At 38.0% G+C, this 72089-nt stretch overlaps 2 protein-coding genes, 1 non-coding gene and 1 pseudogene across 3 annotated transcripts; 2 read left to right on the forward strand and 2 right to left on the reverse strand.

Annotated features, from left to right (window-relative positions):
• The first annotated feature begins 17733 nt into the window (after positions 1–17733).
• On the forward strand, positions 17734–40752 carry LOC140881710 (actin-like; annotated as a pseudogene).
• A 731-nt stretch (positions 40753–41483) lies between these two features.
• On the forward strand, positions 41484–44675 carry LOC140881678 (beta-glucuronosyltransferase GlcAT14A). The gene is made up of 4 exons (XM_073287174.1): positions 41484–41984; positions 42141–42216; positions 42315–42430; positions 44036–44675. The coding sequence occupies exons 1-4, from the start codon at positions 41495–41497 to the stop codon at positions 44563–44565; spliced, it is 1212 nt and encodes a 403-aa protein (XP_073143275.1). The 5' UTR covers positions 41484–41494; the 3' UTR covers positions 44566–44675.
• Positions 44676–45801: 1126 nt separating this feature from the next.
• LOC140884020 (multiple C2 domain and transmembrane region protein 14) lies at positions 45802–48890 on the reverse strand. The gene has a single exon (XM_073290683.1). It carries the CDS (start codon positions 48853–48855, stop codon positions 45919–45921), a length of 2937 nt encoding a protein of 978 aa, XP_073146784.1. The 5' UTR covers positions 48856–48890; the 3' UTR covers positions 45802–45918.
• A 22368-nt stretch (positions 48891–71258) lies between these two features.
• On the reverse strand, positions 71259–71369 carry LOC140885794 (small nucleolar RNA R71). Its single transcript, XR_012151210.1, has one exon. It is a non-coding gene; the product is annotated as a small nucleolar RNA R71 (small nucleolar RNA).
• Positions 71370–72089: the final 720 nt, after the last annotated feature.

Raw genomic sequence — 72089 nt, forward strand, 5'->3', positions numbered from 1 at the left:
GAATAAACAAAACTATTGATTCTAGTATAAAGTTGTACCTGAATAAGTAACAGAGGGCCGTTGAGGACTCCATTGGAACCCGGAGCATCATAAAGAAGCTCCTCCAAGCATGGAAACGTCGGCTGAAGAGCGTCGCTGTCGAACTCCTCCAACGTCACATCCGCATCTGCCATCCGCCTCAATGAACACTACACCCTCGTCGGTATACTCGATTTTATAACAACGTTTTATAAGTATAAACTAAAGAGTACATAGTCGATGGCCACACTATGTACTTGGTCTTGAAGCTCGATGGCTATTTGGTCATGTTCCAAAACGGGCCGATTTCGGTGGACGTCGTATCTTTCAACAGTTTTCAACAAACCTCTTGATCTACGGATCAGGATCGAACCCGACGGGAACCTCAAGGATATTACTGGACCGGGTCGAATTTTATTCAATAGAGTCAAACTATTGTTTTTGCTCTTGTATTATATTAATTCGTAATTTCATTCATTTTATTTTATTGTTGATATTAACTTAAATTTCTTGCATTTAATCTAGTCATTCATTTGCATGGGTATTGTTTGTTCTTGACTCGAAAGAGAATATTTTCAAAATAACTTCAGAAATATTGATTATCATATGGTTAAACCGACTAAAACTAATATTGAGTTTCAATGTAAAATTTTAGGCAAAAACTGAAATTTCACAGCCGTGAATGTGTTTTTGTTTGATTAAATTCTATTAGAAATGTGTTAGTATTTTTAGTAACCGCCCGAATCGAATTGCACCGCACTATTTGTTGGAACACGCGTTCTCTGATCACACGGATGTGATACCCGGAGCAGCGGAAGTTTAAAAATTTTATTTTTTGATATGGAACGATTCCATATCGTGGGTATCAAATCCAAACGATTAAAATCTTGCAAGTAAAAATAAAAAATCACAATTAAATATTTTTACCTCTTCAAGCAATGGCTTGATTATGGACTCCAACAGAATTTAATCTGCTCTTCTTGTAAATCCCGGGAACCGATGACTTGCTCGATCAATCTCCGAAATCAGGTCCACGAATAGAAAACAGAAACCCTCTGATTGATTGCACTAGAAATCAATCAGATGTTTATCGTAGAAAATAAACAGATTTGATCTGTCAATTCAGAAAGTGACTTTTCAGAAAAATCACAGACCGAATTTTCTCAAAAGGGGAAGAGGAGAATTCGAAAATTCCCCTAGAATAATATGTAGTATTTTCAAAAATCACAAAGTGGAATAGTTGTGTAATTTTCGAAACCTACACACATACACACACACACACACACATATATATATATATATATATATATATAATTTCTAGACTGGATTAAGTTATAATTGTATTATGACACTAACTCCTTAGGGCCCATAATCCATAACTTAAGCCCAACAAGCCAAGCCCGTTATTATAGAAATTAATATAAAATTCATCATGACTCCGATTGATAAACCTATTTCACCAATGTGCACAAAAACCATTTCTGCACCTTTTAAAGTCAAGATAATTTTTCTGAATCCGAATTTAGTGATTTCCAAAAATGCCCATCCCTATGTCATTTTAGGAAATTCCACTCCATTTAGTTAAGAAGTCCAACTTCTCTTTCGTTAAATTTAACTCTTTAAATTTAACTATCTCAACGGGGTTTAGTAATCCATTACTTGTGTGACCCTCAATGGTTCAGGGATACAGCTAGCCGTGGGCTCACAAATCCTTGTGTAACGCCCGGAATTATTTAATTTTAATTCGAGAATATTTAATTTGGGAATATTTGGGGTTTTGATTTAAATTCTAATATTTTTAAATTATTTAGGATTGAAATTGAATGAAATGAGAAGTTGAGGACTGAATTGCAATTTTGGAAGACTTGAGGGGCCTAAGTGCAATTATTGGAAATTGTTGGGACACTTGTTATTATTCTAAGTTTTCACGTGTGATTCAATTCATTCCATCAGCGAGAGCAAGAACAAGGAAACCCCAAGTTCATTCCTAAACTTCAAATTGCAATATCTTGAGTTTCGGGTATCTGATTTCGATTCCGAAAGATGTTTTGGAATCCTTGCAAGAAGACCTTCGAATTGATGTAAGTTTTCTTTTGATTCTTCATGGTTTAAGAATTCGAAAATGGCAGAGATCAGATGTGGATATGAATTGATGTTGTTGAGCTTGTATTCTTTGTTCTATCGAGTTCGGGTTGAAGGATGACTATCGATTTTATTCTTATAGTTCCAGCTGATTATTTGAAAGTATACCTGCTGATATATTGAAGAATTCTTGCTGGTTTTGATGAATATCAGATGTAGATGATTGTTATATTTGATATAGTTGAGTTTTGGATTGCCGAATAATACCGATATGCCGTCGAACTTTTGATTTGAAGTTGTTTTGTTATCTTATACTTGAGCTGCCATTGACATGAATTAAAGCTGATGTTTCCTTGGTCAATATGTTGTGATTTTAGTTCATAAACAGGGAACGTCAACTCGAGAATCCCGACTTCAAAACCGATAGAAGAAAGAACACGGTTTGTAGCCTTTTTGCCTTGAAGTTGGGTTGAACTTGAGTGCAGATTTTTGATAGAGGTGTGGTTCTGTTGTTGTTCAGATTTGGATAGCTTTGAAGACACCTTGAAATCTCGCATTCGAAAGGTAAAAGTGGACTACTACTTGAATGTGATTATAACTCGAGATGGTTTGTATCGAGTTCCCTAAATCACATACTTATTTACTTATTTGCTTTTATATGCTTTTAGGTGAATGGTTGAATGAGTCTTGATGTTAATGAATGCTCTTTTGTTGATATATGATGCATTCATCTTGTAAAACTTGTTCTTTGATTTCGAAATGAATGGAAACGTTCGATTAGACGATTTGAGGGATTATATATGTATGGCCTGGGTGGTTGACTTAGCCTAGTGTATGATTTACATATATAATGGCTTAAAAGTCTAGAGACGCAAGATAAGTAGCCCCACCTCGATTGGGAGAGTCGGTGGTTAGTTATGATATCTTCTTCTCGGGATCCCAAACGATGAACTAGAGAACCTTGTTTTAAAACATGCATTGTATTTACTTTTATATCATGATTTTGATATATGCTTTGATATGCATGTTTAGTTGCTTTTACTGGAAAATATATTTCTCACCAGAGTTATCCGGCTATTGTTGTGTTGTATGTGTCATCGCAATAGGCGCGAGTGGAACAGGGCAAAAGCGATCTTGAAGAACAAGGGATAAGAGAATAGCGTGATGATCCGAGTTTAGATAGTTTGAGCTGTCAATGTTTGTATTGAGTCTCAAAACATGATCATGTTATAGCTACTTGTACCAAGACTTGTTGGATATTAAGTTGTTGTCTTGTTGATGTATATAGGATTTGAGATGTTGTTGTAAATCCTTAAGACAACATGTTGTAGCTTAATCCTTTTTGGTATAACAATGATTTTTGTTTGTTATGGGAGCCTATCTTGAGTTGATTTTAAGGCTTTGTTATGATCTATTTCTATCAGCTTATATCATGTTAGAATGCATGTTAGCTTATGATTTTGTATAGGCTATATATGAGTTGATGTTACATGAAAATGAATGGAAGAATTTGTGTTGACAGCAAAAAATGTTCTGTGTTTTTTTTCTGCTGGACAGGAGCCCGCTCGATCGGGCGATTCCTGCCGATCGAGCGAGGCCTTCATTTCGAGGACAGAGAAGTGAGCAATTTTGGCTCGCTCGATCGGTGAAATATGACCGATCGAGCGAGGCCAAAACTTTGCAAACCCGAGAGTTGAGCTGTATGGCTCGCTCGATCGGGTAATCTTTACCGATCGAGCGAGGTGCTCTAATTTTAATTTTTTTTTTTACTTTATTTAAACTTTGATTCTTTGTCTATTATTTACGATAATTTGATTAATGAGAGATTAGAACTCGGGTCGTCACAACAGGTGGTATCAGAGCCAGAAAAATTCTGGACTGAGTTAGATAGTGAGTGGGGTAGATCGAGTCATCTTCCTTGCTTATTTATTTTATTATGCTATGATTTAATTACATGATTGAATTACATGTTGTAAATGCTAGCATGATTTACTTTCAAGTATTTTATTACATGATGTTGTATTTATTTTATTTGAAAGTATGATTTATGATGATTAAAGACGCATGCTTACTGGAATATCTGGAATGATTAGAGGCATGTGTTCTGATGAATTATGATATGCGACCTGATTATCTGAATTGATTGGAAGCATGTCTTGTTGAATACTTCGATTATTTTTTTTAAAAAAAAATTGAATCAGAACCGAGTCTTGATCAGAGGTAAGATGATCAGAGGAGGATTGAGATAGATTTGATGATTGTGGTATCCTAACCCTTTTGATAATCAGATATGTCTCGACGACCAGGACGACCTCCTCTTAGACCTCAGGTTCCTACTCCTCTGCCGGAACAGACAGTGGTAACACCGATAGTACCTCAAGCTACAGTCCCGAGCAATGAACAGGGAAGTACCTCTCGAGATATGACAGATATGACTGCCACTCCGATGGAAACATTATTGAAAAGATTTCAATCATACCATCCGCCTACTCTGAACGGTACTGAAAATGAAGTTGTATGTGAAGGATGGCTCGATGACATGGAGATGTTGTTTGATTCGCTTGATTATGGTGATGAGCGGAGAGTCAGATTGATAGGGCACCAGTTGCATGAGGTTGCGAAGAGCTGGTGGTCCACAACCAAGAAAGCTTTGGAGCGTAGAGGAACTGTACTGACGTGGAATGTCTTCAAAACTGAGTTTTACCAACGCTTCTTTCCAGTGTCTTATCGCAAAGATAAAGGTGCAGAATTTGCGAATCTGAAGCAGGGAAACTTAAATATTGAAGATTATGTTGCAAAATTCACTACATTGCTACGTTTTGCTCCACATGTTGCTGATAGTGACGAGGCTATGGCTGATCAGTTCATTAATGGACTGACTCCGGAGGTCTTTACTTTGGTGAACACAAGGCGACCGAATAATTTTGCTGATGCTTTGAACAGTGCCAAAGGAGCGGAAGCTGGTTTGATACAACAGCGAGGAGCTTCGTATATCGCTCAGCCTTCGATACAGTCACAACCCTCAGCTCCAATCTCGCAACAACCTCCTCGAATTGAAAGTGGTGGTAGTAGCAGTGGCAAGAAAGGATATTTGCAAGCTCGAGGAAAACAGTTTAAAAAGTCAGGGAGCAGTTCTTCGAGTTCTAGTGGCATGAAACAGAAGCCAGGAGTGTTTTGTAACAATTGCGGTGGAGGTCATCCAACCGATCAGTGCCGAGGTGTATCTGGGAGGTGCCATATATGCCATCAGACTTGCCATTTTGCGAGGGTGTGTCCTCAGAGAGGTTCTGGACAGTCACGAGGTGCAGAGTCATCACGATCAGTGGCTCAACCTGCGAGACAAGCCTCTTCTGTTCATTCCTTTCAACCACCACATCCACAGCAACAGTCAAGGCCAAGAGGAAGTCAGACAGGCAGTCAGCCACAGAGACAACATGCTCATGTCTTTGCACTGACAGAGGAACAGTCACAGGGAGCACCAGATGACGTGATTGCAGGTAACTGTTCTCTTTATGGTTATCCCGCATATGTATTGATAGATACAGGTGCATCCCATACGTTTATCTCTGCACGATTTGCATCCTTACATGCTTTGCCTATTGAAACATTATCTGCTGTAGTATCTGTTTCTTTTCCTTTGGGGAGAGGTCTTATGTCTGTTCAGACAGTTAAGAATTGTTTGTTACAGTATGATGGTAATGAGATCGAGATAGATTATTTTGTGCTTGGTTTGTCTGATTTTGACTGCATTATCGGGATTGATATGCTAAACAAGTACAGAGCTACCGTAGATTGTTTTCAGAAGATAGTGAGGTTCAGACCTGAGATGGCTGGAGAATGGAAATTCTATGGTAAGGGTTCTCGTGCTAAGATTCCTCTGATTTATGTATTATCAATGACCCGACTTTTGCAGAAAGGAGCAGAGGGATTTATTGTTTATACAGTTGATGTTTTGAAAACTAGCCCGAACCTGGCTGATTTGCCAGTGGTTAGTGAATTTGCGGATGTTTTTCCTGATGAGATTCCAGGACTACCTCCGTATCGTGAGATTGATTTCAACATAGAACTGATGCCAGGTACTGCACCGATTTCTAAAGCACCTTATCGAATGGCACCAGTGGAATTGAAAGAGTTAAAAGATCAGTTGGAAGATTTACTGGCCAAGGGATACATTCGACCCAGTGTTTCTCCTTGGGGTGCTCCAGTATTATTTGTACGCAAGAAAGACGGTTCAATGAGATTGTGCATCGACTACCGGCAACTGAATAAGGCAACGGTAAAGAACAAATACCCTTTGCCTCGTATTGATGATTTATTTGACCAGTTGCAGGGTTTTTCTGTGTATTCCAAGATTGATCTGAGATCTGGATACCATCAGCTGCGAGTAAGGGATTCTGATATTCCGAAAACTGCTTTCAGAACCAGGTATGGTCACTATGAGTTTATAGTTATGCCGTTTGGTCTGACAAATGCTCCAGCTGTGTTTATGGCTTTGATGAATTGTGTGTTTCAGAAATATCTCGATGATTTCGTGATAATTTTTATTAAGGATATTCTGATATATTCGAAGAATCTGATTGATCATTCAGAGCATTTGAGAACCGTGTTAAAGACTCTGAGATCTGAGAAACTGTATGCTAAACTGTCGAAATGTGAGTTTTGGCTGAAACAGGTTGTATTTCTTGGACATATCATATCTGGAGATGGTATAGCTATTGATCCAAGTAAAGTCGAGGCAGTGATCAGTTGGTCGAGACCAACATCTGTTCCTGAGATACGTAGTTTTATGGGTTTGGCTGGGTATTATCGTCGTTTTATTAAAGATTTTTCTAGTATTGCGAAGCCGATTACTCAGTTAACTCAGAAGAATGCTCCATTTATCTGGTCTGAAGCCTGTGAATCCAGTTTTATTGAGTTGAAGAAGCGATTGACCAGTGCACCAGTCTTGACGATTCCTTCAGGTACTGGTGGTTTCACTGTTTATTGTGATGCATCTCATCGAGGTTTGGGGTGTGTTTTGATGTAGAGAGGGCATGTAATTGCTTATGCCTCGAGACAGTTGAAACCTCACGAGACCAAATGCCCGATTCATGATCTTGAATTGGCCGCCATCGTATTTGCTTTGAAGATTTGGCGACATTATTTATACGGGGAACAGTTTGAGATCTATTCTGATCACAAGAGTCTGAAATATTTGTTTTCACAGTCAGAATTAAATATGAGACAATGGAGATGGCTTGACTTGCTTAAAGATTTTGATTGTGAAATTAAATACTATCCGGGGAAATCGAATGCAGCAGCTGATGCATTGAGTCGAAAGGTATGTTCTTTATCTCTATCGACGATTGGTGTATCCCATTTGATTGAAGACTGTTGTTGTTCTAGATTAATATTTGATATGAATTATCAGCCTCTGCGACTTTATCAAATTCAAGTTGAACCAGAGTTACTTTTGAGAATTAAGGAAGCTCAGAAACTTGATCAGAATGTGTAGAATTCGATTGAAAAAGTTCGATCTGGGCATGTGTCTGAATACCAGGTTCGAGATGATCTTTTGTATGTAAACAATCGCCTTGTAGTGCCTGATATTTCTGATGTGAGACAACAACTACTGAAAGAGGCGCATTGTAGTCGTTATAGTATTCATCCTGGTGGCAGAAAGATGTACAATGATTTGAAGACTCGATATTGGTGGAAACCAATGAAGTCTGATATCATTGATTTTGTGTCTCGATGTCTTAATTGCCAACAGGTGAAGGCTGAAAGGAAGAAACCGCCTGGTTTGTTACAGATTTTATCAGTGCCTGAATGGAAATGAGATCATATTTTCATGGACTTCGTGACGAATTTACCTCGATCTTTTAGAGGTTGCGATGCTATCTGGGTGATTATCGATAGATTGACGAAGTCAGCGTGTTTTATTCCTTATCGTATGACATATCGACACGATCAGATGGCAGATATTTATGTTCGAGAAGTTTTCAGATTGCATGGAGTGCCGAAGTCTATTATATCAGATCGTGATCCTCGATTTAAATCTCACTTTTGGCACAGTTTACAGAGTGCTTTGGGTAATCAGTTACATTTGAGCACAGCCTATCATCCACAGACAGATGGACAGTCTGAGCGTACCATTCAGACATTGGAGGATATGTTGAGAGCTGTAGTGCTTGATTTTGGCACGAGTTGGCAAGATTCATTACCACTTTGTGAATTCTCGTACAACAACAGCTATCAATCGAGTATTGAAATGGCTCCGTTTGAAGCTCTGTATGGAAGGAAATGTCGATCACCTCTTTTTTGGGATGATATTTCAGAGGTACCTGACATTGGACCTGATATGATCCAAAATATGACTGAACAAGTGAAGCTTATTCAAAATAGAATAAAGACATCACAGGATAGACAAACGAAGTATGCCAATATCCAACGTCGACCTTTGTCTTTTGAACAAGGGGATCGTGTATTTTTGAAGATTTCTCCGTTCAGAGGTACAGTACGATTTGGCAAGCGAGGGAAGTTGTCTCCACGATATATTGGTCTGTATGAGATTCTGGAGAAAATAGGCAATCTTGCCTATCGATTAGCTTTGCCTCCATCCTTATCTGGAATACATGATGTCTTTCATGTATCGATGCTTCGAAAATACCTTGCTGATGAATCTCATGTGCTTCAACCTGATGAGGCTGAACTCGACGAAACTTTGAGTTATTTTGAGAAGCCAATTCAGATTTTTGATCATAAGGACAAGCAACTTCGAACAAAGATTATTCCGCTTGTGAAAGTCCAGTGGAGTCGTCATGGTATTGAAGAAGCAACTTGAGAGACAGAATCAGATATGAGGCAACGATTTCCAGAGATGTTTCAATGATGTGAGTTTTCCTTTAGTTTTCTGTTATCTGATATATCTTATGTGCTGATAGTACTTGAGATTTTGAGGACGAAATCATGTCTTAGTGGGGGAGAGTTGTAACGCCCGGAATTATTTAATTTTAATCCGAGAATATTTAATTTGGGAATATTTGGGGTTTTGATTTAAATTCTAATATTCTTAAATTATTTAGGATTGAAATTGAATGAAATAAGAAGTTGAGGACTGAATTGCAATTTTGGAAGACTTGAGGGGCCTAAGTGCAATTATTGGAAATTTTTGGGACACTTATTATTATTCTAAGTTTTCACGTGTGATTCAATTCATTCCATCAGAAAAGTAGAAGGAGGAACCAAGAGCAAGAACAAGGAAACCCCAAGTTCATTCCTAAACTTCAAATTGCAATATCTTGAGTTTCGGGTATCCGATATCGATTCCGAAAGATGTTTTGGAATCCTTGCAAGAAGACCTTCTAATTGATGTAAGTTTTCTTTTGATTCTTCATGGTTTAAGAATTTGAAAATGGCAGAGATCAGATGTGGATATGAATTGATGTTGTTGAGCTTGTATTCTTTGTTCTATCGAGGTCGGGTTGAAGGATGGCTATCGATTTTATTCTTATAGTTCCAGCTGATTATTTGAAAGTATACCTGCTGATATATTGAAGAATTCTTGCTGGTTTTGATGAATATCAGATGTAGATGATTGTTATATTTGATATAGTTGAGTTTCGGATTGCCGAATAATACCGATATGCCGTCGAACTTTTGATTTGAAGTTGTTTTGTTATCTTATACTTGAGCTGCCATTGACATGAATTAAATATGATGTTTCCTTGGTCAATATGTTGTGATTTTAGTTCATAAACAGGGAACGTCAACTCGAGAATCCCGACTTCGAAACCGATAGAAGAAAGAACACGGTTTGTAGCCTTTTTGCCTTGAAGTTGGGTTGAACTTGAGTGCAGATTTTTGATAGAGGTGTGGTTCTGTTGTTGTTCAGATTTGGATAGCTTTGAAGACACCTTGAAACCTCGCATTTGAAAGGTAAAAGTGGACTACTACTTGAATGAGATTATAACTCGAGATGGTTTGTATCGAGTTCCCTAAATCACATACTTATTTGCTTATTTGCTTTTATATGCTTTTAGGTGAATGGTTGAATGAGTCTTGATGTTAATGAATTCTCTTTTGTTGATATATGATGCATTCATCTTGTAAGACTTGTTCTTTGATTTCGAAATGAACGAAAACGTTCGATTAGACGATTTGAGGGATTATATATGTATGGCCTGGGTGGTTGACTTAGCCTAGTGTCTGATTTATATATATAATGACTTCAAAGTCTAGAGAAGCAAGATAAGTAGCTCCACCTCGATTGGAAGAGTCGGTGGTTAGTTACGATATCTTCTTCTCGGGATCCCAAACGATGAACTAGAGAACCTTGTTTTAAAACATGCATTGTATTTACTTTTATATCATGATTTTGATATATGCTTTGATATGCATGTTTAGTTGCTTTTACTGGGAAATATATTTCTCACAGGAGTTATCCGGCTATTGTTGTGTTGTATGTGTCATGGCAATAGGCGGGAGTGGAACAAGGCAAAAGCGATCTTGAAGAACAAGGGATAAGAGAATAGCGTGATGATCCGAGTTTAGATAGTTTGAGCTGTCAATGTTTGTATTGAGTCTCAAAACATGATCATGTTATAGCTACTTGTACCAAGACTTGTTGGATATTAAGTTGTTGTCTTGTTGATGTATATAGGATTTGAGATGTTGTTGTAAATCCTTAAGACAACATGTTGTAGCTTAATCCTTTTTGGTATAACAATGATTTTTGTTTGTTATGGGAGCCTATCTTGAGTTGATTTTAAGGCTTTGTTATGATCTATTTCTATCAGCTTATATCATGTTAGAATGCATGTTAGCTTATGATTTTGTATAGGCTATATATGAGTTGATGTTACATGAAAATGAATGGAAGAATTTGTGTTGACAGCAAAAAATGTTCTGTGTTTTTTTTCTGCTGGACAGGAGCCCGCTCGATCGGGCGATTCCTGCCGATCGAGCGAGGCCTTCATTTCGAGGACAGAGAAGTGAGCAATTTTGGCTCGCTCGATCGGTGAAATATGACCGATCGAGCGAGGCCAAAACTTTGCAAACCCGAGAGTTGAGCTGTATGGCTCGCTCGATCGGGTAATCTTTACCGATCGAGCGAGGTGCTCTAATTTTTAAATTTTTTTTTTACTTTATTTAGACTTTGATTCTTTGTCTATTATTTACGATAATTTGATTAATGAGAGATTAGAACTCGGGTCGTCACACCTTGTGACTCGAAACAATAATTTTCGACTTACCCATCGAATCATGGTAAGAGCGTCTAGCAACATCGCCCCATGATTCCCTAGGTATCACTGATAGTACCTGCAAGAACCAGTAGGTTTTGGTTAGCGTACAGTACGGTCCCTTCATCCATATATCCCGATCAAATCAATAACCATTGGTACATCGAGAGTCGTTCGAGATTCGATAACTATGCAATGTATCTTGAAGATCAAATAGTGACATCGCATGTGCTACTAGGAAACCAAGTAACCTAAGCACATCATGTACTCTGGCCAAAGATTTGTCACACTAATATCTCCTCAGATCGCATAAGATATCCACACTCGCAAGCATGTGGTGAATCTTTGACAACAAAGCATCGTCTCCTATATGTGTCGTAATTTTACCCATTCCCGACACCTGATGACCCCTTAGAGTTGGTAAACGAGTCAAAGTACAGTACTAGCATATAGAGTCTCAATGATGTTTCAAGTAGTAAGGACTAATGGTGTACAACCAAAACCGCGGACTTATCCACTCAAATAATAATAACCATTTGGAATGTCCGAGTAGGGTAGTTCGATCATTCATCATATGAATATCCATTTGCATGCTTTGAACATCTCCATGTTCATTACCAATGAAACGTGGTACTTGACATCACAAATGCTAGTCTCAATCTCGAGCGATCCTTATCCTTATTAGCGGACGGCTCAATTGACTAGGAACTGTTTAGAATATACAGTGACATAAGATGTGTTTCATAATAGTGATCTCTCTTTATTCACTATCTCATCTTACTTACACTATAGTATATTCAAGGTCTTTATCAAAACAACAATAGTATATCACAATATAACAATATGAAGAAAGATAAAGAAAATTCCATTAATTAATGTAAATTATATTACACAAAGATTGTTTATACATAGAGTCATAAAAGTCTTTAGCCACAAGTTGGCTAACCGAGCACCCACTCTTTCACTATTTTTCCTAATCTTTCCCTAAAATCTGTGATTAAAAAAATAATTATAAACCGCACCACATACATGGCGCGATTATTATTATTATTTTTTTGTCAAGAATCGCATTAAACTGTCTGCCTAAATCTCTTGATAATATTTGACCTAAGGTTATAATAATTTGTAAACAATATACTCGATTAAATAAGTTGTCTTTCACTCCATCTCAACTCTAGTAAAAATTATTCCTCCTATTAAAATACACTCATCTTCTTCTTAAATATTATTCAAAATACACCCATCTACCCGATTATCATATCTACCCGAACTATGCTCTATCCAGTCCCTCAGGCTCTTCTTCCCGACCTGGGTACAAGGATGACTCAGACATTTTCCGGGGTATCACTAAAAATTTAGGGAAATCCTATTCATCGTTTTTGTGAAACCAATTTGCCCTCGGTGATGAGAACAGACCTAAGGATGTAAAAAATAAACTCAACCCGTCAACCCGACACGAGTCGACCCGGAAAATATCAGGTTAAATTTGGGGTTTTTGGGTTCGAATCGGGTTGGTCCCGAAATTTTACCCGAAAAATTAATCGGGTTGGGTTTGTGTCAACCCGGGTTGACCCGAGATGACCCAAAACTTATTATTATTATTATTATTATTATTATTATTATTATTATTATTATTATTATTATTATTATTATTATTATTATTATTATTATTATTATTATTATTATTATTATTATTATTATTATTATCATTATCATTATTATTATTATTATTATTATTATTTAATATAAAATTAAGAAATATTTGCTAAATTTTTTATATATTGTATGTTCAATTTTTTTTTAAATTGTATATTGATATGATAGATTTTTGTCATTTAATGTTTATTTTGTAAAATTTTGATTTTTTAAAATACTTTTTTTATTTTTTGTATTAAGTATGTTTTAAATTTTCTACAACTATAATTTTAAATTTAATTATATATGAGCTTATATTTTGTTATTATGCATGTGTTTAAATTATATGTTACTATTATTATTGTGTGTTTTGAATTTTTATTTAATAATTTTATTAAAAAGTAAAAAAATTGGTTGGTTCGGGTTAGCCGGGTTCAGTCTCGGGTTGGCTATTTTCGAGTTGATTCGGTTTCGTGTTCAGAAGTTTTTAGATAATATTTTGGTCAATTCGACCCGAACCCACTCGATTTGATACCACTAAATAGAGCTGTTAGACGGGTCAACCCATGACGCGGCGGGCTGACCTACCGAAAACCCACTGTTTGACTGTTTGAGGACGGGCCGGCCCACAATCCCGACGGGTTGAAAATCCTCAACCCAACCCAACCTAACCCAAGGTGGTTGCGGGATAGGCGAGTCGGTCCGCGGATTGGCTCACTACAAATAAAAATAAATAAAAATCATTATAATTAATTATAAATTTAATTTCATAAATAAATATTAATAGAAACATATTATAAATTTTTTAATTATTGATTTCATATGTTTAAATTTTATATAAAAAATTAATAAAAAAATTCAAAACTTTCATTAAAAAATACATATATCACGATTAAAATAAAAAAATAATAACAATTATCTAGGTCTGATGTAAACGGACCTGCCCAGGCCCACAACTCGCACGACTTGACCCACCTTTAATTGGATTAAAAATATCCACTTAATCTGTATGGAATGGTTTGACCAGACATGCCTAAACCAAATTGAAAACTCTACCTCTAAAGAAACTTTTTCATTCAAATTCAGAAATCAGAACTGTACAAAAGCTACACGTCGCCCCATTTCAGCAAAACCTTCGAAGACGCAAAGTTACATTCTTTTTTTAATATAGAAGGTACAAAATTTTGCCCTGATCAGACTGTTCTTTCTTAATTTAAGATTCGATTTTTTTTTTCTTTTCTGTATTTTCTCCACTTTCCTTGAAGAAATTGAATCTTATAATGCCTATTCATATATCATTTCATATTCTTGCTGGGAATTTATTGAAAATCTGTGTTTTTGCCTTTTATGAATATATATGTTAATGGGTTTTCTGAATTAGACCTAAAATTTTGGATTTTAATGATAAATGATAATGTGTACGTGGTTCGAGGCTTACTAGTTACTAGGACTCGGACGGTTCGTTCGACCCTACCCCATGGGGACGGTCCATTCATGTGGGACTCACGTCAATTGATGTGGGATCCACATAAATTGACCAATCACATGCCTACACGTACCCTATAGGGTAAGACCGAACAATCCGACTCGGACTCACTGAAGCTTAATGGATGTGATTCAACAGATGCATATTATTGGTCGATGTTTTTTTGTAATATGTATTTGCATGTATATTAATAATATTCCAAATTTATTGCCGGTCATCAATGCAACAAAGTTCCACACTGAAATGGTGACAACCGACTAGGGGCAGAGTCAGGATTGAAAAGTATCTGGGGCTGTTTCCGCCCCGCGTTAGACAATATATATGTATCATGTATGAAAAGTCATTTAAAATCAAACCGAACTTTTTAAAATTTAATTAACATTTTTTAATAAAACAAATCAATTGAACTTTACTATGACACCAAAAAAATAAAAAAAAATCTATTATTTTGATCAATAATAAAATTAAACGATCCCGATCATTTATAATTTTCAAAAAAATCAAGTTCTACTTCAAAAATTATAGTTAAAAATTGAATTATATAAATTTAAATTATTTATTAAAAAAATATATTTTCCAATCTAGTTCTATTGTCCAATAAAATTTTATTAGAAAATTTAACAATAATAAATTTTTTTTATAAATATTAGGTTTGTTCAGTAAACAAAACTATTACGTTAAAAGCCAAAACCAAAGCGACCTAACTAGTATTTTTAAAATCTAAAATCAAAATTCTGAATAAACTGAACCGATTTTTCATATGAATTCAACTCGGTAAGTTATTTTGATAGAAATTGATATTTTCTACTCATCTATACTGTAATTGATGTCTGCCCCTGATATGTCGATATATGCTCTTTCAGTTTAAAAATAACTTTTAAAATTTAATTTTTTTCATTTCCTGAAATACCTAGTTAGAAAATTTCAACCATCCCAAAATTTACTACAAACGGTCATTTTTTCAAATCTCATAAATTATTGAATTTTTAGTTTTTCTAATTAAAAAATCGTAATACAAACTCAATAATAATTGCAAAGTCAATAAGAGCTCAAATATTTCAATTTTCAACCAATTGATTATTTTTCCTAAATTTCGAAAAAATAGTTTTTAGGGTAAAAATTCATACTTGAAAATTCATATGTATCATAAATCAATATTATCGGAACTAAATATTCGACAAAATTTTAAAATTATCGAATTTATCTCAAATCACATAATTTTATAACCTACTACAATAAATCAGCCAAAAAATATAATTGATTGTTCTATTTTTATTTTTTTTACATGGGGCTGAATTTTTTTAAAAAAATTTAGAACTACTAATTTTTTTTTTTTTTTTAACAATTGGGTGGGGCTGGAGCCCACCCTAGCCCAAGGGTGGCTCCGCCCCTGCAACCGACGATTTTATACTACATTGTTCATCGGTATTTTTTGTTTTGTATAAGATGTTTGCTCGAACAAAGTATCGATGAGCCTCACATGATTTTATTTTTATTTAGATGTTTTCGCGAACATTTTGTGTGAAAAAAACATCCGGAGTTGATCTCCTCTGTAGCATAGCATCACCCTGATGATAACCGTGTTTTTCTCTTTTTTATGGAATATTGTCGATTACTTGGCCATCGTGTCCCTTCCAGAATTTTATTTTATTTTTTCCCAAAAATTTTATAGTTCTTTTTATGTTTATTTTAGAAGAAAATTCACAATGGGCATCCGATGGTTTCATGAAATGTCTCAGTCTATAGACTATAGTACTGGAATAGAAACCTCTGCATGAAGAACACCACGAAGATCGTTTTGGCCAACCATGATGCACATGTGGGATCTCTAGTGAAACTAGAATTTTGCTTGAAATCATCTACCTACCTTATATAAGCTTTAAAACATCTAAATAAATTGAGTTAAATGTTCGATCACCTACAACAATTTATTTTCATTTAATTTCTTAATTACCTAATTTTTTTATGACGTGAGAACTCATAACTACTTTTCCATGCGTACTGAGTAAACTTTGGGTGTAGACTGTAAACCACGTTAACCAAATAAACTGTATTAGGCAAACCCTATGCAACGGGTTGCCTTATAAAAGCGTTGGTAGGAATAATAGAAGTCCTGATTATTGGCAGCGTACTTTCTTTCCCATTTACAAATAATTCGTATCTATTCCTCATTCTTATAGTACTAACAAAAATTAACAATTCTAATATAATTCTTCGGGCAATTAGATAAGGCCTTGCTCATATATAGTAGAAGACCACGGGTATTGATCAGTACTTTTGGTCTTATCTTGGGATCACTTTGAGTTTGAGTCAATATCAATTAGATAAACGATTGTAAGTTCTATTATATAATATTTGTTTTTCACGGTTTTAGAATGTATTTAACTCAACAATCTCTACAATTTTTTTGGTTGAAATATGCATATCATGATTAATTTATTTAATGTGGGACGGATTACATCTTTTTGTGACTTCCGCTTCTTAAGCCGTAGTTTGATTTTCGTGTTACAGTTTTTCTCGAAAATCATGTTTCTACCCTTGAAATATGAACATGATAGACAAATTTGCTGAAGAAAATCGAAAGTTACGTCCAACGATTGAATGATTTGTAAGTATACTGCTTTCCTCGTGGGTTAAAGCTTTCTAAGGACTTCAACCCTATGTAGATGGTGTAATATTGTTCTTGATGGGTGTGTGCTTATGGACCTCATATGCTGGTATTTATTGGCGTTCTCATATATACCATCAATGAGTTAATACGAGAGCTAGATTGTCGAAAAGGAGATGTGCATGCACGTCTCAAAATTATAAAGTTGAGACAATACATGCATTGTCGGACTATTACCGACAGCTCAATTTTTTCTTCTCCTCATTATAATTTGATATTGGTCATCATATGAGTTGATTTATCGAATTCAAATCCTTCTTACATTTCGAGCATTTGGGTGTTCAATGTTTTCTGTTGAATCGATCTCGAATGCAACTAGAACTTAATCATTTTTTCCAACAGTTATATACTGCATAGGCACGGCAAACGATTCGACCAATGTCATGGCATGCTAGTTTGATCCTTGAATCACATTTGCTAGAATTGTGATCTATGGTTGCATTGCATTGGCAAACGTAAATGCATTTGTCTAACAGGCCGGCTTGAAATATTGGGATGTTCGTCATTTGCCATTTAGTTGGATATGATTTTAATTATATGACAAATAATTGTCTTAATTAATTTGTTAGTTTACAAACAGTTTGCTCACAAAAATTCATTCCCTTTCCGGGCCACTTTAAGATATGAGAGATGGTGATGATGTCCAGCCTCTTGTTTTCGACGATGGGAGTGAAATGGTCAAGGTATGTTTAGCATATGACATTCTGAAATTAATTAAAAAGGCGTGATGTTTGCAGATCTTTCTATACATGTTTAGTTTACCACTCACAACTTTCAGGCTGGATTTGCTGGAGATAAGCTCCAAGAACAGCTTTTCCAAGCATTGTGGGACGCCCTCGTCATCTTGGAATAGCTATACATGGCTTGGGCCCCCTAAAAGATATATATGTAGGTGATGAGGCGAATTGCAAGAGAGTATCTAAAAGAAATATTTTATTTCTTAAAATCATCCTATTTTAAAAAAGATTTTATTAAATATCTTTTGACTTTCTTGGACATGAAGTAATCTTTATTTGCGATATTGATAAGTTGATTAGTATATTTTATCATATCATATCTAATATTTATCTTTTTTTATTTGTGTAGATTTGATATGATCAAATCAAAGGAATCCTACGCCTACAAGGAAACATATTGAAGAAGGATTCTTGGCCTATTTAATTTGAGATAGGCGTACACAAGAGGGAGAGATTAATAGAGAGAGACCGTGAGATTTCCCAAGAGCTTCATACACGTACATTGACAGAAAGATTGAAGATCTTTGAAAGCTCAAATCGGTCAAAGTTACTTGATGCTTGAAGAACACTTGAAGATCATTGATTGAAGAGTGTTTCGACTATACAAGTTTTTGGCATCAAGATTTTTAACTCCTTACTCTATTTTATTTATTCTATCTTGAATAGAATTTTTAGGATTTATTTTTATGGTTTATTTTCTCAATTGTTTTGAGAAATTGAATTTTACAATAATCACTAGTTTTAGGATTTGTAAAATTCTTTGAATTATTTTCTAGTGAAGTTTTGCCCTGAGGCGCTGCAAGAGTATTTTATACTCTTGCTTATTTATCTGAGTCTATTTATTTGGTTGCTTGTTTATTCTGTTTACGTTTTAATTATTTTTCGCTGCAAATTACTCAAAGTGTTATTGAAGGTGTTGTCAACACCTTGTGACAACACCTCAAACAGTTTATGTGCAACCCTCATTCCCTTACAAGTGGCATCAGAGCCATATTCTTGATACACTAAGAACTGATCTTGGTTTGTTTATTTTATTACAGGGAATAAGATGGACTCATCGTCTGTTGCGAACTCGTTCCTGAAACCTCCGGTTCTTGATGGCACGAATTACACACTATGGAAGAATAGGATGCGATATACTATTAAGGCTATGGATGTTCGTGCTTGGCAAAGTATTCTGACTGGTTGGACTCCTCCAAAGACGCTAGATGAAGATGGATACTACATCATCAAGCAAGAAGAAACTTGGACTGCCGAGGAAACACAAAGTTCAAGCTACAATGCTAAATCACTCAATGCAATTTTTGCAACTGTTGATATGAAGATGTATGGAATCATAGCTGATTACACTGTTGCTAAGGATGCATGGGATGCTCTTCAAGAACATTGTGAAGGAACTGATAGCGTGAGAAGAACAAGATTGAGATTGTTAAACGCAAGATTTGAGAATATCAGGATGGATGAGAATGAATCTATTGCTTATTATGATAAGAAACTTAGGGAGATAGCTACAGAGGCACATGCTCTTGGAGGACCTATTGCTAGTAAAACTATGGTGAACAAGGTTCTTCTATCCTTGCCTAAAAGATTTAATGGAAAGATTTGGGCGCTTGAAGAAATTAAAGACACTTCAAAGATGAAGATGACTGAACTGATTAGCATCCTTCAAGTTTTTGAGATGAACAATTCAGAACAAGAGAAGGATAAAGGAAAATCAATAGCCCTTCAAGCCTCGAAACCCTCATACGAGGAGTATGTTCAATTTCATTAAGAAGTTCATCAATCTGACTTGGAAGATGATTCAATCTCTCTTATGACTAGGAAATTCAATGATTATCTGAAGAAGATGAAAGAGTCAAGAAAGACAGATCAAAAACTCAAGGCTCCAATGTTCTCTAACAAGCCTTTAAGGATTACTGGACCAGAACAATCACCAAGGAAACCTGTTGATACTCCTAAGCCTCGACTGATGTTGGAAGGAAAGAAGAAGTTTGTGTCAAAGAAGTTGGACACTGTTCAATGTCATGCTTGTCAAGGTTTTGGACACTATGCAAATGAGTGTGCCAACACGCTTAGGAAAGGGATGAACACGTCCTTGAGTGATGGAGAGTCTGAAGAAGAAAAACAAGAAGATGAAGAAAGCCATACTGCCTTATCTGCCCTACTGAAGAGCAAGAAAAAGTTTCAAGTCAATTCTTTAGGTGTTGCCGCAGGTGTTGCCACACCTGACCGCAACATCTCCCAAAGGTCAGTTTGTTTGAATTCCTCCATTACTGATAACATGTGTGATAACGATACAGGTGAAGAGACAATGTCCATGGAAGAAGCTCGGATGATGTTTGAAGAACTTCATACTGATTGGGTTGAAAGGAATAAGATGAATATTATTCTTTCGAAGGAAAATTCTGATCTAAAGGCTGATGTGTCAAGACTGGAAGTCATGCTGAGTAAGAAAAACATGGAACTAAGCCAAGTGAAGAAAGAACTCGGAAAAGCAAATGCTACTTTGGCCAAGTTTAACTCAAGCACTTTCAAGCTTGATTCGCTACTCATGATGGGAAGAGATGGTACGACTGGTTTAGGTTTTGAAAATAACATATTTGAGGTTGGTGATAGTTCGAAAGACCCTGTGTTTGTCAAGGAAAGAAATAGTACAGAAAGCTCAAGCAGAAAGGTCTTACCTATTGATCCTCCAAAACCAAAGCCACAGCCTGTTGCTCCTTCAATGTCTAGAAGTAAACGTAAGTACATCTGTCATTACTGTCATAGACCAGGTCATATCAAACCATATTGTTTTAAGCTGCAGGAAGACTACAGGTATAGATCTGCATCGAAGGTGTTGCCAACACCTCTCCACAACATCCCTAGAAACAGATCTTATGTAAGAAAGATTTGGGTACCAAAAGCTGATATTCAATGTCATATGATTTATACTGCCTTGAGAACTAATGTTTCAGGTGCATGGTACTTTGATAGCGATAGCTCTCGTCACATGACAGGTTCCAAAAAGTTTCTCACTGACTATGTTGAACAGAAAAGTGGAAAAGTAACCTATGGTGGAGGTTCAAAAGGAAACAATGTTGGAAAGGGAACTCTGGATGTTGCTGGTCTGCCCAAGCTTCGCAATGTGCTTCATGTTGAAGGATTAACCGCAAATCTAATAAGCATAAGCCAACTTTGTGATGATAATTTGCATGTGCAATTTGATAAGAAATTATGCAAAGTTTTTGATGATTCAAATTTGTGTGTCATGACAGGTACAAGGTCATCGGATAACTGCTATCAACTCGGAGAAGAGATGGCTTGTAGGTACACAAAATTGAATGAGTTTGATCTATGGCATCAAAAATTGGGTCATGCAAACTTCAAGACTTTAAAGAACTTAAGTAAGTTAGATGCTGTCAGAGGTATGCCTAAATTAAAATCTGGTATTCCATTTATGTGTGAAGCGTGTCAGAAAGGGAAGTAGATTAGAGTGTCACACGAGGTGTTGCCAACATCTATGACAACACGATGCCTTGAGCTTTTACATATGGACTTGATGGGTCCAATGGATGTTGAAAGATTTGGAGGTAAGAAATATTCTTTTGTTTGTGTGGATGACTTCTCACGATATACTTGGATAAATTTTCTGAGAGAAAAATCGGACACATTTGATGCCTTCAAGAAACTGCTCACTAAGATTACGAATCTACATAATCTGAAGGTAATCCGTATTCGCACTGATCATGGTAAGGAGTTCGAAAACTCTTCTTTTGCTAGTCTGTGTGATAAGAAAGGTATTTCTCATGAATTTTATGCTCCTAAAACTTCACAACAAAATGGAATTGCTGAAAGAAAAAATAGGACTTTGCAAGAAATGACAAGAGTGATGTTGAGTTCGAAAAATATTTCAAAACGTTTTTGGGCTGAAACCTTGAATACTGCATGTCATATTTCAAATAGAGTTTATTTGAGGAATGATACTATTATGACATCCTACGAAATTTTCATGGAAAAGAGGTCAAACCTTAAATATTTTCATGTTTTTGGATGTGTATGCCACGTTTTGAATGATAGGGATCATCTTGCTAAATTTGATGCAAAAAGTGATAAGTGTATGTTCTTGGGATATTCATCAAATAGCCGAGCCTATAGGATGTATAACTTGAGAACAAGGACTATTTTTGAGTCAATTAATGTTGTTTTTGATGACTTTGCAGATTTAAAGAATAAAACAGCTGAGGATGAAGTTAATGATCTGCTTGAAAATTCTGGAAATTTAGATGCTGTCAAAGGAGTGTTGCCAATACCTCTGACAACACCTCCTACAGAAAATTCAGAATCAAAAGTTGAAAAGCCTACTGATGAGAATATTGATGAGAACAGTGAGGTAAATGAAGCTGGAAAGAATGTTCCAAGCAGAATTCAGAAGAATCACCCAACTTCATAGGTCATTGGAGATGTGCATGGAGAATTGCAAACTCGAAGGAAAGAGAAAGTGGATTATCGAAAGATGGCAGGTTTATTGTGCATGAGTTCTACGTATTTTCAGGTTAGATTCTCTTGTTTCGTGTCAAACATTGAACTCAAAAAGGTTGAAGAGGCATTAAGGGATGAATTTAGGGTCAATGCTATGCATGAAGAGTTAGAACAATTTGTTAGGAATGATGTTTGGTACTTGGTACCGTGTCCTGATCATGGTAATGTCATAGGAACTAAATGGATTTTTAAAAATAAAACTGATGAGTCGGGAAACATCATTAGAAATAAAGTTAGGTTGGTAGCTCAAGGATACACACAGGTTGAAGGGGTGGATTTTGATGAAACCTTTGCTCTTGTAGCCCGCATTGAGTCAGTCCGACTTTTGCTTGCTATTTCATGTAACATGGGAATGAAGCTTTATCAAATGGATGTAAAAAGTGCCTTTTTGAATGAGATCCTAAATGAAGAAGTCTTTGTGAAACAACCTAAGGGTTTTGAGGATCCAAATCATCTTGACTATGTGTATAAGTTGAAAAAGGCATTGTATGAATTGAAGCAAGCACCACGTGCATGGTATGGGAGACTTACTGAGTACTTGCTCAATATTGGCTTCAAAAGAGGTGAAGTTGATAAGACTTTGTTTGTGCAAAAGTCTCAAGGTAATATCTTAATTTGCCAAATTTATGTGGATGATATAATTTTTTGTGCTTCAAATGATAAACTTGTTGATAATTTTGTGAAGTGCATGTCGTCTACATTTGAGATAAGCATGGTTGGTGAGTTAACATATTTCTTGGGCTTGCAAGTGAAACAAATGCATGATGGTATATTTTTGTGTCAAAGCAAGTATGCTAAAAATCTTGTAAAGAAGTTTCTGAATGACAACACTAAACACATGCGCACACCTATGGGGTCTAATGAAAAACTGTCTAGGAAAGATGTTGCCGAAGGTGTTGACAACACCCTCTACAGAAGCATGATTGGTAGTCTTTTATATTTAAGTTCTACTAGACCTGATATCATGTATAGTGTTTGTCTATGTGCTAGATATAAGTCTAACCCAAAAATTACTCACTTGAAGGCCGTAAAACGTATACTGAAATATGTGGCTGGAACTTTGAATTTGGGTTTGTGGTACACTAAAGAAACCAATTCTAATTTGGTAGGGTTTAGTGATGCTGATTGGGCTGGGGATTTAGATAAGAGGAAGAGCACTTCGGGAGGATGTTTCTACTTGGGGAATAACTTAGTATCATGGTATAGTAAGAAACAAAATTGTGTCTCACTGTCTACTGCCGAGTCTGAGTATGTTGATATTGGTAGTTGTTGCTCACAACTCCTTTGGATGAATCAAATACTAAATTATTATGGTATTAAGAGTGATACTCCTATTGTGTACTGTGATATATCCAAAAATCCAGTACAACACTCTCGAACCAAACACATTGACATTAGACATCACTTCATTCGAGATTTGGTCGAGAAAAGCATGATCTTAATTGAGTTTGTTGGAACTAATAACCAATTAGCTGATATATTCACAAAAGCTTTGGATTTCGAGAGATTTTCCAGTTTAAGGAAGTCTCTCAGTATGTGTGCATTATAGACAGAACCGATATGTTGTCAGGAGTGTTGCCAACACCCTGTGACAACACTTTTTCATGCATGTGCATTTTTAGGATCTTAAGCATACTGCATTCATGCATTCATTTTGTTTTGTGATGTGTTGGATACTTTGTAACCATTGACTAGTTTTCACTCAGGATTCTCATCAAAATATTTTACAGCTTAATGTGGATTAATCAAAGAAGAGTTCTGACTTTGTCACAAAGTAGTGGAGGGACGTTTGTGTATTCCATGATCTTGTCCCAAATGAAAAGTGACATTGCAAAATCAGAATAACAAAAGAACAAAAAATGATTAAGCTTGAGTTGAATCAATCATAAAATTTGATTGATAATCAGAAGCAAATGGAAAAAGCTACCTAAAAGGGTCCATATGAAGATCGTTCCTTTAATGTGCAGGCTACCACTTTTGTAAAAATAATGAATTAAATATCAAAATTTTTCTGAATCCTGAAGTGCTGCTGAGAGATGTTGCCAACATCGTGGATAACACCTCATATGTCAACATTTATTTGTGCATAAAATTGCATTTTATTCTTATGTCACACTCTGGTTTTAGACATAATTAGGGCACATATTTGTGAATATATTTGGCCAAAAGGTTAAAAAATTCTGATCAAACAAAATTTGTGATTTTTGCCCTATCCTCTGAATTTTTGAATTTGAATGTGATTGGATTTTGTTTCAGTTGTGTTATATTCTGATGAGGAGTTAAATTTGGAAATATTTGGTGAAATATTTGGGCCGAAATTATCGGAGAAAATCGAAGAGATTTATTGCCAAATTAAATCGGATTTGTTACCGTTCTCCTCATAGTTACCGTTGGAGATTTTGTTATCGTTGGGGCCTACTCAGAATCCGAGTTAGAATAGGAAAAGATTTGGTGCCTTATATATTTGTGTACTTATTTGTTTAAGGAAAGATATTATCTCCTTGCTTTGTTTCGCACCATTGTATCCTCTGTACTTCATGTTTTTCCATTGCCTAAAATTTCTTCTCTGTTCACTCTTTCACATTCTAATGGCAGAAAAAGGTTTTGATTCACACGATATTCGTTCTGAGATGGGATATACGGAAGATGCTGCAGAAGGTGTCATAGCACCTACATCACCATACCCTGTGGTTGAGCAAGCAATCATTCCTGTTGCCGAGGAACCTATGCCTCTGGACTCCATCGCTCCAGGAGAGCCTGGCAATGCCATAAATGTGGAGAATTTACCAGACATGAGCGTACTGAACAAGGTGTTTCCTTCGAAACCCTTGACCTGTAGATCAAAGAGACAAGCTGGCTACAACCCAGATTACACTGCTTCGAAAAGATTCCGTGGGAAGGGTCAACCATCCAGACCTTCTCTTGTGGACACTGAATTCACCTCAGGGGATGAGAGCTCTGATGAAGACTTCAAGCTTGTACGCCAAAAAAAGGGAAATTCAAGTACCCAGGAACCGTCTGGAGAAGCTATTCCGGTTCCTTTTGCCGCTGAAAGTAAATCATCAAGTGATTCATATGAGAGTGAGTCTACTGAATCAGGAACTCCACTTGTTGCTGCTACTGCTATTGAGACAGATGCACCTGCATCTGTACCTATTGTTGAGGGGACATCTACTGTTCCTCATGTTCTGTCCGATGAAGAAGAAATGTCAATAGCCCAGTTCATGGCTAAAATGAAGAAGTCTAAAGGCAAGAAGCCTACATCCACTGCTACTGCTCCTGTCCCAGAATCTGAAGATGAACCAGACGAGGAGATGCTCGCAGAATTTGCTGACAACCGCCCTCAACCTTCTGATAGTTCCAGCTCTGATTCGAGTGAAGATTCAGATGCTGAGAAGGAGTTGGAAGAAGAGTCCAATTCTGATAACTCTGAACAAGAAGAGGAAGGTGCTGAAAAAGCTGTTGCCGACACCCTGGACAACACCTTAGGCGAAGAATACCAGGTAAACTCGTCCTATTCATCTGCTTTTTACTCCAAGGAGATTGCTGACTGCTGGGAGAATTATTCTAATCGAGAGTTTCTGGAGGAGCATAACATTGATGTTGAGAGCTATGGAGCTCAGAACATGGTGAGATTTTTTGAGGTAAGGAACATACTGTCTACTGTTACTACTACTGGTCCTTATTGCAGAGAACTGGTGCGTGAGTTCTACTGCAATCTCACTGAAGCTGTGAAGGATCCTAGATACATGAAGTATGGGAAAGTTTATGTGCGTGGGCAGATCTTCTCCTTCAGCCCTGCCATTATAAATGGATTTCTCCAGACTCCTGCCTCTGATGATGCTGCTCTGCCTACCATGGATGAGATGACATCTGTCATCACTGGAAGTCATGTCACTGCTTACCCAGCTCATCCTAAGAAATTGTCAGCAGCCAATCTCACTTCTTTTTACTCTGTCCTCCATAAAACCGCTGTGAAGACTTGGACTCCATCCGAAAATTCCAGTGTGGTTACCAAGCATCAAGCCCCTGTCTTGTATGCTATTGGTACTGAAATTTCATTCAACTATGGCCGACTCGTATTTGACACAGTCATGGCTTTTGCAGATGGTGCTCAACCTACATTGAAGCTGCCTTATCCATCACTCATCTATTCTATGCTGCTATCTCAAGAGATCAAGAAGGATGATGATGAAGTACTTATTGCTCCAGGAGAGTTGCTAAAGATCGCACCTGCTTTGCTCAAAGGAAATCGGAAGATAGACCTTCCTTGGTCTGAGTCTGCTGATGCCGCAGGTGTTGTGGCAGGTGCTGCCAACACCTTCTCTGCCACTTCTGTTTTTGTACCCCCCTCTACTGCTCATGATGTTGATCCTGCATTCATACAAGCTCAATTGGTGCATGCTGAGCAGAAGATTGCTCAAGCAAAGGCTGACCTAGCCTATTATGAAGGGTTAAAGGCTCACTATGAATCACTACTAAGCGGAGCTGGCCCTTTTGAACAAAAAGGGGGAGAAGAAAGTGAAGCAGAAGAAGCTGAATCTGAGAGCAATCAATTTTAATCTTCATTTTTAGTTTTTGTTGATTTTGCTAGTTTAATTTTTTTTTGTTTATTTGTTTAGTATTGTTTTTGTCCTCTGATCCTAATCAAAACTGTCTTTTATGTGGTGTTAACTCTGATATGATTTCGTGATTGTGGTTCTCCTTGCTCTTATGGTTTCTGATTTAAGGTGTCATAGCTAGATGTTGCCAACATCTCGCGACAACACCTCTGGATATACTTAGGGGGAGAATCTATTAAGGGGGAGTTTTGATTAAGGGGGAGTTTTAGTTGATATGTTTATGAGTTAAATATGTTTTGTCCAGAAAGGCAAAAAGAGGGAGATTGAAAGGAATATTTTATTCCTTAAAATCATCCTATTTTGAAAAAGATTTTATTAAATATCTTTTGCCTTTCTTGGACATGAAGTAATCTTTATTTGCGATATTGATAAGCAGATTAGTATATTTTATCATATCATATCTAATATTTATATTTTTTTATTTGTGTAGATTTGATATGATCAAATTAAAGGAATCCTACGCCTGCAAGGAAACATATTGAAGAATGATTCTTGGCCTATTTAATTTGAGATAGGCGTACACAAGAGAGAGAGATTAATAGAGAGAGACCGTGAGATTTTCCAAGAGCTTCATACACGTACATTGACAGAAGGATTGAAGATCTTTGAAAGCTCAAATCGGTCAAGGTTACTTGATGCTTGAAGAACACTTGAATATCATTGATTGAAGAGTGTTTCGACTATACAAGTTTTTGGCATCAAGATTTTTAACTCCTTACTCTATTTTATTTATTCTATCTTGAATAGAATTTTTAGGAGTTATTTTTATGGTTTATTTTCTCAATTGTTTTGAGAAATTGAATTTTACAATAATCACTAGTTTTAGGGTTTGTAAAACTCTTTGAATTATATTCTAGTGAATTTTTGCCCTGAGGCGCTGCAAGAGTATTTTATACTCTTGCTTATTTATCTGAGTCTATTTATTTGGCTGCTTGTTTATTCTATTTACGCTTTAATTATTTTTCGCTGCAAATTACTCAAGGTGTTATTGAAGGTGTTGTCTGTTGGAACACGCGTTCTCGGATCAAAGATGTGATACCCAGTGCAGCGAAAGTTTAAAAATTTTATTTTTTTATATGGAACGATTCCATATCATGGGTATAAAATCGTAACGATTAAAATCAACATGTAAAATAATAATAACAATTAATATTTTACCTCTTCAAGCTATGGCTTGATTATGGACACCAACAGATTAATCTGCTCTTGTTGTAAATCCCAGGAACTGATGACTCGCTCGATCAACTCCTGAATTAGGTCCACGAACAGAAAACTAAAACCCTCTGATTGATTGCACTAGAAATCAATCAGATGTTTATCAAAGAGATTAAACAGATTTGATCTATCAATTCAGAATGTAATTTTTCAGAAAAATCACACATTGAATTCTCTCAAAAAGAAGACAGGATTTTCGAATTCTCCTTAGAACTCTTTTAGGATTTTTGAAAATTGCTCTGTCAATTATGAGGTTGTGTGTCTAATTTATGTACTGCTATAACTTATTTATAATGTGGGCTGCTAACACCTTAGGACCCATTAGTCATAAGTTCAAATCTGACAAGCAAAGCCCGCATGTTCAGAAATTAATATAAAATTCATCGTGACTCAGAATGATAAACCAATTTCACCATTGTGCATAGAAACCATTTCTGCAGCTTTTAAAGTCAAGATAATTTTTCTGAATCCGAATTCAGTGATTTTCAAAAATGTCCATCCCTATGTCATTTTAGGAAATTCCACTCCCTTTAGTTAAGAAGTTCAACTTCTCTTTCGCTAAATTTAACTCTTTAAATTTAACTATCTCAACGGGGATTAGTAATCCATTACTTGTGTGACCCTCAATGATTCAGGGATACAACTAGCCGTGGGCTCACAACTCCTTGTGACTCGGAACAACAATTTCCGACTTATCCATCGAATCATGGTAAGAGCGTCTAGCAACATCGCCCCATGATTCCCTAGGTATCACTGATAGTGCCTGCAAGAACCAGTAGGTTTTGGTTAGTGTACAGTACGGTCCCTTCATCCATATATCCCGATCCAATCAACAACCATTGGTACATCGAGAGTCGTTCGAGATTTGATAACTATGCAATGCATCTTGAAGATCAAATAGTGACATCGCATGTGCTACTAGGAAACCAAGTAACCTAACTCACATCGAGTACTCTGGCCAGAGATTTGTCACACTAATATCTCCTCAGATCGCATAGGATATCCACACTCGCAAGCGTGTGATGAATCCTTGACAACAAATCATCGACTCCTATATGTGTCGTAACTGTACCCAATCCCGACACCTGATGACCCTCATAGAGTCGGTAAACGAGTCAAAGTATAGTACTAGCATATAGAGTCTCCATGATATTTCAAGTAGTAAGGACTAATGGTGTACAACCAAAACCGCGGACTTATCCACTCAATTAATAATAACCACTTGGAAATTCCGAATAGGGTAGTTCGATCATTCATCATATGAATATCCATTTGCATGCTTTGAACATCTCTATGTTCTATACCAATAAAACGTGGTACTTGGCATCGCAAATGCTAGTCTCGATCTCGATCTCGAGCGATCCTTATCCTTATTTGTGGACGGCTCAATTGACTAGGAACTGTTTAGAATATACAGTGACTATAAGATGTGTTTCATGATAGTGATCTCTCTTTATTCACTATTTCATCTTACTTACACTATAGTATATTCAATGTCTTTATCAAAACAACAATAGTATATCACAATATAACATTATGAAGATAGATAAAGAAAATGCCATTAATGAATGTAAATTATATTAAACATAGATTGTTACAATAAGAGACTCTCAAAGCCCTTAGCCACAACTTGGCTAGCGAGGCATCAACTCTTTCAATCTCCCACTTGCCCTATAGCCAACTAGTCATACTACGTAGTCCCATTGCTTCACGATGTTTGTCAAACAATGGTCCTGGCAAGGGCTTAGTAAGTGGATCAGCGATATTGTCTGCAGAGGCCACTCTCTCGACAGTGATGTCTCCTCTTTCCACGATCTCCCGGATGATGTGGTATTTCCTCAGTATGTGTTTGGATCTTTGATGAGACCTTGGTTTCTTTGCCTGAGCAACGACACCAGTGTTGTCACAGTACACCGGGACTGGACCAACATCTTCAGGAATTACGCCCAACTCTTGGACGAGATTCCTCATCCAAACGGCCTCTTTAGCAGCAGTTGATGCTGCAATGTATTCTGCCTCAGTGGTGGAATCCGATGTGGTGTCCTGCTTGGAACTCTTCCAAGAGACAGCACCGCCATTGAGCATGAATACAAATCTAGAGGTTGACTTCGAGTCATCCACGTCACTTTGGAAGCTAGAGTCGGTATAGCCTTCCAGTTTCAATTCTCTTCCCCCATAAACCATGAACATATTCTTAGTCCTTCTCAAGTACTTTAGAATATCCTTCACAGCTCTTCAATGCATTTGACCGGGATTGGCCTGATATTTGCTCGTGACACTCAGAGCAAAGGCTACATCCGGTATGGTAGATATTATCCCATACATGATACTACCTATGGCTGATGCATATGGTATGTGTGTCATTTTATCTATCTCTTCGTCAGTCTTGGGAGACATAGACTTGGATAGAAAAACTCCATGACACATAGGTAGATGTCCTCTCTTGGACTCATCCATAGAGAACCTCTTCAATATAGTGTCGATGTAGGTAGCTTGAGTGAGTCCTATCATTCTCTTAGATCTATCTCTATAGATCTGTATTCTTAGAATATAGGATGCCTCACCTAAGTCCATCGAGAATCTACCTGATAACCATATCTTTGTTGACTGCAACATCCCTACATCATTCCCAATGAGTAGAATGTTATCAACATAAAGCACTAAGAACGTCACAGCATCCTTAACTACTTTCTTGTACACGCATGGTTCCTCCGGGTTCTTGATGCTCGCTTCCCAGGGATGTGAATCCTTCAGGCTGCATCATATAAATCTCTTCCTTAATGTTTTCATTAAGAAATGCAGTCTTCACATCCATTTGTCATATCTCATAGTCATACCAAGCTGCAATGGCAATAAGGATTCTTATGGTTTTGAACATTGCGACTGGTGAAAAAGTTTCATCATAGTCAACACCTTGTCTTTGAGTATAACCTTTTGCCACCAATCGTGTCTTGTAGGTCAATAACTTACCATCAGGCCCAAGTTTTCTCTTGTAGATCCATTTACACCCTATTGGAACAATTCCATCGGGAGGATCTACTAAAGACCAAACTTGGTTTTGCATGCATCGAGTCTATTTCCGACTGCATAGCTTCAAGCCATAAATTTGAATCCGCATCAGAAATTGCTTCCTTGAAGTTTCTTGGATCACATCCAATGTCGGGTTCACTTTGATCCCCTTCAAGAAGTAAACCATATCGAATAGGAGGTCTAGAAGTCCTCTCGGATCTTCTAGAAAGAGGCGTGTCGTTTAATGGTTCCTGAGGTGTGGGATCATTATTTTGTATCTCGGGTTCTTCTCGAATTTCTTCAAGTTCCATCATCTTGCCTTTCTTATCAAGTAAGAACTCCTTCTCCATGAAGGTGGCATTTCTTGATACAAACACTTTTGTTTCAGTACGATGATAGAAATAATATCCGATTGAATTCTTCGGATACCCTACAAAATAACATAAGGTGGATCAACTATCCAACTTATCTCCCACTGTCTGTTTCACATAAGCAGGACATCCCCAAATCCTCAAGTACGAATACTTAGGAGTTTTGCCAGTCCATAATTCATATGGAGTTTTGTTCACTGCTTTAGTGTGGACATTGTTCAACAACAATACCGCCGTTTCAAGCGCATAGCCCCAAAACGAAGGTGGAAGCTCAGTGAAGCTTATCATAGATCGAACCATGTCCAACAATGTTCGATTGCGACGCTCTGAAACACCATTTAGCTGAGGTGTCATAGGAGGAGTCCACTAAGAGAGAATCCCATTCTCTTTTAGATAGTCCAAAAACTCGGTACTTAAGTATTCTCCAACTCGATCCGATCGAAGTGCTTTAATACTTTTACCTAGTTTGTTTTCTACTTTAGCCTTGAATTCTTTGAACTTTTCAAATGATTCAGACTTATATTTCATCAAATATAAATACTCGTACCTAGAATAATCATCAGTAAAGGTAATGAAGTAGGTGTGACCAAATTTAGTACCAATACTAAATGGGCCGCAAACATTTGTATGGATCAAATCCAACAGATTTTGACTACGCTCAGGTTTTCCTTTGAAAGGAGTTTTAGTCATTTTTCCTTTTAGGCAGGACTCACAAGTTGGTAGAGAGTTAATATCAGACATATCAAACATGCCCTCTCCCACTAGCTTGTTCATCCTCCTTGAGGAAATATGACCTAGCCTAGCATGCCAAAGGTTTGCCGGGTTTTGACTATCGTTTTTCCTTTTATTTGTTGTTATCGGTTTATCAACATAATTAATTGAAACGTCTTTTAATTTTAAGTTATATAGATCGTTTTTAAATTGTCCATTTCAAATCAAACATTCATTCTTGTAAATATTGCAAATCTCATTCGCAAAATTGCAAGAAAAATCTTCTCTATCAAGAATAGAAATAGAAATAATGTTTTAATGAAATCTTGGCACAAATAAAAAACATCTCTCTCAAAATATAGCTTAAAATTGTTTTGCAAAATCAAACAAATGTTTCCCATAGCTTTGGATTCAACTCTGGAATCATTCCCGAGCCTTAACTGGGTCTCACCCATCCTTAGCCTATTACTACTTGTCATCATCATAAAATATATCCTTAGCAGTTCGTAACTACTCGATATATATATTCTTTGCAGTTGCGCTTCCAATAACCGGGTTTCTTGCAGTGATGACAAACTTATTTAGACTTGTCCATCTTTGCATGTAACATTTGGCCTTGAGATCATGGTCCTACCATTTCTCTAGTTTGGTCAACCTTTTCGAAGTTACATCAGCCGGGGCTATTTTCGGAGGAGCCTTTTCTAGCACGTAAAAAATCTTCTCCGAACTCAGGACAATCTTTTAACTTACGGAACCATTCCGTATAGTTTGCGCCAGTCAGTTTGTTTTGTTCGAGAATTGAGACATGTGGATTACGAAGATTCATCATAATGATATACTGAGATGAAAGCAGATAATTATCGGTGATTGCTTAATTAATTTACTAAGACATAAAATATGGTGAGATTTATTTTATGAATTTCACTCCCACTATTTTAACGATTTCACTACCCTCTAGTGAAAACGAGAAACTATTTTTTTTAGTGGGAACATGGAGTTCAATTGACAAATCATAGTCCCGAATAATATTAGTCAACCATAATTTTCAAAAGGTAGAGCCCAATTGCTTCCAAAGAAATCCCCATGTTATTACCTCATGTCCAATAAGAGCCCAATAATATGACGTCGTTTATTGTGACATGTCAAGATAACCCATCAATATTAAGTTGTGATGGACGGTCGCCATGTGGATCCCCAATAATATGAGCCAATCCCATGGGAGTTCCACCCAACTTACAACTTGTGTCGATCCAATGTACAACTTTCCGACAAACGGGCCCCCCCAATAATATGAGCCGGACCGTGCCCGTGGGTAGCATCTTATGCATTGATCGTTGATGGAAGGTAGGAACATTTAAACAATATTTAAATTCCCTTTTGTTTATCTTGATATCAATTTTAAATCATATTTAAAATGAGAGATTTTATTTTGAAAATTTGTCTCATCATTCAATCTTTTTATGCTTGCGGGATTCATGCAATTTAGTCTAAACATGCATACAACAATAATATCATATATATTATTTAAAGGATGATCGATCCCAAGAACTAATCGATCCGTGGTTGCCAATCACGAGTGTAAGTCCAATCCTAGGTGATATGCAAGTATGCAATGCAATCCTATTACATTGAGCTTCTAATTTACATTTCTTCGGTCTTTATTGTCTGCTGGGCCCACCATTGTCTTCAAATCTTTATCTTCCACTAAGTCTAATAAATTTACAATAAATTTCGATGAAAAGTAGGGGATACTTATTTAAGGGTGGGAACGGGCCATAAACCAGACCCACTTTTTATTACAAATGACAATTCAAATTGGGCCATAAACCAAGCCCATTAATAAAACCCAACAACAATAAAACCAAATGTAAACAACCTAACATACACCTACGAAATTGGTCATGGCAATCGATCATCCTTTTATCTAATAATTAATTTAATAATTAAATAATTGGATAACATGCAATGGCAACATAATTAAAAAGATAAAATCAAATTTTATCTAATATATTCATAAGATCATATCTTATAATAAATTGTACCAAAATAATTAATTTTATAAAATCTAATTTAACGGATAAAATTTATAAATTTTCCAAAAATTCAAATTTATCCAAAAATCAATTTTAAAAATTTCGAACTCAAACAATTTGATCCGATGCCTCGTGGACCAATCAAAAACAATTTTCGATCGGACCAAAAACTAAAATTTTAAAAATCTAAAATTCTTTTAAAAAATCAAATTTTAATTTTCCGGGCTGCCCGGGACGTTCCCGGGCAGCCCCGCCTCCACGTGGGACAGGGCTGCCCACGTGGAGCTGGGCAGCTCCTTGGGCAGCGACGATCGCTGCCCTGGGCAGCGATCAAATCACTGCCCTGGGCAGCGACAATCGCTGCCCTGTCGCTGCCCCGGCCAGCGATCACATCGCTGCCCCGGCCAGCGACGATCGCAGCCTGTGTTGCGCTTCAAAAAATTTTAATTTAAAATTTTGTTTTGTTTCAAAAACCGAGGCTAAAAATTTTGTACAATCGATTAATTTTAATCGTTTGATCTGAGAACAACCTGTCTCTGACGCCACTGTTGGAACACGCGTTCTCAGATCAAAGATGTGATACCCGGTGCAGCGGAAGTTTAAAAATTTTATTTTCTTATATGAAACGATTCCATATCATGGATATCAAATCGTAACGATTAAAATCAACATGTAAAATAATAATAACAATTAATATTTTACCTCTTCAAGCTATGGCTTGATTATGGACACCAACAGATTAATCTGCTCTTGTTGTAAATCCCAGGAACTGATGACTCGCTCGATCAACTCCTGAATTAGTTCCACGAACAGAAAACTAAAACCCTCTGATTGATTGCACTAGAAATCAATCAGATGTTTATCGAAGAGATTAAACAGATTTGATCTGTCAATTCAGAATGTAATTTTTCAGAAAATTCACACAATGAATTCTCTCAAAAAGGAGACAAGATTTTCGAATTCTCCTTAGAACTCTTCTAGGATTTTCGAAAATTGCTCTGTCAATTATGAGGTTGTGTGTCTAATTTCTGTACTGCTATAACTTATTTATAATGTGGGGCTGCTAACACCTTAGGGCCCATTAGTCATAAGTTCAAGTGTGACAAGCAAAGCCCCCATGTTCATAAATTATTATAAAATTCATCGTGACTCAGAATGATAAACCAATTTCACCATTGTGCATAGAAACCATTTCTGCAGCTTTTAAAGTCAAGATAATTTTTCTGAATCCGAATTCAGTGATTTCAAAAAATGCCCATCCCTATGTCATTTTAGGAAATTTCACTCCCTTTAGTTAAGAAGTCCAACTTCTCTTTCGCTAAATTTAACTCTTTAAATTTAACTATCTCAACGGGGATTAGTAATCCATTACTTGTGTGACCTTCCATGGTTCAGGGATACAGCTAGCCGTGTGATCACAACTCCTTGTGACTCGAAACAACAATTTCCGACTTACCCATCGAATCATGGTAAGAGCGTCTAGCAACATCGCCCCATGATTCCCTAGGTATCACTGATAGTGCCTGCAAGAACTAGTAAGTTTTGGTTAGCGTACAGTACGGTCCCTTCATCCATATATCCCGATCCAATCAACAACCATTGGTACATCGAGAGTCGTTCGAGATTCGATAACTATGCAATGCATCTTGAAGATCAAATAGTGACATCGCATGTGCTACTAGGAAACCAAGTAACCTAAATCACATCGAGTACTCTGGCCAAAGATTTGTCATACTAATATCTCCTCAGATCGCATAGGATATCCACACTTGCAAGCGTGTGGTGAATCCTTGACAACAAAGCATCGACTACTATATGTGTCGTAACTGTACCCAATCCCGACACCTGATGACCCTCATAGAGTCGGTAAACGAGTCAAAGTATAGTACTAGCATGTAGAGTCTCCATGATGTTTCAAGTAGTAAGGACTAATGGTGTACAACCAAAACCGCGGACTTATCCACTCAATTAATAATAATCACTTGGAAAGTACGAATAGGGCAGTTCGATCATTCATCATATGAATATCCATTTGCATGCTTTGAACATCTCTATGTTCCATACCAATGAAACATGGTACTTGGCATCGCAAATGCTAGTCTCGATCTCGAGCGATCCTTATCCTTATTTGCGGACGGCTCAATTGACTACGAACTGTTTAGAATATACAGTGACTATAAGATGCGTTTCATGATAGTGATCTCTCTTTATTCACTATCTCATCTTACATACACTATAGTATATTCAAGGTCTTTATCAAAACAACAATAGTATATCACAATATAATATTATGAAGAAAGATAAAGAAAATGTTATTAATGAATGTAAATTATATTAAACAAAGATTGTTTACAATAAGAGACTCTCAAAGCCCTTAGCCACAACTTGGCTAGCGGGGCATCAACTCTTTCAATCTCCCACTTGCCCTATAGCCAACTAGTCATACTACGTAGTCCCATTGCTTTGAGATGTTTGTCAAACAATGGTCCTGGCAAGTGCTTAGTTAGTGGATCAGCGATATTGTCTGCAGAGGCCACTCTCTCGACAGTGATGTCTCCTCTTTCCACAATCTCCCGGATGATGTGGTATTTCCTCAGTATGTGTTTGGATCTTTGATGAGACCTTGGTTCCTTTGCCTGAGCAACGGCACCAGTGTTGTCACAGTACACCGGGACTGGACCAACAGCTTCAAGAATTATGCCCAACTCTTGGACGAGATTCCTCTTCCAAACGGCCTCTTTAGCAGCAGCTGATGCTGCAATGTATTCTGCCTCAGTGGTGGAATCCGCTGTGGTGTCCTGCTGGGAACTCTTTCAAGAGACAGCACCGCCATTGAGCATGAATACAAATCCAGAGGTTGACTTCGAGTCATCCACGTCACTTTGGAAGCTAGAGTCGGTATAGCCTTCCAATTTCAATTCTCTTCCCCCATAAACCATGAACATATTCTTAGTCCTTCTCAAGTACTTTAGAATATCCTTCACAGCTTTCCAATGCATTTGACCGGGATTGACCTAATATCTGCTCGTGACACTCAGAGCAAAGGCTACATCCGGTCTGTTAGATATGTTGGAAAACGGTGTTCAGATCAATCAGAATTGATACCCGGTGCAGCGGAAGTTTTAAAATTTTATATGGAACGATTCCATATCATGGGTATCAAAACTTTACGATTAAATTGTGCGTGTAAAAATTAAATAACAATTAAATTTTTACCTTGAATATCGAAACGAGATTATGGACACCAACAGATAACTCTGCTCTTGTTGTATATCCCAGGAACTGATGGACGAACAATTCTTCAATCAGGTCCACGAACAGAATTCGAATCCCTCTGATAGATTGCACTAGAAAATCTATCAGAAGTTTCTACGAAGAGAATTAACGAATTTGATCCGTTAAACCAGACTGCAAATTCGAAATTCACAGACTTGATTTCAGAGAGAAAAACACAGAGAGGGGGGCGGCCACTCTAGGTCTCAAAACCCTAGTGTTCGAAAATTATGAGACTTGTATCTAATTTCTGCACTGCAATAACTTATTTATAATGTGGGCTGCTAACAGCTTAGGGCCCATTAGTCATAAGTTAAAGCCTGACAAGCAAAGCCTGCATATTCAAAAATTAATATAAAATTCATCGTGACTCAGATTGATAAACCAATTTCACCAATGTGCACAGAAACCATTTCTGCATCTTTTAAAGTCAAAATAAATTTTCTGAATCCGAATTCAGTGATTTCCAAAAATGCCCATCCCTATGTCATTTTAGGAAATCTTACTCTTCTACTCTGATATAAGAAGTCCTACTTCTTTGTTCATTAAATTTAACTCTTTAAATTTAACTATCTCAACGGGAATTAGAAATCCATTACTTGTGTGACCCTCAATGGTTCAGGGATACAGCTAGCCGTGGGCTCACAACTCCTTGTGACTCGGAACAACAATTTCCGACTTACCCATCGAATCATGGTAAGAGCGTCTAGCAACATCGCCCCATGGTTTCCTAGGTATCACTGATAGTGCCTACAAAAACCAGTAGATTTTCGTTAGCGTACACTACGGTCCCTTCATCCATATATCCCGATCGAATCAACAACCATTGGTAAATCGAGAGTCGTTCGAGATTCGATAACTATGCAATGCATCTTGAAGATCAAATAGTGACATCGCATGTGCTACTAAGAAACCATTTCTTAAAACACATCATGTACTCTGGCCAGAGATTCGTCACACTAATATCTCCTCAGATTGCATAGGATATCCACACTCGCAAGTATGTGGTGAATCCTTGACAACAAAGCATCGATCCTATATGTGTCGTAACTGTACCCAATCCCGACACCTGATGACCCCAATAGAGTCGGTAAACGAGTCAAAGTACAGTACTAGCATATAGAGTCTCAATGATGTTTCAAGTAGTAAGGACTAATGGTGTACAACCAAAACCGCGGACTTTATCCACTCGATAAGTGATAACCACTTGAAAAGTCCGGATAGGGTAGTTCGATCATTCATCGTATGAATATCCATTTGCATGCTTTGAACATCTCTATGTTCCATACCAATGAAACGTGGTACTCGGCATCGCAAATGCTAGTCTCAATCTCGAGCGATCCTTATCCTTATTAACGGACGGCTCAATCGACTAGGAACTGTTTAGAATATACAGTGACTATAAGATGTGTTTCATGATAGTCATCCCCATGTGCCACCACATCTTACATACACTATAGTATATTCAAGGTCTTCATCTAAACATCTTATAGTATGTCACAACATAATAATATGATAAAAGATAAAGTAAATGCCATTATAAAAGTGTAAATTATATTAAACAAAAGATTGTTTATACATAGAGTCATAAAAGCCCTTAGCCACAAGTTGGCTCACCGGGCACCCACTCTTTCAAGATATCATCCCATACATAATATACCTATGGCTGATGCATATGGTATGTGTGTCATTTTCTCTATCTCTTCGTCAGTCTTGGGAGACATAGACTTGGATAGAGAAACTCCATGGCACATAGGTAGATGTCCTCTCTTGGACTCATCCATAGAGAACCTCTTCAATATAGTATCGATGTAGGTAGCTTGAGTGAGTCCTATCATTCTCTTATATCTATCTCTATAGATCTGTATTCCTAGAATATAGGACGCCTCACCTAAGTCTTTCATCGAGAATCTACCTGATAACCATATCTTTGTTGACTGCAACATCCCTACATCATTCCCTTACAGTATCTTGTCATTGAGGTATCCAATCAAGGATGGAATTGTGAGCAATTGGGATGATATGGAAAAGATGTGGCATCATTTTTTCTACAACGAACTCGGTGTTTCTCCCCAAGAGCACCCTATTCTCTTGAAAGAAGCTCCTTTCAATCCCAAGGCCCATCGCGAGAAATTGACTGAAATCATGTTTGAGACCTTTAACACACCGAGCATGTATGCTGCTCTTCAGGCTACTCTATCCCTTTACACCACTGGTGAAACAACTGGTGCGAAAAATGCTGATATTGTTTTGAAGGACATGCTCTGTTACTTGCACATATGATCGATGAAACCTCTTTTGTTTGTTGGCAGGTATAGTTCTCGACTCTGGAGCTGCTTTAACCCACGCAGTTCCCGTCTATCAAGGTTATGCACTCCCCCATTCAATCTCAAGGCTTGATCTTGGTGGGTTTGATCTTACCCACCATCTAATGAGGCTGCTATGTAATTGTCCATCCTTCTTCAATGACAGAACTATTGAGCGTGAGATGGTAAATGACATGAAACAGATGATAACATACGTTGCTCTCGACTATGAATGAGAACTAGAAAAAGCAAAGACTTCAGTGGAGACGGACTATCAACTGCCTGATGGAGAGGTGATTAGTATTGGCACTGAAAGATTTTGCTGCCCCGAGGTTCTCTTCCAGTCACCAATGATTGGGTTGGAAGCTGCTGAAATTCATGAAATCACCTATAATTCGATCATGAAGTATGACGCGGAAATCAGGAAGGATCTATATGGTAACTTGGTCCTCAGTGGTGGCTCCACTATGTTCCCAGGCATTGCTGACAGGATGAGAAAGGAGATTACGACACTGGCACCAAGAAACATGAAGATCAAGGTTGTTGCTCCACCCGAGAGGATGTACGGCGCATGGTTCGATGGTTCCATTCTAGCCTCTCTCAGCACATTCCAGCAAGTAAGTTCAAAACTTTGATGCAAAGTGTAGCTACGTTTTTGTTGTTTTGTTATAGCTCCATACCTATTTATTGTGTTTATGATCAATGATTTGAAATGTGTTTTTTGGGATTGCAGATATGCATATCCAAGGCAGAGTATAAAGAGAATGGTGCTAAGATTGTTCACCGGAAATGCTTTTAGATGAACTTGCGAGAAGACATTACTAAAGATATATGTTCAAATCACATGCTGCTTCTCCTTGTTCTTTTATCCGATTCTATGTTTCTAAATATTTGAGGATTTTCTGCAAGCCATGGTGAAATAATCCATTTGCTTCAAGTTTCATTGTTTTAATAATAGTACCATTTTCCATTCTACTTTTCAAGAGTGCGTAGATGCGCTAGTTATTATAACGACAATGATTTACTTTTTCCAGTATTGAAACAACCAAGAATCCACCGACAAACAAATCAATGATAAATACATGTAATTCATTTAGAGGCTGTGCTCGTGTGCTACATTTAACGACTTTGTTTTATTTTTTTTTACATGAGAAATGTTCCTGTGCAGGATCTCATTCAGGCAGTGTGTCCGAATGTGACAGCATCATAGGTCCCTAGCTGCTAAAACCTAAGTTATAGTTGATTGAGTGTCCAAATAAGATAACATCGACATATCTCTAGCGGCTAAGTTATAGTTGTTTAATCGTGCGGCTGAAAATGAAAGTTCAACTGTCCATTGACGTAATAACACATCACTCACTCATAAAATCCCCTACCCACCTTTAAAAAAGCGACGGTTGGAGAGTGGAAACTTTCCCTTCCAAGAAAGCAACACCAAAATTCATCCGCACTCATTATTATCATTTATTGAGTTTTTATTGTATGATGATGTATAATAATATTTTTTTTAATCTTATTATTTTATTAAAATCCCTTCAAAAATTAGAACTATATACTAATTCCGAAAATCAAACTTCTATCTTTCAATGGATACCAAAATCTTAATGATCTTCTTGACCCTAACCTCCCTTCTCTTGTTCCTCCTCTACATTCCCATTAAACAAGCGCATCCCATCACCATTTTCAGACCAGCCAAAACCTTAATCATCCCGAAAGTAAACAAGAACCAATACCCAATCTCTTTTGCATACTTAATCTCTGCCTCCCAAGGAGACACCGTGAAGCTCAAGCGTCTCATGCTGGCACTCTACCATCCTGGGAACCATTATTTGATCCATTTGGATTCCAGCGCCCCGCTAGAAGAACATCAAGAAATCGCCAAATTTGTGTCCGGCAACAGTGTTTTTACTCAAGTTGGGAATGTTTTCGTGGTGAAGAAGGCCAATTTGGTGACTTACAGAGGCCCCACCATGCTTGCCACCACTCTCCATGCAATGGCTATGCTTTTGAGGACTGCGAAATGGGATTGGTTCATTAATCTTAGTGCCTCTGATTATCCATTGATTACTCAAGATGGTATGGTGAGTGAGTGAACCATTGGTTTATGTATATATATTTCTTTTTAATTTGTAACAAATAATATTAATTTGTATATATTGAAGTCAACTCTTGGCTAATCTTTTTTGTAATTTATATTTTGTTGGCAATATAACCCATTAATATTGCTTGCAGATCTGATTCATGCCTTCTCCAATCTGCCAAAAGATCTCAACTTTATACAGCACAGCAGCCACTTGGGTTGGAAAATGTAAGAATCATTAATATATATTTTTTTATTTCATTTACTGGTTGAAAAATCTTGTACAAGAAAAATATAAATTAAGAACCCATTTAATTCATTTGCAGGAATAAAAGAGGGAAACCGATAATTATGGATCCTGGTTTGCAGAGTGTAAATAAATCAGAGATTTGGTGGGTTATCAAGCAAAGAAGCTTGCCAACTGCCTTTAAGCTTTACACAGGTTTTGCTTGATATATGATCTCTATCTTTATTTTATTTATTATTGATTTTATATTCTTTTATGGTGGCATTCAATTATTCAGAAATTTTAGTGACATCCAAATAGACACCTAATGTTTGTTAAAATAAAATAAAATAAAATAAAATAAAATGGACACCTCACGTGGAATTCTGATACATACACGAACACCTTTTAAAAAAGTTGCCCAAGTGCGAACTAAACATCTAAAGTTCCACTCTAGCTAGAGCTCGAGCATATAATTATTTGCTGCTGTTGTTGTTTTTTTATTTTTTATTTTTTTTTATAAAATAAATAATATACATAATAAAAATATTAATATATACATATGCAGCGAGAGCATCCAGGTATGATTCGTCAATTATTGTTCTTGAATTTAATTACATGCTAGTGATAAAAATGGGACAAGTAAATCTTCCAAATAACTAGAAATTTATTTCGAAATGAATTATAGATACATACTCGACCTACTATTTGATAATTTTGACGCCGTCTATGAAATGAAAATGAGATAAGCCTATGGTAAGTGGTAACTATGCTAATTAATTATATATATAATAGCAGTCGTGTCACCCACGTCACGTATAAATAAAATATAGAAGATGAACAATTTTTTTTTTACAAAGATTGACGATTATACATATGAAGTTTAATGATTTATGGATTAGGAAACAATTGAGGGAATTAATTCACATGTTCTTTCATGACAACTAAAAAAACAAATTAAAGTTTTACAAAACAAAAAAATCGAATTTAAAAAAGAAAAAAAAAACAAATTAAAGACAATATTTTTAGAATATTAAACAAAGTTTCACGGAAGCCAGTTTCTATTTATCAATCCCTTTATTAATAATATACTCAAGCGGATCAAATGGTATATATATAATACACATTTAAAGTATCTGTATGAAAGTGAGATAGAAATAACATATATATATATATATATATATAATATAAAGTTGTGATTGGTTCGTTCGATTTTCTTTCGATTGGTTAAAGAAATAATAATTATGATGTGGTTGATGTCAACTAACAACCAATAATTAAAAGGGAATTGGGATTTCTTTGTCAAATGAGAAATATATATAATTCACAAACTACCGATTAATTTTAGAGGTTTAAGATAATGAAACGTGTTTTGACAATAAATAATAGAAAGCACGTGTAGTATGCATTATCAAACCTGCGTAAAATGGTCGGTGTTTGTTTTTTGTTTTTTTTTTTTCCAATTATCATGTACATGTACTAGCTAGCTTATATATTGATCTATTATGTGTAATTAATGATGTACCAGTCTAAAATCTCATTAGATAAACAAATTAATAAGATAGAAATTTGGCTGCTTGATCCAGCAAGTGCACATGTTGAAGTTGTGTTTGGGGCATTGTGCATATTCTTTGAATTACGTTCCTATATATAATATTAATTAGTCAACTGTTAATGACTAGCTCTCATCTCGAAACACTTTCGAGAATTTCGCCAATGGGCAATATTTATTCTGAATGAACATGCATGCATGTAAATATATTATATATATACTAGTGAGAATGATTATGTTATGGTATATGGACACTTACGTACGGACAGGTTCAGCATGGACAATACTATCACGACCCTTGGCCGAGTACTGCATAATAGGTTGGGACAATCTCCCAAGAACTCTGCTTCTCTACTACACCAACTTCGTATCGTCCCCGGAGGGCTATTTCCAGACGCTCTCCTGCAACTCCCACCTTTTCAAAAACACCACCATAAACCACGATCTTCACTACATCACGTGGGACACTCCCCCGAAACAGCATCCTCGATCGCTTGGCCTCAAAGATTACAGAAAGATGGTGCAGAGTAACAGACCCTTTGCTCGGAAATTCAAGGAGAACGATCCCGTTCTCGACAAGATTGATCGTGAGCTGTTGAAGAAGAGACGGGAGGAGCAATTTGCTCTTGGAGGGTGGTGCTATGAGACTAATATTATTAATGGGTGCAAAAATCAGTTGGCGGATGAGGGTTATGGGGTTTTGAGGAATGGAGTGGGCTCGGCCAGATTGAGGATTCTGTTGAAAAGGTTGGTTAATAATTCTGGTGACAATTTGAGCAAGAGAAGATCATGTAGATGATAAGTTTGCAATTTAAGGGATCGGAGATATTGTATGTTTATAATTTTTCTTTGTGTTGGTAATTATACGTGTAGAAAAATGTTATATATACAATTATTCCTAGTAAGTCACATGAGCGACACCACTAAAAACTGTTTTAAGTTTTTTACAAGCTTCTGGAAGACACAAAGCATGGCGAAGCGTTACCATCAAACTTGATTCACAAGTTTGAGTAATTTTTTTTTTATATAATTTTAATTATATTATAATAAATAACATATAAACTTAAAGATTTTAAGAATAAATACATAAATTTTCAATTTAGAATTAAACGTAAAACTCTAAATCACAAATTTCTTGGAGCAATGGTCGCAATGAAAGGAATTGGACGAGGAAAATCAATTTTAATGTTTTAGGGTTTTTGATTTAAAATTTCATATCATAAAAATATATATTATTAGAAATAAATTTTAAAAATTAAAAATTTAATTTAAATATTTTTAAAAAAATTATGGTTTTTGACGTTCTCTTCGCTTAAAATGTTCAAAACCGTTGAACGCTTTTATCAAAAAAAAAAAAAAAAAAGCTTTTTGCTCACATTTTACACTTACACGTGTTTAAGTGGTGTTTTTTGTGCTTTTTGAAAGACTGATTTTTTCTCTATGACCCATAAAAAGATGTGAACACAGTATTAAGTTAATCCATCACATTAATTAATGAATGAACACTTTACAATGTAAAAACACATCGCATTTTATGATTTAGTCGATGCTAGCACATGGACAGAACATGGGCATTGTCCATGTGCTAGATTTAAAAGCCCAATTTTTTTTAACATATGATGTTCGCGCGAATATCTCAAATGAAAAAAATTTCGACTCCTAAATGCACCCTTTGGGCATTGGACATTGTCCGAAAGATAGCATCCACCGTTCCTTCTTTTATATTGACACGAAACTTGTGGGTACAGTTAAAAAAAATGAACAAGTTAGTTAGCCATATATAGTAGCTAGCTTCGATCGATAAATTGTCCAGCAATGAATACAAAAATAATAAAGCAAATAAAACTTTAGCCTCTCCCCATAAGCAACAACGGTCACAATTTTCAAAAGTTTCCACATTTAATACTCAAACAATATGTACAATGTATTGCGGACCTCAAACGGTCACTTTATAGGCAAAATCAGTAGTGGAGTGAGTGAGTATAAAACATTAATTGTTCATTAGGTACCATTCTTCAATTATGAAATAATAATAAATACGTTAACCAAAAGTACACTGGGAAAGTGCATCAAATCTTTACCTATTCAAAACTCTAGCAACTAAAATAACTAGTCACACTGCCCAGAAGAAGTTATATTCCAAGAAATCAGCCTAAATAATTCGATCGGACAATGCTGGTAACCTACGGAAAAAGTTCATGAGCACCGAGGGCATGTCGCCCCGGAACCTAGGATGACGCAGGTAGTAAAACCCAAACGCTAACATGAATGCCTTAAAAGGTACTACATAAAACAGCAACGAAGCAAATAGGCACACCACCACAAATATACCAGTTGCCCTAGGGTCCCTCCAGTTGAACAATGCCTCCAATCTTTCACCTTGAGCTGCGACATCCCCCAAAAGTGTTTGGGCACGTCCTGCCAGGGCACGTAACCGGTCATAGCGCACACATACTTGGTCTATGGATTGCGTGGTTGGGAATCCGTCGAACTCTTCATCCAGCTCATCCGGACCCACTGTTTCGATGTGCGACAACCTAGGATCCATTGTGACCGAGACATGCTGACGATACCGAAACCTCAACATGATGATCAAGAATGAGTACATGAACATTGTGGGCAACATTAGGTGTGGACATAATACAACAGCCACCAATAGAACATGGATCAGAATGGTGGTTGGAGGGTGCACCCATGTTTGGATTCCATCCAGCCATCGGGCGAATGTGGCTGCTTTTGACAAGCAACCCACGACCCGAAACCAATTGGCTTTGCTCTTCCTCATGCTCCAAATATGCATATCAGAGTCCAACATGAATTGGACAACTTCTTGGCCCAATGCCGGTTCAGATCGAGCTAACCTCATCGTGACAATCCTTGTAGCATTATGCCTCAAAACGTCTTGTTGAGCTGGTCCCAAAGGTTTCACATAATGCATCCTTGGTAACATAGGGTTGGCATATGCTTGAATAAGGCTAAGCCACGATGAGCACGAAAACCTCACCGCAATCTCGATCTCCCCCATCCTCTTCGCTCCACTAGGAAGCAACACCATCAAAGAGTAAGTCCCAACATACACTCGGTTCGTGTCTAGTGTGGAGAGACGCACACGTAACTTCCCAAGTCTTACATCATTTTTCACATCCTCTTTATCATCGTACTTATACCTTCCATTGTCAAACACACCTAAGGTCAGGACAGTGCAGGGATCATACACATCCCACGTGTACTGCTCGTTCCATCGTGGATTGAACCGGTCGAGAATGGTTCTTGTCCGAACCCACTTGGGTCCATACTTAGCCACCACATAGGCATCAGTGGTCCCACGCGTACCATCTTTGGTCTTAACAGGGAGCAAATTAGTAGCCCCTCTGATGCCAACTTCTAGCAAACCAACTGGTTGCTTCGACAATTGTTTGGCAGTGGCCCGAACATCGCTGGTCACGTGAGCTGCCTCGTCAAGCACGTGATAACCACCTTCCAAACAAACTCGAACGTGTATCCTCCCACCGTACGGCTTACTGCTGTCATCACGGATTAAATTAAACCACCTGGATCTTGGCTCGGACTTGTCGTCTGTGCGCTTATCCACCGTAGTCACCTGCACTTTAGCGTAGCCTACGGTGCTGCCATTTGTGAAATCTTCAACTGTGATCGTGAAAAATGGCTCAAATGGTTCGGCTGCAACGAAAATAAGGTCTTCATTCCAAGTGGGATTGGAAGAGCCAATGCATGTTCGGCTTGTTTTGAACAGCTGCGCGCCGAGCTGGGCCTTAACATATAGCTCCGGATTCCGAACCTTAGGCTGGGTCCCACCAGACCCAGAATCAAGCTGCAAATCTTGGGTTTGGATGACCGTTACCCTCAAATACCATAGCTTTGGAGACAAGTAAACTTTGGCTCGGGTCTCCGGGATTAGCCCTCCGGAATCCGACTGCCAGGCCTCCTGAAAAGCTTCGTCCGCCTGTGTACCTACCCACACCGATAACATGATGTCATTTCCCGACGACCCTTCTCCTTCCAAGCTGTACCACTGTGGGGCTAATGGGCTGTCAGGTGGCACCCTTCTCGGCACCTCCAGAAGATCAAAAGACACCGTACCGGCGGTGCTCTCTGCTTTGGCTTCGCTTTCTGGGCTATTCTTCTGAGCCAAAATGGAGACATCGAGTGAGGTTGAATTCAAGCTTTCTTTGTCAAAAGCGAAAACCTGATCAATCGCTTTGTTTGGGGCCTGTGATTCGGTCTTGACTGCGTGAGTCCCGATCACGAGCTTTGCACAGAACGAAGATTCGGGTTCTGGATTCAAGATCTTGGCTTTCACCACTCGAACATAGAGGAATGACATTTGATCGACAAGATCGAAGGCAATGCGGCGATCAGTGCCTCCACTAGAGAATTTTTGAAAATCTCTGTTTTTCAAGTTTCCTTGAAGTACAGATTTTTCTGGATTCTGATTTTGTTTCTGTTGAGAATCTGGAGAATCTACCTTAGAGGGAGGCGGCGTTTCTGGAGGTGGCGTTGTGTTCTCCGGAGGTTTATCTTCTTTTTTGGCCTCTGCTTCCTCCTTTTGCCCCTCCTCTTCTTTCTTCTCTTCTTTAACTTCAGCTGCCTTTTTCTCCTCTTCCTTGTCCTTCTCCGGTGGTTTCTCTTCCACAGACGTCTCTGCAGCATCGGGCTTGTCGGGAGTGGGAGCAGGCTCTTCCTTGTACCAAATTTTCAAACCAATCTCACCTTTGATCTGAGAAAACACACTCCTTTTCTCCAACGGATAGTAGACCAAAGAAGCTTCTTCGCAGCCTTTCACAAAAGTGGTCCCAGAGATCTTCACTTTCCCAAGAAAAGTGCTCCTCTTCCCGGCCTTCTTATCATTGTATACGTTGAGCTCCAGCATTTTCTCCGCCATGGAGTCAACATCATGAACTGAAAATTCGAGCTTTTCGCCCCAGTGTGGGTTGAGATCTCTGGAAATGGTGTTGGTACGGCGCCGTTGGCCATCAAAATCCACGATGACATAGGCGCTGGCTGTGCCTTGGCCGTCTTTGGGCATCAAATTCTTGGCATTTTGGATTTCAACTGCGAGTTTCCTCATCTTGCTTGAAATTAAATGGGAACCCAAAGCTTTTTGTATCTATTATATAATAATATGTTTCTGAATGGTGAAATGAAATTGGGCAGAGAAAGAGGGAATGCGATGGATTGACACAGTAGCTAGCTATAGACCGTAATGTAATTTATAGGAGATTAGGAAATTAAGAGAAGAGGAGACATGGAAGGGGAGCGGGGTTCAAGTAACACACCACTTTGACCGCTGTTCTTCTAAATTTACTGTTTATTTATTAATAAATTAATAAAATGTACTTTAAAAAATACTATGAAACAAACAAGATTTTAGTACAATAAATTAAATTAAATTATATTAAAGAAATTGTCTGAGTAGAGACCACGTCGATCAAAGTTGGGCCACGTGGGAAAATGACATCGCATTATGTGGGTGTGAACGGCTCTCTCTGACATTTTAATTTGTTGTTTTCTCAACTCCATTCATTTCAAGGATAATAAATTATATAAAACTTTGAAAACTAAAATTATTAAAAAAAATAAAAAATAAAACATTAACTTTTATTCAAAAGAGAATAAGTCATTCTTCTTCACGTTGATGAATTCATATTTCATATATAACATAGAAAAATGTGGAACTAAGAACGACACCGATGTATAATTTTAGGGAGTAACATGCAATGATAGTTCCATAACCGTAAATCTCACACATGACTCATGAGGCATGATAATCATGCGGTCAAAGGGCATTGATCCATCATGCCAATAATTAAAATATTTGGAGTAGTAGAATTTTTTTATTTTTGTTGGTATCATAATTATTAAGAATAAAAACATGAGTGAATTGTTCTAAAATCCTTAATACCCTTCTTAACTTTATTATAATTTTTTAGGCAAAAGATTCTTTACTATAACTTCCTAAGACTACCAAATTTGAATATTTTAATATTTAATTCTTGTGTTGGATTTATGCTAATCTATGCTTGAAATCTATAGGTTCTATGCTTAACTTGTAAAGGTTTTATGCTTGAATCTGGAGATTTTGTGCTCATTTGCAGTATAAAGAATTATGCGGAAAAATGGTATCAAAGCTTTAGGTTAATTATTCAGACATAATATTATTCGTTAATTCATATTTTTCTTTGTTGAGGAGAAGATTTTACAAAAAGATGACTTCAAACGAAGGTTTGAATCAAGAGGATTTTATTCATACGAAATTCTATAAACAAGTTAATCTATTCACAATAGATTACTTACAACAGGTTGCGACTAATGCTCTCAAATTTGAAAAGATAAAGAAAAATGATTTCTAACTCTAAATTTTTAGAGATTACCCCAGATTCCTCTAAACTCTCTGAAGATCTTAGAGAAATTCAAAAGACGGTACAATATTACAGCAATCAGTTGTATGAAATACATTAGCAAATTGAAGAAATCCTTAAGAAACAAGAAGAAATTCTTGGAACTCTAAAGGATCTTCAAAATAAAATCCTAAACCTAGAACATACTTCTAGTTCTAGAAAAGGAAATACAGGAGGAAAGTTACCACTCTCGTTTGGTACCGAACCTTTGTTACATCAAAAAGGTAAAACCAAAATGGTTCAAAAACCTTTAACTAATGATGAAATTATGATTAATCTTATAAAAACAGTATCAGAGAAAAACACTATCTGATAACTACTTTAAAAAAATTAAATCTCGAGGATCTACAAGATCTTGCGGATTCTTTTGCGAATCTCAAAGTTGTAGATCTAAAAATGAATTCCCCTGAGGGTGAACAACCCATGGGAAATCTCCCAAGATATGTGGTAAAAACAGAAAAATCACATAGTGAGTTCCATGTGGGAAAAAATTCACATCCAGCAGGAACCAGATCAAGAAGGAGTAAAATACCACTACATCAAACTCCTTATGAAAAAACTGTTTTAGACCCGATACATCCTTATAGGGTTATGTTAAACCTTGATGTTTTGGACTTCAAAAACAGAGAAGATCTTATAGATGATTGGACGTCAGCTATGAGAATTGCAGCAGGGACATTAGATCTCAATAAAGAAGGATTCATTAAACTTCTAGAAATGAGTCTAATGGGATCTGTCAAGATCGCATGGGAGATGACTATGCCAGATACGAAGGAATCAATCTTAGCAGGAGAATCCCTCAGCGAGATTGGAGAAAGAATGGCCACCCTATTTAAAGCACAATTCATAGGGGTAGACTATTTCAATAATCAAGATACAGAGAAAAAGAGAAGATATACTCAAGCTCTGTATAGCCTCGAGTTACATGATATCTGTTTAGTTGATGAATAGATTATGTTATTCACTAAATACAGATGAAATTCGAGAGTCGATAAAAATGTAGTTATTCAGCTATTTTCGCAAAAATGCCTAGTCCCTGGAGAGAAATGTTGATTAAAGAATACGTTCCAGGTAATTTTGATACATTGGCAAGACGCGCGTCCTTTTTGAAAGGAAATTTGGCAGAATGGTGTCATATGACAGCATTACAAAAGAACTACAAAAAAATAAGGGGTATAGATAAGCGTACACCTTTGTGTTGTAGAGAAAATGATCTTCCAACGATCATTGGAAACAGAACACAGGGATTTAAAAAGAAGAAATTCAGAAATAATCCCTATAATAAAAGAATGAAGAGTTCTTGGAAACCAATAACATTTTGGTCCAAACAAAAAGTCAGATCCTATAGATCAGGTAGAAGAAGTGGACCTACAAGAACGTTCCCAGCAACAGGCTCATCACAAAGCAGGGAAAGAACACCATCAAGAAAAACTTTCAGAAGAACTCATACAAGGGCAAGTGAAAGTTTCAAGGATTGCAACTGCTGGACATGTGGAGCAAAAGGACATATGTGGGGACCTCGGATTGCTAATCTCATCTTAAGGCAATTAATAAATAATTAACATTCATTAATCATCAATTAATTAACCAAGAGAAAAGTAAAGCAAATTTTTTTTTTTTTAAAATCAGTGTCTCGCTCGATCGGGTGTTTTCACCGATCGAGCGAGCACAATTGCTCAGCTCTCGGATGGAACACAAATTTGGCCTCGCTCGATCCGTCAACTTCTGCGGATCGAGCGAGCCAAAAACTCAAAAGTTCTGTCCGCAAATTACAGGGCTCGCTCGATCCGTCAACTTCTGCGGATCGAGCGGCCTCCAAATTCCAAAAAAACTGCATGATTATTTTTGCTGTCAAAACCGAGCACTATAACTTCTTGTCATCAAGAACAACATGAGGCATGATTTAAAAGTTCCAAAACTTGCATATATACATAAACAAGGTCTCAAACATCTATAAATGCATTTATTTACATCAAACAAGTTGCTAAAGATCGTAAACGACCACAACTATATCAAGTTTCATACATGTATTCCAAAACCAACATAACTAAGGTTTAGTGCTTCTAAAGTTCAAGACATCATCTACAACCCAAGTCCTCACGTGCTAGACTCTCTTCCAGCTGTCAATGACGTCGATGACTAGCTCCTGCCCCATCTGTTGTCATGCACACATACAAAACAAGACAACAGCCGGATAAACTCCGGTGAGAAAATATTCTCAGTATAACCAACATATAGAAAGCGTTAAATAAATCATTTTGACTCTTTTTAAACTCGACTCAACAAATAGAGTACGTAAACGCTTTACATACAAATTGATTCACATAACTTCAAAGCCATCAAGATTCATAACTGATCTTGACATGGATATCCATCTAACGAGTTCGTAACCGACTCGCAAATAAGGTTAACAGCAACCTTAGCATAGAATCAATTCAATATAGCATCATATCAACTCGAATATAAAGATCCACTACCTGTGATGGATCGACAACATCACAATCAAATCAAAAACATAAACAAGTATGTGGTTTTTGCGGGCCAACTCAAGATTAGTTGTTCTTGAGTTTCAAAGTCCCTACTTCGCGATGTCGTCATTATACCTTCGTTTATGTCGATTCTGAACTCTTCAAATCTGAAAGATACAATCATAACACATATATCAAACTTCATTTCAATCTATCGTATCAAAAACGAGTCGAAAACATCATAAGATCGTCAATCAATCGCATTTCAAACCTCAACTTTTTCTTCGTTAGTTCAAGTCGGCGTCTTGTGTCGTTTAGCCTTCAAACTCAGCTGAAACTGAATAAGAAAAATACTATAACATTCAAAACATCTCAACAACAACTTCAACTCAAATATCGGCTATCAAAATAGTTCCAAAACTCGATTAAACGACGTAGCGGTTCAAAATCGGTAACCGGCGTAATCCCGAAACCATTTCTAACTTCTAACCAACTCATACATGTATTTCAAATCAATAACCAGCTGATATATCATTCAAATCTTCATCTCAATAGCTATAATCAACAACCATAAGCTGGAAATCATGTTTAGATGCATTAAACACAAACTTCTCAAATTGGTTTCGAGATAAAATCGCATATACGTCAATAAACATGATCAAAAACTCAACATCTGATATCTGTCAACTTTCGAGTTTCAAACCATGCTGAAAGATATAAAAACTTACACTAAATCGAAGCCCTCGTCATAAGGATTCCAGAACAATTTACGAAATCGAAATCGGACAACCGGTTCAAAAGTTACGGCAACTCGAAACTCAAAATTTCAAAGAAAAATGAAGAAGAACGGCTCTCTGCTTCCAAACTTCTGAAATGTCTAAGGCATTTACACGTATCATGTTGATAATAGAATTTGTAGTAGCCCGTGCCCTAATTGAGTAATTAAAGGATTAATGCTAATTAATTGAATTGGGTATCGGACGGATCGGAAGCTCCGAAGGCACGATCGGAAGCTCCGATGAGCGATCGGAGGCACCGATGTTATTACGTCAGGCATGACGTGTGGTTGGATCGGAAGCTCCGATCAGGACCGGAGGCTCCGATCACCCCTATCCGGAGTCAACAAGTGATATTTTGACACGTGGCAGATCAGGATCTTCGGAAGCTCCGATGGCAGGATCGGACGTTCCGATCGAGGTTCGGACGTTCCGATCAAGGATCGGAAGTTCCGATCGTTGTCTATAAATAGAAGGCCGAGACTTCACTTTCATTTGCCAATTCCGAGTTCTCCTTTCCTTTCTAGTCCTTTTGGAGCTGTTCTAGTCTTCTTAGGCTTGGTCCGGAGGTCGGAGAGGCGTTCGGTAGTCGTAGCGGAGTCGTGCCCAAGTTCTGGAGGCATCGACATCAAAGGGCTAACGACGGACGAAGGTATAGCTTTTGCTTCCTATAAATATTTAGGAGTATGCAATAGCTTAGTTAAGGCTTTTAGAGCACTTTAATGATAGTAGTATCATTTGGCAGTGTAGAGCAGACTATAGGCGTGAACCTAGAGTTGGTAGAGCTTTCACTGTTTTGAGGTACGAAAGTACTGTTCGAGATATCCTGACTGAGTATGCATGTATTATATGACTGCATGATTTATATGCCATGATATTATGCTGCATTCATTTGCATCTTGCTGTATCTCCTTCGAGATGTTTGTTAGTAGGGTTGTACCCTATCCTGTTAGTGGATGGACTTCCATCGATTTGGGTCCGGCGTTTCCACGGTTATCTCGATATGGGAGCCACCTCCTGAAGCGACGGCACAGCGTGCTACATACCAGGGCCCGGTCTGTCTCTGTTATCTGATCCTTGACATCGAGTCTATAGGGAGTTCACTTTGCATGCATGTATACTCATACTCTCGCACTGAGCGTTTTATGCTCACGTCTCGTACTCTGTATTTTCTGGACACCCTATTCCATGGGGCAGGTTTGCGATTGGACGAGGAGGGTGGATCCAGGAGGGGCTAGTCAGTGGTTGGCCAGCTGGAGCTTCGTCTAGGTTTTATGACTGTCGTTTGGGTTTATACAGCTATTCGATTTGGTTGTATATTATTGGATAATTACAGATTCCTTTACTTGGGATTGTATAATGTTATTGGATTCCGCAGTTTTATTCTGATATCTGTTTAATTAAGTTAATTGCATGCATAAGTTCTGTTTAGTAGGTGATCCGGGTAAGGGTCACTACATTTATGGTATCAGAGCATGCAAAAGATTTCTTGGGATTTAGTCTCATCTTGAGGTATTTTTGTAGATGTCAAATCGTGACGACCAGAGTTCTCATGGCAGTGTTGGTGGGCGTTGGGGTGATGCCGACCGGGAGCCTCGTCGAGAACGGCGTCATCGTCATCATGACGACGAGCGTTTCACTGTGCGTCGATTCTTAGCTATGGGTCCTAAGCCCTTAGTTGGAGGTGAGTCTCCGGAGGATGCGGAGAACTGGTTAGACCGCATGGAGACGACTTTTCAGACTTTCCAATGCACCGATGAGCAGAAGGTGGAGACCCTTGGCTATCTTCTGGATGGGCGTGCGCGCAGGTGGTGGAGGTTTACTTCTACACCTTTTGTTGCGGCAAGAGGAGTGGCCACCTGGGCCGAGTTCCGCACAGCTTTCCAAAAGCGGTATTTTCCTCCTACACTCCGACAGTCGAAGGCAGGCGAGCTACTAAGTCTGCGACAGGGAACCATGTCTATTGATGAGTACCAGCAGAGGTTCTTTGATCTGCTATCCTATTGCCCCGAGATTGCTGATAGCTCAGAGATGAAGTATAATCTGTTCCTTCAGGGCCTTAACCCTGAGATCCATGACCGTGTGGCGGTTGGTGACGACATGTCCTACGAGGGTTTGGTGAGCCGTTGTCATCAGGCAGAGGATAGCATTCGGCGGAACAGGTCTTTCCCTCAGTCGAGGCCTGCTAGTTCTTTGGGTCCCCGTGCCCAAACTTTCAAGAAGTCTGGATCTTCTTCTTCCTCTGGTTCTGGAGGTATTGTCCGTTATGGTAAGAAGGACAAGTGTGATCACTGTGGGAAAGAACCATCCATCCGACAAGTGCCGCAGAGCTTCTGGAGCTTGTTTCCGTTGTGGAGAGACTGGTCATATCCGGAGGGATTGTCCACAGTCTGGGGGAGGCGGTTCTGGATATGGTTCAGGATCGGGTTCTCAGGCCACCGTTCAGCAGAGGTCGCAGGGACAGTCTGCTGGGAGTTCTCATTTGAGGCCACGAGCTTCTGGCCAGGTGTTTGCCCTGAGACATGATCAGGCCGTGGAGGAGAATGAGAAAGTCATCGCAGGTACATTTCTGCTTTATGGTATACCTGCTCTTGTACTTATTGACACTGGTGCATCTCATTCCTTCATTTCTGCACGTTTTGTTAAGAGGCATAAATTACCATGCATTGCACTAGACGTAGTGATGTCTGTTTCTACTCCGACGGGCCAATCTGCTTTGGCTAAGCATCTAGTGATGGGTTGTCCTTTAGAGTTCGAAGGGAACATTTTGTTAGCGAATCTCATGGTCCTGGCGATGGACGACTTTGATTGCATTCTGGGAATAGATGTGCTGACTACCTATCGAGCTTCAGTGGACTGCTATCAGAGATTAGTACGCTTTCATCCGGAAGGGAGTGAGAGTTGGTTTTTCTATGGTGAGGGAGCGCGACCCCCGATGCCTTTGGTATCAGCTTTGAGAGCCTGTCGAGCTCTGGAGTCTGGCGGGGAAGGCTACCTTATCTATGCAGTTGATTTGTCCGCTGAGAGTATTGGGATAGAGAGCATTCCTGTTGTGGATGAATTTCCAGATGTGTTTCCTGATGAGATTCCGGGTTTTCCTCCTGCTAGGGAAGTCGAGTTTGGCATAGAGTTGATGTCGGGTACTTCGCCTATTTCTAGAGCACCGTATCGTCTGGCTCCGTCAGAGATGCGTGAGTTAAAGAATCAGCTACAGGATCTTTTGGACAAGGGGTACATTCGTCCTAGTGTATCTCCTTGGGGAGCTCCTGTTCTCTTCGTGAAGAAGAAGGATGGGTCGATGCGGCTGTGCATTGACTATCGGCAGCTGAATCGAGTGACTGTGAAGAACAAGTATCCGCTGCCTCGTATTGATGACTTGTTTGATCAGCTGCAGGGCACGTCAGTTTACTCCAAGATTGACTTGAGATCTGGGTATCATCAGTTGAGAGTCCGTGATCAGGACGTAGCCAAAACTGCATTCCGTACTCGCTATGGGCATTACGAGTTCCTAGTGATGCCATTTGGTTTGACTAATGCGCCGGCTATATTCATGGATTTGATGAACCGTGTCTTCAGGGAGTATTTGGACAAGTTTGTCGTGGTCTTTATTGACGACATCTTGGTGTATTCGCGTAATACGGAAGAGCATGTTTCTCACTTGCGGTTGGTACTGCAGACTCTTCGAGATGAGCAATTGTACGCCAAGCTGAGCAAGTGTGAGTTCTGGATGGATAGAGTGGTTTTTCTTGGCCATATCATATCCAGGGAGGGGATTTCTGTTGATCCAAGCAAGATTGAAGCGGTACTTAATTGGTCGCGTCCGACGACAGTTGCTGAGATCCGTAGTTTTCTGGGTCTAGCAGGGTATTATCGTCGCTTCATTCTGAATTTCTCTCAGTTAGCTCGACCGTTGACGCAGCTTACCCGCAAGGGTGTGGATTTTGAGTGGTCCTCCGAGTGTGAGGAGAATTTCCGTGAGCTTCGACGGCGGTTGACTTCTGCGCCGGGTGTTAGCATTACCGTCAGGATCTGGAGGGTATGTAGTTTACACGGATGCTTCTCTTCAGGGGTTAGGTTGTGTCCTGACTCAGAATGGGCATGTGATCGCATACGCTTCTAGACAGCTGAAGCTTCACGAGGACAACTACCCAGTCCATGATTTGGAGTTAGCAGCCATTGTGTTCGCTTTGAAGATCTGGCGTCATTATCTTTATGGCGAGAAATTTGAGATCTTCACCGACCATAAGAGTCTCAAGTATTTGTTCACTCAGGCAGAATTGAACATGAGACAGAGACGTTGGATGGACTTGCTTAAGGACTATGATTGCGAGATTAAGTACCATCCGGGAGCTGCTAATTTCACCGCTGATGCTTTGAGTCGCAAGGTGCGACTATCCGCACTTCAGACTTGTTCGATGTCTAGTGCGATCAGTGACTGTTGTACTTCAGGTTATACCTTCAAGCATAAGAAAGGTATGCAGAGTATCCAAATGTTTGCGATATTATCTGAGCCAGCCTTGTATTCGCGGATCCGAGATGCTCAGATGTCTGATTCAAAGACCCAGCGTTTAGCTCGTCTAGCTAACGAGGGTAGCTCGTCTGGATTTCATTATCAGTCAGATGGCTTTCTGTGTTTGTCTAGTAGGCTTGTGATTCCACAGGATGAAGAGTTGCGAGAGGAGATTTTGTCTCAAGCACATCGCACTAAGTTGAGTATTCATCCTGGGAGCAACAAGATGTACAAGGATCTACGTACTCGTTTCTGGTGGAAGGGAATGAAACGCAGTGTTTATCAGTTTGTTTCGAGATGTTTGGTGTGTCAACAGGTCAAGGCAGAGCACCGACGACCTGGAGGATTGCTTCACAGTCTGCCTATTCCTGAATGGAAATGGGAGTTTATCACTATGGACTTTGTGACCCATTTGCCGGTATCCCCGAAGAACTGTGATGCTATCTGGGTTGTGGTGGACCGACTCACCAAGTCAGCGCATTTCATTGCCTATAGCCGAGAGTACTCTGTGGATCGCATGGCACGGATGTACATTCAGGAGATCGTCCGACTTCATGGAGTGCCTGTGAGCATTGTCAGCGATCGGGACCCCAGGTTTACTTCTAGATTCTGGGGGAGTGTTCAGCGTGCGATGGGTACTACTCTCAGTTTGAGTACAGCCTATCATCCAGAGACTGATGGTCAGTCAGAGCGCACTATCCGTACGTTAGAGGATATGCTTAGAGCGTGCGTCATCGATTTTGGTTCAGCCTGGCAGGATCATTTGCCGTTGATCGAGTTCTCTTACAACAACATCTATCACACTAGTATTGGGATGGCACCTTTTGAAGCGTTGTATGGGCGACGTTGTCGTACTCCACTCTTCTGGGAAGAAGTGGGGGAGAGACAGGCTGAAGGACCGGAGTTTATCCAGCAGGCGATAGACATTGTTGATCAGATCAAGAAACGGATTAAGACTGCACAGGATCGTCAGGCCAGTTATGCTAATATCAAGCGTAGGCCTTTGCAGTTCGAGGTCGGGGAGAAAGTGTTTCTGAGAGTGTCACCTTTCCGCAAGATTCTCAGATTTGGCCTTAAGGGCAAGTTGTCTCCCAGATTTATCGGTCCGTTTGAGGTCTTGGAGAGCATTGGCGATTTGGCTTATCGACTAGCTTTGCCACCGCATCTATCCAGCATTCACGACGTGTTCCACGTATCTCTGTTGCGACGGTATGTGGCGGATGAATCTCATATTCTGCAGCGATCTGAGGTTCAGGTAGACAAGGATTTGACTTATGTCGAGAAACCTCTTCGCATCCTTGATTATAAGGATAAGGTTTTACGGAACAAAGTCATTCCTTTGGTTTTAGTTCAGTGGCAGCGCCGAGGCACTGAGGAAGCTACCTGGGAGCTTGAGGACAGGATGCGTAAAGACCATCCTGAGTTGTTTTGATTTCATTCTTTAAGTTGTATTCAGTTGCAAACTCTGTAAACGTTTGATTTGAATAAAGAATGTTTCTGATTTCTGTATTTGCATTCGGTACTTAAGATCTGATTTCGAGGACGAAATATCTTAAGTGGGGGAGAATGTAGTAGCCCGTGCCCTAATTGAGTAATTAAAGGATTAATGCTAATTAATTGAATTGGGTATCGGACGGATCGGAAGCTCCGAAGGCACGATCGGAAGCTCCGAACAGGATCGGAAGCTCCGATGAGCGATCGGAGGCACCGATGTTATTACGTCAGGCATGACGTGTGGTTGGATCGGAAGCTCCGATCAGGACCGGAGGCTCCGATCACCCATATCCGGAGTCAACAAGTGATATTTTGACACGTGGTAGATCAGGATCTTCGGAAGCTCCGATGGCAGGATCGGACGTTCCGATCAAGGATCGGAAGTTCCGATCGTTGTCTATAAATAGAAGGCCGAGACTTCACTTTCATTTGCCAATTCCGAGTTCTCCTTTCCTTTCTAGTCCTTTTGGAGCTGTTCTAGTCTTCTTAGGCTTGGTCCGGAGGTCGGAGAGGCGTTCGGTAGTCGTAGCGGAGTCGTGCCCAAGTTCTGGAGGCATCGACATCAAAGGGCTAACGACGGACGAAGGTATAGCTTTTGCTTCCTATAAATATTTAGGAGTATGCAATAGCTTAGTTAAGGCTTTTAGAGCACTTTAATGATAGTAGTATCATTTGGCAGTGTAGAGCAGACTATAGGCGTGGACCTAGAGTTGGTAGAGCTTTCACTGTTTTGAGGTACGAAAGTACTGTTCGAAATATCCTGACTGAGTATGCATGTATTATATGACTGCATGATTTATATGCCATGATATTATGCTGCATTCATTTGCATCTTGCTGTATCTCCTTCGAGATGTCTGTTAGTAGGGTTGTACCCTATCCTGTTAGTGGATGGACTTCCATAGATTTGGGTACGGCGTTTCCACGGTTATCTCGGTATGGGAGCCACCTCCTGAAGCGACGGCACAGCGTGCTACATACCAGGGCCCGGTCTGTCTCTGTTATCTGATCCTTGACCTCGAGTCTATAGGGAGTTCACTTTGCATGCATGTATACTCATACTCTCGCACTGAGCGTTTTATGCTCACGTCTCGTACTCTGTATTTTCTGGACACCCTATTCCATGGGGCAGGTTTGCGATTGGACGAGGAGGGTGGATCCAGGAGGGGCTAGTCAGTGGTTGGCCAGCTGGAGCTTCGTCTAGGTTTTATTACTGTCGTTTGGGTTTATACAGCTATTCGATTTGGTTGTATATTATTGGATAATTACAGATTCCTTTACTTGGGATTGTATAATGTTATTGGATTCCGCAGTTTTATTCTGATATCTGTTTAATTAAGTTAATTGCATGCATAAGTTCTGTTTAGTAGGTGATCCGGGTAAGGGTCACTACAGAATTAACATCAGATAACTTTCAATTCTATTTGCACTTTAGTCCCTCAACTTTTCAATAATTGCAGTTTGGTCCTCGACCCCTATTTTAATTCAATTTCAATCCTAAATAATTTAAGAATATTAGAATTTAAATCAAAACTCTAAATATTCCAAAATTAAATATACGCGGATTAAAATTAAATAAAGTCGGATTAATATCTAATTAATCCCAGGCCTTACATTTCTCCCCCACTAAGACATGAGTTCATCCTCGAATTCATAAACAGTATAGATATGCAACTGCATGCTCATAAGAATAAAGAATAACTGAAAACTGAATGAGAACTCACATCAGTGGAATAGATAAGGAAATCGTTGCTTCATATCTTCTTCGACTTCCCACGTTGCTTCTTCAACTCCGTGTCTACTCCATTGAATCTTCACCAATGGAATAGTCTTCGTTCGGAGTTTCTTTGTCTTCCTATCAAGAATCTGAATAGGTCGCTCGAAGTAGCAAAGAGTATCATCCAACTCAGCTTCATCAGATCGAATCACATGAGAAGCATCAGATATATACTTCCTCAACATCGATACATGAAAGACATCATGTATTCCAGATAAAGACATAGGAAGAGCGAGTCGATAAGCAAGATTGCCTATCTTCTCGAGAATCTCATACGGCCCAATATACCTCGGAGATAATTTTCTTCGTTTGCCAAATCGAACTGTGCCCCTGAACGGTGAAATCTTCAGAAACACTCTATCTCCCTGATCAAAAGATAACGGTCGTCGTCGTACATTTGCATATCTCGTCTGTCTATGCTGCGCTGTTCTCATTCTCTGCTGTATCAATTTCACTTTTTCAGTCATCTGTCTGATCATATCTGGCCCTAACTCAGGTACCTCAGAAACATTATCCCAATACAAAGGCGATCGACACTTCTTTCCATATAATGCTTCAAATGGTATCATCTCTATACTCGTCTGATAACTGTTGTTATAAGAAAATTCCACGAGTGGTATAGAATTTTGCCATGTAACACCAAAATCAAGTACTACAGCTCTAAGCATATCCTCAAGCGTCTGAATAGTTCGTTCGGATTGACCGTCAGTTTGAGGATGATAAGCAGTACTCAAATGTAAGCGCGTACCTAGAGCTTCCTGTAGGCTATGCCAAAAGTGTGAAGTAAACCTCGGATCTCGGTCAGATACTATCGACTTTGGCACACCGTGTAGTCTTACCACTTCTCGAATATAGAGATCCGCCATTTGATCATGACGATAAGTCATTCGGTAAGGAATAAAGCACGCAGATTTCGTCAATCTGTCGATGATCACCCAAACAACATCGCATCCTCGAGATAATCGTGGCAACTTCGTTACAAAGTCCATGGAAATGTGGTCCCATTTCCATTCAGGAATCGATAAACTCTGTAATAAGCCACCTGGTTTCTTTCTTTCAGCCTTCACCTGTTGGCAATTCAAACATTTAGATACAAATTCAGTCACATCAGACTTCATTTGTTTCCACCAGTACTGACTCTTCAAGTCGTTGTACATCTTTCTGCCTCCAGGGTGAACACTATAGCGATTGCAATGGGCTTCTGTCAAAATATTCTGTCTCAAGTCTGCAATATCAGGAATAACTATTCGGTCATTCACATACAAGATATCTTCGTCACTAACCTTGTACTCAGACTGATGTCCTGATCGGATCATTTCAATCGATTTCTGCACATTCAAATCAGATTTCTGTGCTTCTTTGATACGAATCAATAACTCTGGCTTAGCACTGATTGCATACACTCTCATCGGCCTTCTATCTGTCTCAAATACATACCCCGAAATACAATAATCTTCAATCAAATTAGATACACCTATCGTAGACAAGGATAAAGCACATACCTTTCTACTTAGGGCATCCGCTGCTGCATTAGATTTTCTCGGATAGTATTTGATTTCACAATCAAAATCCTTCAACAAATCAAGCCATCGTCTTTGTCTCATATTCAATTCAGATTGTGAGAATAGATACTTCAAACTTTTGTGATCAGAAAAGATTTCAAACTTCTCGCCGTATAAGTAATGTCTCCAGATCTTCAATGCAAAGACAATTGCAGCCAATTCAAGATCATGAATCGGATACCTGACTTCATGTGGTTTCAGTTGTCGAGAAGCATAAGCGACAACATGTCCTTTCTGCATTAAAATACATCCCAAACCCTGGTGAGAAGCATCACAATAAACAACAAAATCACCAGTACCTGTAGGGATTATTAAAATCGGCGCTGTCGTCAATCTCTTCTTAAGTTCGATAAAACTTTTTTCACACGCCTCAGACCAAATAAATGGTGCATTCTTCTGTGTAAGCTGTGTAATAGGCTTTGCTATTGATGAAAAATCTCGAATGAATCGACGGTAATAACCTGCCAAGCCCATAAAACTTCGAATTTCTGGCACAGATGTCGGTCTCTGCCAACTGATCACAGCTTCAACCTTACTCGGATCAACTGAAATGTCATCTCCTGAAATTATATGCCCAAGAAAAACAACTCGCTGCAACCAAAACTCACATTTGGATAACTTGGCATACAATTTCTCTTCTCTTAATATTCTCAATACAGTTCGGAGACGATCAGCATGTTCACACAGATTCTTAGAGTATATCAAAATATCATCGATAAAGATAATCACGAAGTCATCTAAATATCTTTGAAATAATCTATTCATCAATCCCATAAAAACTGCCGGTGCATTTGTTAGACCAAAAGGCATGACTATGAATTTGTAATGGCCATACCTGGTTCTAAATGCAGTCTTAGAAATATCCTCATCTCTAACCCTCAGTTGATGATATCCGGATCGTAAGTCAATCTTTGAATATACCGACGAACCCTGCAATTGATCAAATAAATCATCGATACGAGGTAAAGGATAGCGATTCTTTACCGTTGCCTTGTTCAATTGCCGGTAGTCAATACATAATCTCATCGATCCGTCCTTCTTTAGAACAAATAATACCGGAGCACCCCATGGGGATACACTCGGTCTGATATATCCTTTGGCCAACAAATCTTCAAGTTGGTCCTTCAATTCTTTCAATTCGATCGGTGCCATACGGTAAGGTGCTTTTGATATCGGCTGTGTACCTGGCATCAATTCAATACCGAAATATACCTCTCTGTACGGTGGCAATCCTGGAATCTCATCAGGGAATACATCTACAAACTCACTCACCACCGGTATATCAGTCAATTTCGGACTAGACTTCAGTATATCGACTGCATAAATAAGGAATCCTTCCGCCCCTTTCTGTAACAAGTCAGTCATAGAAAGAACAGATATCAAAGAAATTCTGGATCTTGATCCCTTACCATAGAATTTCCATTCATCAGTCATATCAGGTCTGAACTTCACAATATTCTGAAAACAGTCCACTGTTGCTCTGTACTTGGTTAGCATATCGATACCGATTATGCAATCAAAATCAGATAAACCAAGAACGATACAGTCAAGCTCAACTTCATTACCTTCGTACTGTAGTACACAGTTTTTAACAGACTTCAATGATACTATACCTTTTCCCAACGGTGAAGATATAGACACTACAGTAGCTAATGACTCAACAGGCAATGAATACAACGTAATAAATTGTTTAGATATGAAGGTATGCGACGCACCAGTATCGAATAAGACATAGGCAGGTTAACCAGAAAGAAAACAGTTGCCTGCAATCATATCGTCCGGTGCTGCTTGTTCTTGCTCTTTTGTCAATGCAAACACTCGTGCTTGTTACCTGGGAGGTTGATTCACTGACTGACCTCCTCCTCCTCCACTCGGTGCTGCAGGCTATGGTTGAAAAGAGTGAACAGAATATGTAGATTGACCTACCGGTCTCGATGATCCCGCACCCCGTGCACCTTCAGAACCTCGTTGAGGACACACCCTCGCAAAGTGTCCCATCTTGTTGCAAATGTGGCAGCTTCCAAATACACCTCGGCATTGTTCATTGGTATGGCGACCACCACACTTGGTGCAATACACATCAGACCTCTGTCAAGCTCTAGACTATCGGGAGCTACCTGAACTTGAAGAGCTACTACCACCAGATCTCTTGAACTGTTTACTCTTGCCCTTGAAGAAGTTCTTCTTTCCACTACTACTACCTCCAGCTTCAAATCGAGGTGGCGGTGGAATCTGTGACTGTTCTTGGGACTGTCTCACTGGCTGTGGCACAAACTGTGCTCCTCGTTGTTTCAGTATCCCTGCTTCTGCACCCTTTGCTCAATTCAGAGTATCAGCAAAGGTATTCGGTCTTCCCGAATTCACAAGTGTAAACACATCAGGGTTCAGGCCATTGATGAATTGATCGGCTTGAGCTTCATCATTAACAACGATATGTGGAGCAAACTTCAACAAGCTGGTGAATTTGGCAACATATTCTTCGATATTTAACTGCCCCTGTTGCAGACTTGCAAACTCTGCTCCTTTGTCCTTACGATAAGACACAGGAAAGAAATGCTGATAGAAAACAGTTCGAAATACAGACCAGGTAATAACAGTACCTTGGTTTTCCAATGCTTTCTTCGTCGCTATCCACCAACTCTTGGCAAGGCCATGCAGTTGATGAATAATCAATCTCACCCGACGATCATCTGAATAGTCAATAGACTCGTATAACTTCTCTATATCTTCCAACCAGTTCTCGCACTCTATATCATTCTCAGTTCCTTGCAACTTCGGTGGTTGGAATGACTGGAATCGTTTCAGAAGTTTCTTCATCGAATTAGCATCACTGAACTCATCAGTAGAAGTACTACCCTGTCCATGTTCAGACACTGTCACTGGGACCTGTGCAGCATTCGTCTGTTCAGGCTGATTCGTAGCCAACGTCTGTCTAACTCTCGGTGCTGGTCGGGGAGGCATATCTGATAATCAAACAGATTAGTGTGCAGTTCAATCTCAATTAAAACAAGTCTGTTGCAGTCCACATTGCCTTCATAAAAGATCGAGTTTCGATTCATCCTCATAATACATGCTAGTACTTCAATCAAATAACCAGATAACATGTAATTCAAACCATTGTATAGCATATTCTTCGCAAATTATCACAGCATCATGTGACAATTTAATATCTGTAATCAATCAATCATATACCATACAATTATGAAAGCAATAAATAAATCAGAATAGAAGACTCGATCTACCCCGCTCATCTAATCTCAGTCCAAGAAACTTAGTGCTCTGATACCACCTGTTGTGGGGACCTCGGGTTGCTAATCACATCTTAGGACAATTTGTAATACCCGATATTTTTAATACGTAAATCTGCATGCATAATTAGGGAATTTAATTATTTAAAATTTTAGATTTATGGGTTAAATATTTATGTGAATTATTTGTGCATGATTTAATTTATTTTTAAGCATTTAACCCATAATTAGTCATTTTATGATTTTTAGTATTTAAATTATTTTATCGCGTAGACGGGACCGTGGAAGGACGAGATGACAACTTTCTATCCAATTTATTTCATGAGCCTTTTAAAAGCCCAAAAATATTATTTTGAGTTTTATTTCCTCAAAATTTTTAGTATTTAATTTTATATAATTTTAGGAGTCCGTTTTTATTCAAAATAAGCCAAAATAATGACTTTTTATTATCTTTAAAATTCCCTTAATTTTATATTTCGGGATTTTATTAAAGTTATCAGATTTTAAATATTATTTAGAGTTTTTTTTTAGTTATATATTATATATTTAATATCCTTAATAATATTTTTAATTATCCTAAAACCTATTTTAATTAAAAACTTAAATCTAGACTAATCTAACCTACCCAACCCCACACACACACGCCTCCACTCACTCAGCAGACACCTCCCTTGTTCTTCATCATCTTCTTCGGCTAGCACCAGCAAGGAAATCCATAGCCTAGTTTTGAAGCTTCAAAGTTTGTTGTCGTCGTCGTCCTGGATTCGCCACCGCCAATTCCTTCCATTGTTTTTATCGGTGAAAGGCATGTTTCCTTTCGATTTTTATGCCATATCAGTTTTTATAGTGTGTGTAATGTTATGCATCGAAAATTTGTAAGTTTTTTTTTTTTTTCAGAAAATGGTTTGAGTTTCGATGAAGGCGCACAGTTTTGTTGGATTGTTGGTTCATACTCATATTTTTCTTAGCCATGGTTACATCTAGCTGCTGGTCAGAGGTTCAGAGGGTTGTGAGGGTAGCCTGGACTCGAATGGCTCGAGTGGTTTGAGCCAAACGAGCCCAGGAAAACCAGAAGATTCGATCGGCCTCCTGTAGCGCGCAGTTTAGGGTTCGCGGAGAGGGCTCGAGTTTGGCTAGGGACTGGGCTGCATGGCTCGGGTTCAGGGGTCAGGTTAGGACCGCCCAGACGTGGGCTACGTCTGGGCGGCGGCGCTCCGACCAGGGGCGGCCGAAGCAGGCCGGCAGCAGCCATGGAATGGCTGCTGCCCGCGGCCGAGAAGCATGGGGAAGGGGGCGACGAGTTTAGGTGTTAGGGTTGGTTCTGGGTCGGGTCTATGGTCTGGGTCGGGTCAGTAGTTTGGTGGGTCGGGTTAAGTTGGTCCGGGTCCAGGTTAGGTGGGCCGGACTCGAGTCTTTTTAATATTAAAGTATTTTATGATTTAATTGGTTTTGGGCCAATTAATTTGAAATAAAATGATTTGGGTTCCATTTAATTAATTGGGTTGAATTTAATTATTTTTGGGTTTAATTAATTTAACTAAGTGAGTCCACTAATTTTCATGGGCTTTAGAGCCCATGGAAGTTATTGTGCCAGTCTTTGGGCTTTTGGGCCCATTGGGCCAGAATAGGTTGTTATTGGGCCAGGAATGTCTTAATGGGCTTTAATTAATTAATTGGGTTTAGAATAATCATTATTGGACTTAAGTATGTTAATGGGCCAGTCTCAGTGTTAGTGGGCCAGAATTTAAGAAAATGGGCTTGAGTGTTAGGGCCAACAGTTCAGCACAAACCATGAGAAATTGCATGTGTCCTAAATATATATTTAATTATTTTATGCATGAATGTTATTTTAATATTTATATGTTAGTATAAAAATTAAATTAAATATATATGAAGAACACACATTTTATTTAAGTACATGCATTCATGAAATAATTTTTATGCATGATTTAATGTTTAAGGTTGAGCAAAAGAAAAATAATTTTTTATGTTGGAAGTTGAAGAGTGTGACAATTTGAGGGGGATTCGTCCCCATATGTGAACTATTGAAGGGCAGTTTACTGCCAATTTAAGAGGTGATTCGTCACCGCCACGTACGTTGGTTTCCACGCTGATCAGTATTTAATGTATGATTTAAGGTTACACTATGGATACAATCATGCGATGTTAGAAAATAATTTGCTCAACAATGTTTATGTATTATGTATGATTATGATATTTAAGTTAATTTAAGTTATGTTATGTCATGATATTTTTTTAAGCATGCTCATTCATGTATATGTTATGTATTAGTATTAAAGTGATTTAAATTATTTTAAACCTTTGTTATGTTAGCATGTCGGGCCTCTAGGCTCACTACACTGATATGGTGCAGGTGAGTACGTAGAGGAGGATGTGGTACCCACCGGCGACGAGGACATATGAGCGGACATGCAGTGACCCCGTGACCGTGATAGTTGACTGAGTCATTACGCATGTTTTTGAATATTTTAGCATGATATACATTTTTAATTATTTTCAGTGGTTGAGAATTGGGATATTTTATCTAAATATTTTTAGTGCATGCAGATTTTAATTATTTTACTTATGACAGTATTTTATTAAATGTTTGACTCAGATATTTAAATTTATTTAAGGTGGCATTTTATTTAATTAATTTATTTATTTTTAAATCTATTTATTCTGTGCATATATGTATGGGCATGTATGTACATATTTTTATTTAGTAAGTAAAAAAAAAAATTAATTTCCGCAAATTTATTTATTATTTAGAGAGTTAGGGTCGTTTCAGTTGGTATCAAAGCACGGTCCTTGGAGGGGTCATTACTGCTATGCGAGCTCAGAAATCCACGCTACCGGTCTGTAAGTTCTAAGTGTTTATAGCATGATTTACTTTTAAGAATTTAAGTTAGCATTAATTTTAAAACACTTAGTTATGCATGGCGATTTATGTAAAGAAATATGTGGTGGTGCAGAATGCCTCCCAGACCGATGAACAGACGTGGATAATCTCCATCTCCACCTCCACCTCCACCTCCGCAGAACCCTCTTGCCGCATTGGAGCAGGCCAATGCGAATATGATGGCAGGGATTACTGCTCTGTTAGAGCAGCAGGCTACACGTCCTAGACTGTCCCATGAGGAGGACGTAGCAGAACGGTTCCAGAAGAAGGGACCCAAGGAGTTTTCTGGTACCACCGATCCTTTGGTGGCTGAGGGGTGGATTCGCTCTTTGGAGTCCATCTTTGCTTATATGGAGATCACAAATGCCGACAGGGTGAACTATGCGACGTATATGTTGAGGGGAGACGCAGCTCTTTGGTGGGAGGGTGCTGCCAGGGGAGTACACCTTCCTACACTGTCTTGGGCGGAGTTTAGGCGTATCTTCTACTCCAAGTATTTCACTGAGGATGTGAGGAGTCGCATGATCCGGGATTTTATGAGTCTTCGTCAGGGGGACAAGTCAGTGGTTGAGTATGTGAGACAGTTCGAGAGGGGCTGTCGCTTTGTGCCTCTGATATCAGACAGTCCACCGGAGAATTTGAGGCAGTTTGTGGAGGGACTGAAGGCGGATATCAAGCATGACGTTCTCATGGCGGACGTCCTTACTTATGAGACTACAGTCAGTAGAGCCTTGCATTAATTCTTTCAAGTGATGAATGTATGGATCAGTCTTTTGTGCTGCTTTGATTTTCGAAATTATTCGTGGTTCAACTTGTATAGATGAAACTATGAAATGATTACCTTTAGCTCGATAAGTCCATCCTGAAGTTCCCAAATGCTCATGAACTTTAGAAATAGTTAACGATGCCAACATCTTAGTGCTACAACTTAAATTGTAATTCACCCAAGTGTAGGTTGTCTGCAAGTAATATACTCGTGAGTACGAGATCGATCCACGGAGAGGATGTTGTAAGTTTAATTTTAGCAATAATATATTATAGATGAAAATATTATTATAAAACTTCAAATACACAAATTATAAAATTGTCAAGGTTTCAAAGGTTCATTGTTGGTTTATTTAAGATTGCTTAATAAAAATAAATAAAAGAAACTAAAATAAAAATAAACATAAAAGAACAATGAAATATTTAAACAAGTATATCATATAATATAGTTCCCACTATATTAATATCAACCGATATTTAATACATGGTACCCATAATATATATATAAATGCATAAATATAAATTGACATAAAAGTAAATGTTAGATCAAATCACAATATTTTATTTAGACGATAGCGTGGCTCTGCCGGTTGTTCTAAATAAAATATTGTGATTTGATCTAACATTTACTTTTATGTCAATTTATATTTATGCATTTATATATATATTATGGGTACCATGTATTAAATATCGGTTGATATTAATATAGTGGGAACTATATTATATGATATACTTGTTTAAATATTTCATTGTTCTTTTATGTTTATTTTTATTTTAGTTTCTTTTATTTATTTTTATTAAGCAATCTTAAATAAACCAACAATGAACCTTTGAAACCTTGACAATTTTATAATTTGTGTATTTGAAGTTTTATAATAATATTTTCATCTATAATATATTATTGCTAAAATTAAACTTACAACATCCTCTCCGTGGATCGATCTCGTACTCACGAGTATATTACTTGCAGACAACCTACACTTGGGTGAATTACAATTTAAGTTGTAGCAAGTTTTTGGCGCCGTTGCCGGGGAGGTATAAATTAAGTTTAATTTTGTTATTATGTAAATAGTATGTTGTTTTTAATTGTATGATTGTTTGGAGTCGTAAACAAAGTGGTAGACTTGTTCGAGTAACTGAAAATATTTTAAACATGGACGATAATTCTAATAATCAAGATGATAATAATAATAATAATCATCATCAAGAACATGAACAACCAAGAACACTTAGGCACCATATGAATCCAATAAGAACTAGTACACCATCTTGTTTAGTTTTTCCTCCTGATGCATCTAATTTCAATTTTAAGCCACAAGTCATTCAACTTTTACCAAATTTTCATGGCTTAGATTCTGAAAATCCATATTTGCATTTAAGAGAATTTGAGGAGGTTTGCAACACTTATAATGATCAAAATTGTAGCATGGATACTGTTCGATTAAAGCTTTTCCCTTTTTCCTTAAAAGATAAAGCTAAAACATGGTTGCAAAATTTGAGATCAAGTTCAATAAGATCATGGGAAGAAATGCAACAACAATTTCTAAAAAAGTTTTTTCCTTCCCATAGAACAAACTCTTTTAAAAGACAAATTACAACTTTTTCTCAAAAACAAGGGGAAACATTTTATCAATGTTGGGATAGATATAAAGAGTTACTTAATACATGCCCACATCATGGTTTTGAAATATGGAGAATAGTTTCTCACTTTTATGAAGGTTTAATACCTAAAGATAGGCAAATGATAGAATTCATGTGTAATGGAACTTTTGAAGATAAAAACCCAAATGAAGCTATGGAATATTTGGAGTCATTAGCAGAAAATGCTCAAAATTGGGATAATATAGGCTCAATTGAACCACCAAGTAAAACCAATAATTCAACAAATGGGGGTGGTATTTATCATCTTAAAGATGATGTAGATGTTCAAGCTAAACTTGCATCTTTAGCAAGAAAAATCGAGTCATTAGAAATGAAAAAGAGTGATCAATTAAAAAGTGTTCAAGAAATTGTTTGTCATATATGTGACACACATGATCATCTTACAAAAAATTGTCCTACTTTGCCTTCATTTAAAGAATGTCTCCATGAACAAGCCAATTATGTTAACAATTTTAAAAAACCAACATTAGATCCTTTTTCACAAACATACAATCCTGGTTGGAGAAATCATCCCAATTTTAGTTGGAGGAACGATAATAATGCACAACCTTCACAACAACCTCTTCAAAATAACCAAAATCATCAAGGTTATGCTCCTTATATCCCACCTCCAAGAAAAAATTTTGAAGATGAAATTCATGCATACATTCAAAAGCAAGAGTCTATCAATATTCAAAACATTCAATCTATGAATGATTTGAAAGAAACTCTTGCAAAATTTGCATCTGCACTTAATATTCA

This window comes from Henckelia pumila, chromosome 2, assembly GCF_033568475.1.
Source record: "Henckelia pumila isolate YLH828 chromosome 2, ASM3356847v2, whole genome shotgun sequence".
Taxonomy (NCBI): Eukaryota; Viridiplantae; Streptophyta; class Magnoliopsida; order Lamiales; family Gesneriaceae; genus Henckelia; species Henckelia pumila.

Bases quoted from the DNA above. Each gene is read 5' to 3' on its own strand.
- LOC140881678 (XM_073287174.1), top strand. From the start codon at position 41,495: ATGGATACCAAAATCTTAATGATCTTCTTGACCCTAACCTCCCTTCTC. The intron at 41,985-42,140 runs GTATGGTGAGTG...TATTGCTTGCAG, and splicing joins TCCATTGATTACTCAAGATG to ATCTGATTCATGCCTTCTCC. The intron at 42,217-42,314 runs GTAAGAATCATT...ATTCATTTGCAG, and splicing joins AGCCACTTGGGTTGGAAAAT to GAATAAAAGAGGGAAACCGA.
- LOC140884020 (XM_073290683.1), bottom strand. From the start codon at position 48,855: ATGAGGAAACTCGCAGTTGAAATCCAAAATGCCAAGAATTTGATGCCC.